Genomic DNA, 72,089 nt, shown 5'->3' on the forward strand with positions numbered 1-72,089 from the left:
GCAAAGTGATGTGGCACTTTTTTGAATATTGCCCAATGATGTGTAAGGGTGGGAAAACAGCCTATATTAAGCCCAATAGGCTTTTATTCAGCAGAATCCATTTAAATTCAATCAAATGAAGGTATGGCTGGTGGTGCTGGTGAAGGTAAGTGCTTTTGGGTGCAGTGTTGGGGCATTCTGGAGTCCAGGATCATGGATGGGCTCCTCATGAGAAACCATGATGATAGGCTGCTGCAGGGTGGTTTTTAGGGCTCAGATTGTAAGGTGGAGGCCTGGGACTGGTTGGCCAGAGAACTCACCAGGTGTTACTGGTATCCTCTGTACAGGTGAGCAGTGTCATCACCACCATGATGTCCTGAAAAGGTGAAAGAGGGGAACCTTGGACACCTGGGTCCAAGAAGTGAGGGCTGGGAATGCCCCATGAGTAGATAAGTATGTGTTTTGCTCTCAACTAAATGAAAGCTGTATGCCTGCAAAACTGATATGCATAATGGTCTGCTTTTCTCCCTACAGCTGCAGCTGAGAGGGCTCACAATGTCAAGTTGCATGCAGGGTACTTGGCCAGGTTGCACCGTGAGTGTGGTGAATATCAATGTATTATGCTAACTGTAGTGAAATAAGCAAGAAAGAGTAAAGCATTTACTGCAATAAAGTATATACTGTAAAGTCTGCAGTGCAATAAATGTGGAATTAGAGCTGTAGTGTAATAAATAAATGATGCTAACTGGAGTGCAATAAAACATGAAACAATACCAATAACTGCAATAAAGTATATACACTAAAGTCTATAGTGTAATACGTGAGGAATTAGAGCTGTAGTGCAATAAATGTATAATACTAACTGTAGTTCAATAAAAACATGAAACAATAACAATAACACCAAGGAGAGTGGTGTACATTAGGATTGTCTTGTTGTAACTATTGCAGTACAGCTGTATGCATTGAGGCTGTAAGTTAATGTGCTGCAGTCAAGTATAACATTGTAATAGCTATAGAATGTAAATTTGATGGCTGAAAAATGTATTGGTTAACTCATATAGTACTGTTAAAGGCTGTCTGTAGGGCAATATCGGTCACATAATGCTCTTTCATCCACAGACATCAGGTAATAAAGGTATATCGGTGAGGTAGCACACTCCATGAGCTGTTAGTGATTGTTGACTTCGCAGATATTTCAAACCACTAACAGTAAAGTGTGTACACCAGCATTGCTGATACTGAAATCTAGTTTACCTACTATCTGCATTGTGCTTGTATTTCATGCATGTGCTTTCTACTGTCACTGCAGTCTAGTATAACACTGTACTAGTAATACCAGGACATAGTTTGGTTCCAGGTAAGCTGTAGGCAAATATCAGTCAGTCAGTAATCAGCAGTGACTCAGTAGGTTAGTTTATTAAATGGTCTGTATGTAGCGCATTTTGACATACACAGTCCAGGGTTCGAATCCAGTGGTATGTAGCAGTAAATATTACAGTAGCAGTCATTTAATGCTCACAATTTTTCTCTCCACAGGAACTACAGGTAAATGGATGAGGTAGCCCATATTATAAGGAAATAATTGTGTGTTTAGATATCACAGACTGTTAAAATTGTTAGTAAGAATGTGTTCATCAGCAATGTTCAGTCAGAAATAAAATGTGTAATCTCGGTATGGCTGTATAACTGGAATGTCTGTTAAAAGTTGCTGCAGTCAATTAAAACATTCTAAACATTCTATGCAGATGTCCCCTACAGGCAGTGTTATTAGGTTCTATTCCCATGGCTGCCAACCAAGTGTCACGATTTCACATTCTGTAATCAATATTGCATAATCTATCTGTCACAGGATTACCATGGAAATGATTACCTGGATTGCAAAGTATCACCAATTCAGCCCAGTGAACACATTGGTAGTTATATAGGTCCACCTGATGTGCAAGTGTTCTGTGGAGGTGTGTATCCGCAGTTGTTATTACTTGGCCCATAGTGTCCCATGCATATAGCTTGAGAGGTATGCACATGCTACATCAGCTATAGTAGACTTGTAGTCACTGCAAACATAAAGAAAATACAGACTTGTAGAGTAGACAATAGTACTATTGTCAGGAAAATAACCTGCATTGTCACTAATGAACTGTTTCTCTTTCTCTCTCTCTCTCCCCACCCCTCATCTTCATTTATTTATTATTGTTATTCGTTGGTTGTGGTTTACTATTAACATATGTTGTTACATTAACTGTATTTTGGGACATGTTTTATTATTATGTATTATAATGACTGCATATTAACATATCTTGTTAAATTTCATATTTTGTTGGCCTTATGCTGTAACTGTTATTGGGATGCTGTTAACATACTTACTGTTTTGTTATTTATTGCTGTCTTTCCCATAATATGCATTGATATATAATTGGACGATTTCCAATGTTATCCCATGCTGTTATTACTAACAATGATTTGTTCACAACTAACCTATACTTATTGCTATACCTCCATTACCACAACATGTCAAGATAGGCTGGTTCTGGCTCATCTGCCTACCTTGCCTGAACTGGCCATGGCACCAGGTCTTGGCATGTCTGGGACCCAGACTGGTGGTGCTGACTTCACTTCCCCTGCACCACCCTTGGTGTCTAGTGAGACCACTTCAGGGGAAAGGGCCTGACCTCTCACTGGGAGCAGTGGCAGAAGGGGCCATTGTCACCCAGGCTCAACTGTCGGTCATGGTGTGCAGGATTGTTCATTGCAGCTATGAATGCCACCTGTGCCAGACTGAGAACACACTGGCCAACCTGGTGGGACAGTCTCACCCTGGCACCCAGCCTCCAGCATAGCCACCCTTGTGGCAATGAAGGAGCAGTGCCGACAGTCCCATGGATGGGGACATGAGTCATGCTGTTTCCATCTGGAGGCACATACAACTTGGATTCCACAACACTCTCCCGGTCCAAGGTGTTCACCCCCGTCATGTGTCACACACTGCCACTGTCTGCTGTCTTGTCTGTTTGTAAATGCATCCTCTCCTATCCAACTTACCTCCCCACATGTAGCTATGTCCCTTCCCCAACATTCCACACTCACCCTAATAAAAAAAATGGGCACCTGTCCCAAAAAAAAATATATATATATATATATATATATATATATATATATATATATATATATATATATCGCCCCATACATAGCTCTCCATTTCACACATGTGTGCACTGGACACAAGTAATTTGGTCCAATTGGCTTGACAACACAGTTATGTTTTCCTCACCCCTCTCTCTCTCTCTGGGGTTTGAGAGTCCAAATTCATCTACAAGTTCTGTCAAAGTGCACAGCTGTTGTACAACAAATGGATAGCTATGGTTCTTTCCTACACCCTTCCTGCACATCCCTACCAGCCTTTCACTATGTTTGTCACCCTGCTTGCCCCCATTTCACAACTTTCCTATCACCCCTTTTTTTTTTCATTATATATCTTTTAGTGCAGATTCTGGTGGAGCAGTTCGGAATGGTGCAACGCCCCATGTTGCTTTGCTTAGCTCAGCTGAAATAGTGCTTTAATGATTAAATGTGTTCATAACATTGCCAGAAACATGTAAGAAATAAAATCCTCTGTCATGTGGCACACCTCATCACTAAGGGCTTTTCATCCAGAAAAAAGGAGGTCAATGTCCTACTGTACTTATCCTTCATTAGACCCATTATAGAATACAATGCCCCGTTTGGTATGTACCTCTCAAGACATCAGCAACAGCTGGAAAGGCCACAGAAATACCTCACTAAAAGAATCACAGGCCTATAGCAGATGCCCTATGCTGACCGTCTAAAGAAACTCCACCTATACTCTGTCGCATATTGTCTACTCAGTGGCGATCTCTGCTTAACATACAAGACCATGTCAAACCCAGAGCTGTTGGACATGCTACACTTAAAGAAATCTCGATCCCTCAGAGACACATGCTCCAGGGATCTAAACCTTGTAATCACAATGAATAAAATATGCTGGAGGGCTAGGTTCCTGACTCAGAGACTCCCCAGACTCTGGAATAGACTGCCCATACAAGTCAAGCAAAGCACCTCTTTAGCCCTCTTCAAAAGGAACCTTGATGATTGGATGGGAGATAGGAAATTCACCCTGGGGATCACGTCAGTTGCCCTGCTAGACAAGGGTCCAGGGAAGTAGATACTGTGGGAAGAAGTAGCCAGGGAATTGTTATGGCTAGGCTTGTATAGGCCCTAGGGCCGATAGCCTAGTACCAACCTATGAACATATGTTTTAAACCCAAGCCAGTCACACCTACAACACACTGCATTAACCCACAATGCCATACAGATATTAATTAAAACAGGTGTTTTTTTTGTAAACATAGACATTGACACTTACAGTCACTAGGCATGTCTCAGCAGAGCTGTGCTCCTTGCTGCACCATGTAAACTGGAATAAAAACTAATGGGAAAAATGTGAGTGTACCTTGGACTCTGTTGCAATAATACACTACTAGACAGCCAAAGACATAATAATGATGTAAGTGAGGCCTGTGATAGCAGATAGATGTGCCCTTTTATCAGCAACAAGTAGAAACACAACTGCTAAGGCATCAATGGCAAAGTACATGTTCAACTGGGACCCTGGTGCAAAAATACAGCCCTAGAAAGCCATGCACATACTGATGGATGCAAACAATGTGTGTCACAGCCTATATGTCTGCACATATATCTTAAAAATGCACCTGTTGTAGCAGTGACTCAGTAGCTCTGTCTGTTAAATGCCTTGCAGGTAGCACATTTAGTTGCACACAGTCCTGGATTCACATCCGGCCTTGTATTGCAGTTCAATTACATTATTGTGAAGACAGCAATTAATGACTGAGTCATACAAACTTTATCCACACAGGTTACTGCTAATTAATGAACTGTTACCCAGTTTTGTTAGTCAAAGGCCTGCAGGTAGGGACACACTGCACATATCCGTATAGACAAACTACATGTTGCTTACTACTCTGTTACTGGCACTGTTGCATAACAGATGCTCCTTAATCACATGCCTCAGTTGGACTATAAAGGGTACCCTTACACTGGCTCTGCCATAACAACAGGGCTTAGACAGCTGCCACAGTTACACATACAACTTGTTGTCCTCCAAAGTCTTCACATTCCCTCCTCTATGTTCTAGGCTGCAGTGTACACAGCTGTATGCAAAGGCAGCTGCTACAGACCTACCATACCTCCCATCCCCTAGAACAAGGAATCCGGACACAGCCATACTTAATGGGTGAGACAAAGGCCCAGAGATAGGGACATGTTATAGAGTTTGCTCCTACAAATATAGTAAGTTGATAGAATAACAGCTATTGCATTAGCATGCATATTCTGATGGGTATGAAGTCTGATGCTCAAATGTGTGTCCTTCATTACTGACCTCAACCCACAATGCTTGACAGTGAACTGCTAGATGACCACAATGTCATGGGACACTGACCACACATATGAGGTGAAACTGCGGACATATTGCCTAAATCTCTATAGTTGACAGTTATGGTACCTGCCCTTTGTGATGTTGTAGTCTATACACCTCAGTAATGTCCATCTTAACAACTAAGAAAGGGGCCCTGGTCTACATGAAGGCCTTAAATATTGCACTGTGTTGGCATGTCATTGGCCATTGGTAGTGCAATTCACCTGTTCTGTCTGTAATTAGCATATCAGAGCCATAGATTGGTGCAGAGACAATTATCTGCTAATGAGCAGTACCTTAAAAAGGCAAACAGCTGGTTATGGGGAACAACTTTGTATGAGACTTAACTCACACACAGAGCGTTTTTTCAAAAGATTACCAGAAGCAAAGTTCAACAAAGGTGTACTGCACTCCACCAGGTATGTAATTGATTTCTCCATATAACAAGATGCAGAAGGGAGAAAGGAGGTATCGGGAAAAGGGATTACAGCAGTAAGCCTGTCTTAGGTCTATGGTGATGACATGTCGTTGATACTCTGCTGTACTACACCTACAGGCATTCCTCTCAACTGTCCCTGATTTTCACTCACACCTTAGTTCTGTCCCTCTTATTCCTTCTTACAACAGTTGGCTGTTGTAGGAAAGCTAGTAAATTACACATAATACAGTGACAATAAGTAAGGGTGTACACTGCTGTAACTTCAAATGATGTACTGTAATTCACCTCCTCTCATTCTGGTAATGTCTCACATAAATAGTTCTAACATTTTAAAAGTATCCCAGAATGTCCCTGATGATATACTCCCTGTTTGGTGGAGAGCTATGCCTAACATACCTGTCAACCTCTTACAACAAGAAATCTGGACAAAGTCATAATTAATGGAGGGACAAAGGCCCAAAATTAGGGACACTTGTTAAATATTGCTTGTAGAAAGTAAGAAAGTGAATAGAATAACAGATATTACAGTAGCATAACTTTGTTCTGAAGAGTATGACATCTGAAACTCAGATGTCTCTCTTTATTTTCTGACATCAGCCATAAATGATTGGCCAACCATTTTTCAGAAATCCACAGTCTTGTGTGAAAATGACCCAAACTATGAGGCAAACATCTTAATATTCTGTAAACATGTGTATAGTTGAGAGGTATGATGCCTACAGGGAACAAATACCACAGCAGGTTTGCATGGCTTTCTGTCATTGTGGCACAGTGGTGTTGCTGGACTGTCCCCATACAGTCATTGTAATGGCACACTGCTATTTGTCTTCCAGTGGCCACATAACATATTCGTGGGAGGTTGCCCACAGGGGACACCATAGTAGACTGCAGTGCTAGATGTAGGAACATACAGGAGAATCTGTCAAGATACAGGGACATACCCCCATATTGCTACTATCTTGGTGAGATCCACACATGTAGTGTGCTGCCAGACTGTGGGGTATGATATGTGAGGGAACAGTCAGTAGTGCAAGCCATTATGGGCATGCTGAATCTGTAGACAGTGGATGTCCACGTATCTGGTCCTCTAATGTGTTCCCCTTTTGTTGTCTTTCAGGAACTATGTATCACAGATGACATGCCCCCTTCTCAGATGTGGAAAATGATGTAATAGTGAATGCACTATGGCAGCATCATCAGATTTTGTTGTCCAGGAGGAGGCATAATCATGTGCAACAGGCAGCACTGTGGGCAGATCTTGTGCGGGATGTCAGTTTTATTAGCCAGCAGGACAGGACCTATGAACAGGTCTGACACCAAGTCATAGATATGATGAAGGGCAGTTGATATTGCCAGGGATTGTGCTGTCACCACTGGAGGGCCTGCAGTGGAACAACCACTCTCCGACACAGATGAATTCCTGGTGAACCTAGGAAGACATGACAGACAGCTCCAAGGCATGCATTACACCATATATTGTGGAGGTGAGTGCCAAAGTGTCCACAGCAAAGGACCATCCAAGTAAGCTTACTGTGTTCACCAGTTTAATATTGTGCCAGCCATTTGTGGCAGGCTGTACATACCTGTACATTGGTGTCATTCATGTTTATCTGCATTACCGGGGGGATTCAAGTTTAAGCTCAGTTGTGCACACATACTCTAAATCTCAGCAATACACCCAGTAACAGTGGCTACTGCACAAGTGGATATATGCACATATTACCTTGTAGTGCTGCAATATTTGATAGTGCTGACAATACCTCTCATTCACCCTTTCATAGCACTGTCAGGTGTTGCCCAAGCCCATAATCCTCTACCTGGTAAGTACAATACTGATCTTTTACGGATGATATATACCCTATGAATGTTATGGGCTGCCACATTGACCTATGTACAAATGTTGTGTTTAACCATAGTAGAATATTTATATGCACTATTCTAGTACAGTTAACTACAGTTCATAGACTGGGTAATCACAGGTGTGTATCTGAATGAACAATAACATATTTGCACTTATAGTTATGAGTGACTACACAGCCTGGTATACATGATGAAATTAATCCAAGATGCCTGTTCAAACACAAAAAGTAGATGTTACATACCTGAGGCAGTGACACTAGTACTGGCATATCATTTTCAAGATAGGTGCACTGGGCCTTATGTGTAGTTCTATCATGTATAGTGTCCTATTATATACCTTACAGGTATATTGTACTGGCAACTTTAACTGGATGTAGCTGAAGTGCATGTTATAAAGGCTTTGACTTGTATATGTATGTTGTTGTGAGGTTGTCTGTTGTGCATGGGAGCAGAGATAAGAAGATGTGAGACTGATAATGCAGTTGTAGATCCACAACTGTATGGTTCTTTGTGGATTAAAATACATAATAGTGCAGGTAGTAATGTACTGCATTTGTCTTGGCTTTCACAGGTGACTGGGGGTGTTGGAGTCTGTCCCCCTCACAACCTGATGTCAGGGTCTCGTAGGACTCTGATGATGATGGTGGCCATAGTGAAGCACAGGTGGGGTAGTCAGGGGCTGAATCTGTACCATAGGTTGACATCCCTCTTCTGCCTCCATTGTCTCCACACACAGTCAGTATGCCCACACATACCCAGTCCCCAGAAGACACAGATATTGGACAGACAGAGGGTAGAGACATTGAACAGAGAAGTCTGGCCACTATGCCTCCAGTGAGTGTAGACACTGGCCAAAGCCAGAGAGCTAGCAAGGTCCCACACAGTCAGATTGATAGGGGTGATTGTAGGAGGCTGCTGTCTCTCCACCACCTGTTGCTGGTTTCACATCTCAAGTCACTTGACATATGTTTTTGGCTGTCATGAAGGCACAGGCATGTTCTGAACAGAAAACCAGATGTATGCTCAGGGTTATGAATGCAGTACAATCTGACATCTGTGACTGCCTCCACTACAATGGGGACACCCTGGATCGGTTCACTGATGCAGTGGACAGACGTAGGGCTGAGACAGTGTCTGTCTTGCACAGCATACTGTCTGTGCTGGAACGTCTGGTCGGATTGTGTGTCAGACCCATGGACATAGGTCAACAACACCAATTGCTGAGAGTCCACATGACTGTGCACAGTCATGCTTCCATAGTGGCAGTACCTCCAGCACTAGAGATGGAAGTGTGCAGTCCACACCATGATGTGGCAGGCCATAGACACTTGGTCCTTGGTGATTCCATGGGGGACACAGCCCCAGCAGACAGCAGTCATTCTCAGGTACTAGCACCACATCTGACCTTGGGCATGGTGGTGCCAGCGCTACTCCTGGCAGAGCCAATTCTCGTGTTCATGGCTGGAGAGATTAAACTGTCCACTGTACCATGTATGGTCCACAGCTGTCCAACATACACTCATGTAGGGCTAGCACTGGGCTTGTCTATATACATGCACACACTCAAACACCACTGTCACATGCAGTTCACCTACAGACACACATGGCATTTCTCCAGAGCCTAGCTAACCCACACCCCTTCCTGTCTCACACACATGCTGTCAACAGTTTGGCACAGCCTAGGTCTCCAGCACCCCACACCACGCCTTGTGCATGTGATGATACCTGTGCCACATCCCTATCATCCTTGCCATCAATGCAGGGAAATGAAGCTATGTGTCTGATGCACAGGGTGACTATACTACTTGGCATGTACTTTTGTAATGCAGTATTGTTTCATGATGAGACTTGTTGTGGTCCACAACAGATACTGTATGCTGGCATATGTCATGACTACACACCAAAATTTGTGTACCTTATGTTGTATGATGTAATACTGGTGGTATTGTTACAGACTGACGTGTGTCTCACAGACCTGTGTATGTTTCTATTCTAGGAGTCTGAAGGAAAAAACTATAGACACATGATGTCAATACAGTGGCACAGGATGGCATGACAGTACAAGAAAAATATGATGTCAGTAAGGCATGGCAGTATACATACATGGCTCCCTAGGTGCATATGTGTATAACAGTCTAACAGTGACAAAGGGGGCAGTCACATAATCATGCATTCATAGTTTGTGATAAAGTCTTCCACCCTTGATATGTGTCACCTGGGTTTTCTGCACCTACATATCTACAAGGTGTGGTGATGGAGTTGACACATCTACAAATATCCTGTGTCCAGTTCAGACAGGTGGTGGACATCAGTTATGATTGTTGTGTCCTACATCCCATTGTGTAACCTGCACATGATGTGTGTGACAGCAGATGTGAGATTTACATGCATGGGGGGGCCTGTGTCATGCAAGCTGTACTGTTTGTGTCACATAGCAGTCTCCCCAGTATGTACTATGTCTACCACATTGATGCTGAAGGTGTGTAGCACATGTGGGGCATGTTTCACTCCTGTCATGGCAATGTGGGGAGTACACAGTGGGATATGACACCTTCCTGTATAGGGACATACACATCCCCATTATAGCAGTTAGTGGACACACTACATTTGTATGGATATGACACAGACACCATAGGATGTTGCCTGCACTGTGTATTGCTGTACCATGGCACCTGTGCAGCTGCTACAGTTGTACATTATCCCTGTGTGATAACATGGCAAGGGTGCCATTGCATATAATGATGGAATGCTAGCTGCCACATTTAGTATAGCAGTGACAGTCTGGCATTTACATCCATGCAGAACCTGTCAGTATTGGTGGCACAACAGTGAATGCACCCCTACATCCCCATAAAAAGTGCACATCAAAGGTTACAACACTGTGTGTCCATACCTTCATGTATCCTGGCTCCAGTGTGTGCAGACACTACATTATTGTGCTGTTTTGGATTATTTCCCACTGGCTAGTAATGTGCAGTGGTTGGCATGTCGTCTGTGTCAGTGGTGCAGACAACACCTGACTGTGGTCTAGACCATCCTGGATAACTGTTGGGTCTGTATGGGTGTCAGTGACGGCTAGTAATATGCAACCACCTGCTAATGTACCAGTCAGAGGTCACTGACTGTGACTGCAGAGAGGGAATACTTAGAAGGGCATGGCATTAATGTCAGATGGCAAACCCCATTGGTGAGTGGTGTCAGTGCAGCATAAGTCTCCTGATGGTATGTTGCCAGGGTGTGACTCTCAGACACTTGCGTATACACCAGCTGACATACCAGTCTGTACATGGCATACACAGTTGGCAGCATGCCCTGCTGCCCTAATGTTCTCATAAACCTTGTCATAGTAGTCAGCAGGGAAATGGGTGGCTGTACATCAGGGCATACAACACTCTGACTGAGCCAAGCTGTCTCTCTATACTGCCCATTCTGGCAATGTGTACAAAGCACCCACTAAGGCATCCATGACACTGTCAATGTAGGGGTCACTATGTGGCCCATTGATGGTAGACATATGCAATATAGGAACATCTGACTCCAATAGCTGTTCTGTAAGCAGCAGTGCTCAACAGGGCACAGTCCCAGGTCCTCTACTGCTTGGACTGCATGTCACCACAGTACACATGGGTAGTGAATAACTATGGCTAACAATGTTGGCTGCTGTCTGCTACATGTGAGCACTTGCAAAATCACTGTGTTATGTCAGTGTCTTGCATGACGGTATTACAAATACATGCCTGGTGACATAGTAATGGCCATAAACCCCAATCGGTTATATATGTACTATCCTTTCCATCAGGAAGACCTATGTCCCTGGTCAGTAGCACAGCAGACCCTACATGTGACGTACATATGTAGGGATGACATATAGCCACACAGACCTGGCCACACAGGTGTACAACTCATGTGCCACATATCAACATGTCTGTACAGTGGTGTGGCAAGAATCATATGGCATAGCTGTTGCTACAGTCACCGGTAGGTGACATGCCCATACCCTTCATATACTCTTTCCTCAGCATGCCACTATCTGACTACAATGGTCATGTGTTGGCGTAACTTTCCAAACTGTAGTAGCACTTGCAGACAACAGTATGGCCCCTCACAGGGTCACATCACATCTTCAGTATGTGCTCATTGCTGTTCATCTGCAATGCATATCAGTGCTGCCTGTGCCATTGAGAGTAATCATAGTTTATCTGTGCCATGCATACAGGACAATGTGAGACCCTGCTTGATTGCATGTGTTGACTATCTCTCAGAAGCATATAGATGGATTAGTCTGTCTAATGACATTAACCCACTATGTGACCTTTGTAGTACATGCTTGTCAGAGACATTTGTGTAGCAGAAGTAATGCACCCTTAACATAGACCCTCTCTGCTGGTATGGTACAGAGACACCACAGTGCAACATGCTATCTCTATGATTGGCTGGGCAAATATCATCTCAACACTTGGTGTGTGTCTGCATCTCTCATGGACTTGGGCAATATGTGCTTTTCCTGTGAAAGGGGGTAGTGATTCCTCCAATCGTGATGGGTGTATGTCCATCATGCTACTGACATGTATATCTCCTATTTCTCTGTGACATGATGTACAATGCTGTCACAGCCTGACACACATACATGGCCAGATTCTGGCTAGCAGTACTTCAACTCACTGCATACATGACACTCCACAGCACACACATAATGCATGTTGGCTGAAAGTGCAGTGGAGCACTACAGAGGACAATACCAGATGCACACACCATGCCTCATGTCTGCTAGTACTATCCGTGTAGGACACATAATGCTTGTTGATATCAGCAGGCCATGTTGTGGTCAGTCATTTGAAAGGCCACATCACCTGCAATAAGTAAAATAATGCAAAATCCAGCACTTCCCTGACATTGTCTGTGGCACTCCCCAGGTGTCTGCTGTAGTTAATATGGACTGGAGTACATAACATAACAACACACACAGGGTGACAGTCTGTATACCTCTCACTGTACATGTTTTTGCATAATGTCCAGCATTTCACCCCATATGTCTGGCCTGTTCCTCATACATTTGTGGTGTTCAGGTAAAATGTTGTATAATGCAGTCACTGAATAGTACTAATTACAGACAAACATTTGAGTGTCACACTTTGTATCCTTCAGGTATTCTGTACTGATGCAACCCTCTTTTATACTAGCCACCTTCTAGGTTAATCAGAGCATCTGTAATGTCTCTCTCTAGTTTTGGCCCTTTGTCCCCTCATTCTTTCTGGCTTTGTCCAGCTTTCTTGCACTAACAGATTTAGGGGTATGAGAGTCTGTGGGAACACCACCATATGACTACCTCACATGCAAATCATGTGGATAGTGCCAGATTCAAACCACCAACAACATTACCCATACTAATGTCTCTAGCCTACTGAGTCACACAGGCTGCCAGTCATGAATATCATTCATCACACAATCAACAACATACATACGTACATTGTTATCCCTGCATTACGTAAGACATACAATGTGTGCTTGGGTTCTATCTCACAGCCCTGATATTGGCTGGTCTGCTGATATATCATTGCTGACTTACTATTACAGCAGACATATGGGAACAGTGATGTGTTGCGCCTGGGGATGACCAACCCATGATCTGCTGGCATAGACAGTTGTGCTAATGCCCTGTGATCCCACTGTGTGCCATCTCCCTTGAATAATGTAGTGGAGTTTCCAGCCATGTCGCCTAATGAATATTATGGAGCACATACTATTGGACTGGGTACCTGTTGTCCCATGTGACTGTTAAATCTATCCAAGTAGCCCAGTAGCCAACTATATTCCCTTGCATACATGCAGCAGGTTCATACATATGCTACCATATTCTAGAACTCCTTAGAAGTGGTGTCTAGGTGAGTGACGTACCTTGCGAATACACCAGTTTACAGACCTGTAGTTAAGACTTAACTCTGTCTGATGCATGCAGTACACAGCCAATGCAAGGTTAGGGACAGGTTGTGTGGGCTGGCTGCCATAATTTTTTGTATACCTATGTGAGTCGGAGTAAGGTGTCAGTCCCTAGGCCCCTAGGTTGTCAGACCATGTGCTATGTGCTGTCACTTGGCCAAGGCCAGAGCATACTGGGCATGCCTATGTCTGCCTACAGGCACATCCTCGGGGGCTTCCCTCTCCGAGTTCTCCTGTGGGTGCAGCTGTGAGGACCTAGGAATTGGTGGGGTCTGGGTATTCCATCCCTTAGCTGATCCTGCTGCAGCTGTTTCTGCAGGATCATATTGGGTAGCATGGCACATATTGTGAACATCTGTGCACATGTGGCTGGAGAGTACTGCAGGGCTCCACCAGATATATCAAGGCACCAGAACTATGACTTCAGCAGCCCAAACACATGCTCTATGATATTCCTATTTTGTGCATGTGCCTCATTGTGGCATTCTTCCAGGGGTGTGTGTGCCTTTCTGATGGGTGTCATCATCCATGGTTCCAGTGCATAGCCAGCATCCCCTAGTAAGGGCCTTGTGGGATGCCCCCCCTAACAAACATCTGGTACAGCTATGATGAGTGCCAGACATGGGAGTCGTGATAACTGCCAGGGCTGCCAGCACACACATTCATGATACTGCCCTAAGCATTGCACATGACCTGGCAGTTGATGAAATGATACCCCTTGTGGTTGACATAGATTCTACCCTCCTCACTGGGTGGTGTCTTGATGTGTACATGAGTGAAGTCTATGGCACCAGTACCTCAGGGTAGTGTGCTACACAGTAGAAGTGTTGCATACTGATGGCCCTCACCTCAGGGGTGAGGGGGAAAAGAAATGTGCTCACTAGCATGTGGTTGCATGGCATACAGGAACTGGTGGAGTACCCTGGATGTTGATGCCTGTGAGACCCCCATCATGTCCCCAGTTGGTCTTTGGAAAGTACCTGTAGCTAGTATCTTAAGAGCTACACAAACATTTGTTTCCACTGGGCTGGGATCCCCCATATTTGTTCTGAGTCTGAGTTGAGGACGGCAGAGCTCAGTGAGTTCTTGTAGTATGTCCCTATCCACCCTGTAGCACTCTACAATCTCCATCTCATGTATCTCCTGGAAGGTTACCCTGGGCCTGAACACTCTTCTTCTTGTCAGTCTAGGCCTATTGTCAGCAGCAGCAATGACCTCAGCACCTAGCACATACAGATGTAGCAGAGCTGCAGCAGACCCTAGCATTCCTTCAGTTAAAAATCCCAAGTCAGTCCTCCACTGCTGCAGACTGTGGTGGTGAAATCAGATTAGAGGGTGTATGCAGCCTTTATAGTGTCCTGCTATAGGTGCAGCCTGTGTGATTGGCACCTAGGATTCATTCCACCTGCCAAATTCATCATTAAGGACTGTGTTAATGGCTCTAGTTTAAGGGAAACAGGGGTAATCCGTAATTAATATATCACTGGGTTTCTCAACCAAGTTTTTTTTTCACAGCCTTCCTCCCTCAGCACAGCAGCATGCTGCGCAAACATGCGGAAACACGTGGCCCAAAGGTAAACAAAGCTTAGCAGATGTGGACACACACCCTTGCCGAGCACAGCACCATGCCACACAAATAGGTGCCATTGAGCTCCAATGCGCTTACAAGTCCTCAGACACACCTCCCCTTGTTTTCAGCTATCTCTTCTGTGGATACAAACGTGGTTCTGTACCTACACACAAGGGATGTACGGACACAGATACCCATATGTGCTATTCAATTACCCCACCTCATTTGCATAGGGGTCCTTGCACACAACCTGGAAACTACATGATTACAGGCCCTACCTCATTAGCAACAGCAACATTCTGCAATTGTGGATACTTCATGCAGGGTCCTATAATACATTTCTGTCACATACAATTAAATTTGGTATTTACACTATTTTTTTTTTATTTTTTTTATAACTGCATGTTTGCACATTGTGGGGCACTGTGCAAACATACCCACATCTGTAAAAAAAAAATAAAATTATTTTAACATATTTCCATAACGTTTATGGACACACAGTGAATAGTATTGCCCATATATGTGTCTGCTATGCTATTTCTGTCTATCTAACTACACATTTACATCCCTTGTTGCCTGTTTAAAATCCTGTACACGGAATTTTTCCATGTACACTACGGACACTGACACGAGGTCTGCAGGGCTGCCTATCTGCTTGCTGTATCACTCATCCTCCCGTATTTGCATGAAAATCCCCTGTTTATGGGGTAATTTGCATGCCACAGATATTTCCGTGTTGGCGCATGCATGTGGGCTGCCCATCTCTGTTTACTGGATCACAAACCTACTTACTTTTGTGGAAGCAGCGTTCCATGATGCCTACACAGAAAAAAAGTCTATGTAGGCTTTAGGAAATTCCCCCTATAGTTTTTGCAGAGGGGAATGCCCTCTCAGTACCCTATGACATGGAGGTAGTCCCCCTCATCCTTGAATTTTTTATAGATACTAACTACAAAGTCACATAGATGAATAGAAAAGAAAAAAAATCTGAAGAAAATAAAAACACGTTCTCTCATTTCTGTTTCTCCTATACAACAAACAAGGATGAAAACCAAGACCCTGCAGAAAACAATCTTTCTTTGTTAATATTTCATTACTACACAATGGATATTGCAACAAATAGTAGGTTTCCCGTGAACCTATTAACATTAACATTAAAGCAATTGGTTCAGCATAATTTCTATTTGTAACAATACTAATAATGAAAGAAAAGCATGAGAAACTTGCTTAGATAGAAATGTATATTTTGATGTCAAGGAATGGCAACTAGGCTTACCCACATTGCTTATTTCCCAAACTATACACCTTACGTAGTAAACAGTTCGTTCGCTACTTTTTCTCCTTCGTCTAATTTAGGCATCTGTCTATCAAATTGGCTGTTCTTTTATAGTATTATGTAGTAACCATGCACCCTTTTCACTTAAGGTTAGCACAGGTCAGAGGGATTTTCCTTCATTCACTATTAAGATTTGAAAAATAAAAATCTGCCTTACGTTGCTCATGTGCTGCTCAGTCCCTAAATGATGCATCATCATTCTTGAATAGGAAGTATGCAACATTGCTGGGCTGAATGATTTCCATTGAGTGTTATAGTTTGCACTGCTGTTGTTCTGATATGAAGGTTATCCTTGTTTCACACTTATGCAGGTGAATAGGTACCTTCACTTTGTATTGAGTTAATTTTTATGCTGCTTATTAGATGTTCTTTATATACTTTATTTCTTTACATAATGTATATTAGCTGCTGTATTAGTCATATGCTGTGCGCTGTGTAATCTTACAGGTAGATCTGCAGTCACTTACTGTAGCCAACACAATGAACTCTGTTTCACTCTTTCATATTCTGCTTTACATTTCTCTTTCTCTCTCTCTCTGCTCCTCTCATTCTAAGTCAGGGGTCTGCAACCTTCACTATCATAAGAGACATTTTGGCCCCTCTCCCACCAAATAAAATTCATCAGGAGCCACAAAACCTATTTGACCCCTAAAATGAAGACAGCGTATAAAGTTTTATATATAGTTATTATACTAAATATAAAAAAAATAAGTTTATAAGAGCAATATTTAAAATACATCCCTATTTTTGTTTCTTTGTTGGGATTGCTTGATCACTTTGTTTGTGTGCATCATATCTCATGACCTATTACAACAAGAAATCTGGACTAAGCCATAAATAATGGGGCACAAAGGCCCAAAATAGGGACACTTTAAATATTGCTCTTACAAATTAGAAAGTTGGTAGAGTAACAGATTTTGCATTAGCATGAATTTTCTGAAGGGTACGAAGTCTGAAACTCAAATGTCTGTATTTATTCTGACTTCAGCCCAAAATGATTTGCCAGAAAACCACAATTTTATGAGAAACAGACCAAAAATATGAGGCAAAAGTCAGGGCATTCCTAGAAAATCTGCACAGTTGAGAGTAACTGTTTGTGTGTGTGTGTCTAGAAAATGCATGTTAACAGAAATCATGTTATTCTAGCAAGTTTCTAAGTTTATAAGAGCAATATTTAAAGTCTGCACCTATTTTTGTTCCTTTGTTCCCCTTAATTTGTTGCTCTGTCTACATTTCTTGTGGTAAGACTGAGAAGTATGGAAACCTTTCAGGAGATGCTGCTACTGCTGTCAGTGTGTGTGGAATGCATGGCAACAGAAACTGAGTTACTCTAGCAAGTTTCTAAGTTTATAAGAGTAATATTTAAAGTTCATTACTTGATCACTCTGTGTGTGTGTGTGTGTGTGTGTGTGTGTGTGTGTGTGTGTGTGTGTGTGTGTGTGTGTGTGTGTGTGTGAGTGTGTGTGTGTGTGTGTGTGTGCGTGTGTGTGTGTGTGTGTGTGTGTGTGTGTGTGTGTGTGTGTGTGTGTGTGTGTGTGTGTATGTATGTGTGTGCGTGTTGTGCGGCAGAGTGTCCATTATTTTTCAAAGATACAGGGAGCCACTGCGATGGGTGGAAGGGCCACATGCGGCTCCAGAGCCGCAGGTTTCAGACCCATGTTCTAAGTAGACAGTAATGCTACCTCACTCCATTAATTTATTTATTGTTTTTGTTTTTGACTTATTTGTTAACCAGAAAGGTCCAAGTTGTATCCATCTTCAAAGAAAGCACAGGAAGAAAAGCTGCACCACTATAGCACAGTCATTAGAACATCAAGTGTTATTGTCAGAAAAGTTATTGTGTGTAACACTGAGGAGACAAAGGAATAATATACCACAAAGTTGTAGCACTTACAATTAGCAGATATAGTAATGTAACATCAAATGAGATAAGCAATGTTAAAATAAAAACACTTTAGAATACAATATTTTAAGGTGACTTCAAGACTAGAGGAATAAAAGGTTTACACATACAAACATACAAACCTTAGGCTGAGAAATTCATATTTTTCAATCAAGTATGTGATGATTCTAGATGAAATTTAAATATCAGAAAAAAGAAAAAAAAATAGAACATATGCCAGGAAAAACAGAACAATAAAAAGATAAAGCAAGAAAGTTAAAACAGTCTAAGATGAGATAAAAAGTAGGTGTAAATTCTGGACGTATCAGAAGCACAGTATAGAAGATAGGTATAAAAGAATGGAAAACAAAGGAGGGTGAAGGAGAAGGAGAGCAGTAGTGGAAAGTTATAGAAAGCGAACATCAAAGTGACACCTTAGTGAAGGTAGGTAATGAGAGGATGAGTGATTGGTAAGTGAATACAGATGATATGAATTATAACAAACCAAGACACAAAAGAGCTGTCCAGATAAGTCAGAATGTGAATAATAAATTATAATATTATGAAGGTGGACAAGATGATGGAAGAGCAGATAGTATTTCATGAGAGAAGGGGAAGTAAAGTAGCCAGGAACTGTGGGAAGAGGTAAAGCAAGGTGACAAGAATAATCAACTTGAGATCAAATCTGCTTATGTAATCAGTTGCATTTCCATGCAGTAAAAAAGAAATAATTTGCCTGGATTTTAAATGCAGTAAAGTAAATCTGTTCCGAAGAGTTTAGGGGAACATGTTTCAGTTTATCTAGCTTAGTGTAGTAAGAAATTGACTTACCATAATGATTACGGTGTATTGTTAAAACATTTATAAACTTGCACCAGAGCAATGTATGCAGACCTTACTGTACAGGTGGGTGCGAACCATAACGTGTTGGGAGAAAGAAAATGGCAGTGGAAAATATTCAGGAATTTGCATGTAAATGTAAGATGCTCTAAAGAAATGCAAGTCTGTAATGTCATTCAACCAAAACAGGACAGAGAGTGGCAGCAATTGGACTGATGAGATGACTATGAGGTTTTTTTAACAAATGTATGTCTATATATGTATCTCAAACTGCTGAAAGCTCGAAATTCATAAGCTCAAGCCCAGAATCTCGAGTTTTCAGCAACTCGAAATTCTAAAGCGTACCAAAAAGACATTCCAAAAATGTTTTTACAATGTGCCCCCCCACACCCCCTACTAAAATATACCAACTTCGAGATTGGGGATGAGGAAAATTTCACATTCTGCACTGTATGCAGAAGCACACAATGGGAGAATTTCCATTCCTCCACTATAGTGCGGTCACAGAGCTGATATATTTAAGCAGGGAGAATACAGAGGGACTCGGCCCCCTGCATATATGTAAGTAAACTTTTTTTTTTTTTTTGCTTCTCTTCCCTTCACAGTTTTGAGTTACTGAAAACTCGAGATTCTGGGCTCGAACTTCTGAATTTCGAGCTTTCAGTAACTCGATCTTGTGAAAGGGAACCATATATATATATATATATATATATATATATATATATATATATATATATATATACGGGTCTACTTCATAACATTGAAATTTCATAACCTTGAATTTCATAACATTGAGACCATAACCTCGAAAATTAAAAACAGTGAAAACCCAAAACACTGAAAACCCAGAACATTGAAAGTGTGCTTCATAACATTGAAAACTACATTGCACAAGTAAATAAGATCCTCTCTACCTACAACAACACCTAACTAACAAGCACACTATCTACTACGTTTCTGCAAGGGGGCAAGCCCCCCTGCACCCCCCACAACTCCCATAAATTAAATATACCAACTCCAAGATCGCACTACAGTGCAAAAAAGTTAATTTCCTAAAGTCAGTGCACGGTGATTGTGATACAGTGAGGTTAGGAAATGAACTTTTTTCCACTGTAGTGCAATCTTGGAGTTGGTATATGTAATTTATGTTGGATGGGGGTTGCATGGGGGCTTGCCCACCTGCAGAAATGTAGTAGAAAGCGTGTTTGTTAGTTAGGTATTGTTTTAGGTGGAAATAATTTTATTTACATATGCTTTGTAGTTTTCAATGTTATGAAGCACACTTTCAATGTTCTGAGTTTTCAATGTTTTGGGTTTTCAGTGTTTTGGGATTTAGACATTTTGGTCTCAATGTTATGAAATTCAATGTTATGAAATTTCAATGTTAGGAATTAGACCCATATATACACATACATACATATGCATATACATATATATATATATATATATATATATATATATATATATATATATATATATATATATATATATAGATATATATTTCTACATGCTTATGTCATATTATTGAGTTTCGGAAACTTGAAAGTCATATGGTCAAGACCACATGTTTGAGTTTCCAAAAATTCAAATGTAAAATATACACATATATGTATGTATATATATATATATATATATATATATATATATATATATATATATATATATATATATATATATATATATATATCTATGTATATACACACATATATATATATATATATATATATATATATATATATATATATATATATATATGTGTGTGTGTGTGTGTGTGTGTGTGTGTGGTTTACTATCAAAATGACAAACAGAGATGCTCCCCAGATGGAAAAGTTGAAAATGGATTTTCGATTTCCCTTCTTGTCAAACATCTCCATCTTTGAAAGTTCATATCGGCGAATGTACAGTACATTAGCTGATATGAACTCTATGTACTGTAGAGAGATCACAGTACAGTGCAGGTTGGAAAATGTACCCCTTTCCTCACTGTAGTGCGATCTTAGAGTTGGAATATATAATTAGCAGGGGGTGTGGAGTGTGCAGTCCCCCACTGGATAGGTGCAGGGGGGCTTGCCTCCTGTAAAAATGTGATGTGAGTTGTAGGAGTGTAATTTACCTGCGCTCCTGTATGGACATCACATGATCTGTTTGACTATAATGTTGAATCTGCCAAATTCATTCAGCAGATTCAGCATTGTAATCTGTACTATGTTTTTAGTTTCAGTATTTTTTGTCAGTGTTCTGAATGGGATTTATTTTGTCCCATGACATTTTATAGTAAACCCTTTTTTCCACTTTGCACATGGGGCAGGGTGTCACTTCAACAGTGACAATCATTTTAAGTCAAGGGTTACACCACTGAGTGGTTAGCCCTACCATGGTAGTTCTCCAGTACCACTTACTCGTACCTACAGCCAATTTAAAATGTCCAATCCACCTACTGCATATTTTTGGAATGTTGGAGGAAACCAGAGCACCCAGAGGAAACCCATACAACCGCTGGAGAGGCCATGCGCAATCTGGACAGAAGGCACCCCAGCCAAGAATCAAACTGGAGAACTTCTTGCTGTGAGGTGACAACATTAACTGCTGCACCACTGTGGCCACCTAACATACGTATATATGTGTTTACCTCGACCCAACAAAATTACATTTTACCGAAACGTAATTTGCTGAGCTCTATTTCGTGAAAGAAGTGTATTTTTGCCAAAAAGCACTTCTGCGAAAAGGCAACTAAGCAAACAGCAATGGGGGCTGTTGCTTAGATAGCGGTACAGCAGGGATAAGGGAATATTCCCTTTTCCCCACTGTAGTGCAATCTCGGAGTGAGAATATAAATGGAGTGGGGTTGTGGGGGGTGCAGGGGGGCTTGTCCCCTGCATATATATGGTTAGTGCTGTGGTTTTTTATTTTGTTTTTTTTTTTTTTCAGTTAAGTTGTTTTTCGCGAAAGTACATTTCGGTAAAAGTGCACTTTCGCAAAAAACAGCTCACGTTATATACATATATATATGTGTGTGTGTGTGTGTGTGTGTGTGTGTGTGTGTGTGTGTGTGTGTGTGCGTTTCCCTTGCATATATCCCATGGGCCTGTATTACAGGAGGTTTAAAAGTCTAACTTGGCTAGGTTTTTCTCGTAGTTGTGTTTTATATATATATATATATATATATATATATATATATATATATATATATATGGGTCTACTTCTAAAGACCGAACCAACGATTCCCCGACACAGAAATCACCGACGCCAGAAAACCAACAACACACAAACCCGACAACGCGAAACACCGAACACCATAACACCGACACACTACACGTAAACAACACAGTACACTACAACACATATCCACTAGCCCTAACCCAAACCCTAACCCTAAGGTCCGACACTACCGCACACTCTCCCTACCTGCACCCTAACCCTAACTCACTTACACCCCAACCCCAAGCTCACACTACCGCACACTCTCCCTACCTGCACCCTAACCCTAACTGGCTTACACACGGGCAACCCCAACCTCGGACACTACCGCACACTGGCCCTACCTGCACCCGAACCCTAACTCACTTACACCCCAACCCCAAGTCTGACACTACCGCACACTCACCTATCACACACCCTAACCCTACATCCCTGAGTATTGCACACTTACCTGTCCGCCCTACTCCTAAATCCTCACTATCGATACTTACCAGGTCGCGCTTACACATTCCCCTTGTCGGTCTTCCGTCTGTCGGGATTCGAGCGTGTCGGTCAACTGCGTTGTCGGTCGTTTCGTGTCGGTGATTTCACTGTCGGCGAATCGGCGTTTCGGTCATTAGAAGTAGACCCATATATATATATATATATATATATATATATATATATATCTATAGATAGTTCCTCTTTATAATCTTGAAATACTAAAATCTCGAATTTCAGTATCTCAAAACCATAAAAGCGAATCCACAAAACACCAACAGCCCAAAACCACGAAATATAAAATCCTGAACACACAGCATACATCACACCACACAAACACCACAATACCTAGAGTACAATACAAAAAAAACACAAAAACATTACACCACACATCCACAAACCTACACTACAAATAAGCGGGGGGGCTGCATCTCCCACACCCCCATACTTATATATACTAACGCCGAGAGATTGTACATATAGAAAAAGAAAGTAAACTCACACCCAGACATTCTACAGTCCCTGGCACACACACACACACACACACACACACACACACACACACACACACACACACACACACATACACATCACACATACAAACACCAGCACATCCAGCACTTACACACTCATACTTTCACCTGCCTACCCTAACCTACACGTACAACTTACAAACACATTCACACTCACTTAAACTCCCACCCAAAACCCTTACAAAACTCTTACTTATCTTAAATTACACCTAAATTCACACACAACACCAGACACCATCCACACAAAACACTGCAATTAATGTAACATATAACCATATGCACTTTCGCTATTTTAAAAATTTGCCTTTATGGTCTCGAGATACTGAAATTCGAGAATATGTGTATATATATATATATATATATATATATATATATATATATATATATATATATTTTTTTCTATGTGTGTGTGTGTGTGTGTGTGTGTGTGTGTGTGTATGTATATGTATGTATGTATATGGGTCTACTTTAGATGAACAAAATTCCACTTACCCGAAACCTGATTCACTGAGACGAGAAGACTACTAACACCACAACATCGATGTCCTGGAACACCGACTATTCACTCCAGGTACATAACTGCTTCGCCATCCAAAATGAACAAGTAAACGGAAGAAAAACAAACACATCCATGTGGGGGGCTTCACCCCGCATGTCCCCTCCAATTAAATATACAAACTTGGAGATTGCACTAATGTGTGGGGTAATGGGCAAAATTCAACAGGATGGCCATGCATCCACTTACCTGGAGTGGAATAGTCGGTGTTCAGGGATGTTGGTGTTGTGGTGCTGTCAGTCTTCTCATCTCAGTGATCTGGGTTTCAGGTAAGTGGCATTTTGATCATCTAAAGTAAACCCATGTATATATATGGGTTTATGTCATATTACTGAGTTTTGGAAACTTGAAATTCATATGGTTAAGACCATATGCTTAGTTTTCTAAAAACTCAAATGTAAACAAAAAAGTCAAATTTTTGATGGGGAAAGCCCCCCACTGCACCTTTCATATCCGCTACAAACAAACCAACTCGAAGATTACACTACAGTATGGAAAGGGTAAATTCCGCATTTAAAGCATTTCATTGTAGATCACAGTACAGTAGGGATTGAGGAATTTACCCTTTTCCCCATGTAGTGCAATCTTGTAGATGGTATATATAATTTGCAGGGGTTGTGGTGTGTGGGGGGCCATGCCTCCTTGCGCAAATGTAAACTTTTTTTAATATTCAAGTTTTAGATTTTGCATCTGTCCATAGCCTTGTGTTGGTGTAGTTCTTCTTAATTAATAACATTAAATTACTATAAAATGGTTTTCTAATAACTTTAACTTTTATCATGTTCATAATGACAGAATAGAAATAGATTAATTTTTGTTTTTAGAATTTACAAAAGTGTTACATCCCTGACATTTGACCTGGTCAAAAAATAAGCTTAAGAACTGAATTGGGATGAAAAATTTGTGTACCTTCAAAATAATCTATATTTTATGAAAGCCAATATACAAAGATAAGACTATATATTTAAGTTTAACATTTTCATTAAAAAAATGCCAGCAAATTCTAAATCATAAATGATTATTGCTGTGGAAAACATGAAGATGTAATGAGTATTTTTTAGCACTGCAAGAATTAAAAATTGTTGAGCAGATCCAGATACTTTATTAAACAAATACATAGTCTCTAAAATCCTGATTAACAAAGGATGTTGAGTATATAGGACAAATCATTTAAAGTTAATTATGACAAAACTATGAGCATTTCTCAAAAAATAAGTGACAAAAGTACTATTTTTAGATAATAAAAAAGTTACAAATTAAGAACAAATGAAAATGTAAAGAACAACAAAGCTGCAGATCTGGATAATTTTCTTTCAGAAATATACAAAGGGGGTGATTTAATAAAGTCTACATGGACTCTTCCACGTAGGCATCATGGCACACTGTTTACATGAAAGTTAGAAGGTCTGCAATCCAGTAAAAAGAGCTGACCCGCTCACACGAGCGAGCCAACACAGAAGTATCTGTGGAATGCAAATCACCTCATAAGCAGGTGAATTGTATGGAAATGAGGGAGGTACAGTGATTCTGCAAGCAGATAGGCAGTCCTGCATGCCCTGCATTGATGTCCATAGTGTACATGGAAAAATTCCATGTACAGAATGTAAAACAGACAACAGGGGCTGGCAAAGTGCAGTTAGATGGGCAGAAATAGCATAGCAGACACAGATATGTGCAAAATTATCCAGTGTGTTTCCAAAACCATATGGAAAATAATTTAAAATATTTTTTTTAATAATTTCTGGGTATGTTTGCATGGCACTCCACAGTGCACAAAAATGTTGTTATGAAAAAAAAAATAAAAGTGTAAAAACTAAATATATTAGTATGGGAGAGTAATGTATTATATGACCCTGTGTGGAGTATCTACAATGGTGTAATGTTGCTGTTGTAATGAGGCAGGGCCTGGAACCATGTAGTTTCCAGGTTTTGTGCACATATCTCTGGAAAATCAGCTGGGGTTACTGAATAGCACAAATGGGTATCTGTGTTCGCAGATGCCATCTGTGTATGCACAGAACCATGTTGATGTCCAGAGAAGAGAAAGCTGACATCAAAGGTGGGTGTGTCTGAGAACTTGTAAGCTTATTGGAGCTTAGCAGCACCTGTTTGCATGGCGCACCACTGAGCTGAGCAAGAGGGTGTGTACAGTTTCTGCTGAACTTTGTTTACCTTTAGGGTGCATGTTTCATTGTGTTTGCATTTGTTTGCGTGGTGCGCTGCCACACCAAGTGTGACCTTTCATGGGGGTGTATACAGTGTCTGCTGAGAATTGTTTACCTTCACAATGTGTGTTTGCGCAGTTCTTGACAGTGATGAGAGAGGAAGGCTGCAAAAAATTTTGTCTGAGAAAGCCAATGATATATTAATTACTGATGACCCCTATTTTACTTAGACTGGGGCCATTAACAGACTTTAATGATGTACTTGGTAGGTGGAATGCATCATAGGTAGCCAATGACACAGGCTGCATCTATAGTAGACCACTATAAAGGTTTAATACACCCTACAATTTGATTTCACCCCCATATTCTACACCAGTGGAGTATAGACTCAAGATTTTTAACTGAAGGAATGCTAGGGGTTGCTGCAGCTCTGCTACATCTGTATGTGCTAGATGCTCAGGTCAAGTGCTGCAGTTGCTGCTGATGTTGCTGACAATAGGCCAAGACTGAGAAGGAGAAGAGTGTTCAGGCATAGGGTAACCTTTCATGAGCTATATGAGATGGATATTGTAGAGCGCTGGCAGGTGGACAGTGACATACAACAAGAACTGAGCTCTGCTGCCCTCAACTCAGACCCAGAGCCAACAGTGGGGAACCCATCCCAGTGGAAACAAAGGTATGTGTAGCTTTTAGGATACTAGTTACAAGTACTTTCCAAAGGCCGACTGGGGACATGATGGGGGTCCTGCAGACATCTGCATTCAGGGTACTCCACCACTTTCTGGCTGCAATGCTAACACATGCCAGTGAGCACATTTATATTCCCCTCACCCCTGAGGTGAGGGCCAGCAGTATGCAACACTTCTACCATGTAGCACACCACCCTGAGGTACTGGGTGCCACAGATTGCACTCATGTACACAACAAGATACCACCTGGTGAAGAGGGTAGAATCTAAATCAACCACAAGGGGTATCACTCCATCAACTGCCAAGTCATGTACAATTCCCAGGGCATTATCATGAATATGTGTGCTGTCAGCCCTGGCAGTTATCACGATTGCCATATCTGGCATGCATCACAACTGCACCAGATGTTTTTTAGGGGGGACATCCCACATGGCATTTACTGGGGGATCCTGGCTACACACTGGAACCGTGGATGATGACACCTATCAGAAATGCACACCCACCCACCAAAAAATGCCATAATGAGGAACACACGCAACTAGGAACATCATAGAGCATGTGTATGGGCTGCTGAAGTTATGGTTGCAGTACCTCGATATATCTGGTGGAGCCCTGTAATACTCTCCAGCAGCATATGCACAAATGTTCACAGTATGTGCCATGCCACACATTATGATCCTGCGGAAACAGCTGTAGCAGGATCAGCAAATGGAAGGGATACACAGCCCCCCTTCAGTGCCTAGGTCCCCACAGCCATACCCCCATGGTTGACTTGCAGGAGGCCCCCCCCAAGGATGTCCCTATAGGCAGACGTAGGCATGCTTATAGGGACATCCTCAGGGAGGTCCCTGTAGGCAGACGTAGGCATGGCCAGTGTGCCCTAGCCTTGGCCAAGAGACAACCCATAGCACAAGCAATAATAACCTAGGGCCCTAGGGACTGACACCTTACTCCGACTCGCATACATATAGTAAAAATGATGCCAGCTATCCCACACAACTTGTAACTAACCATGTATTGGCTGTGTATTGTGTGCATCAGAGTCAGCCCCAAACTACAGATCTGTCAACAGCTGCATTCACAAGGTAAGTGTCTTACCTATACACCACTTGTAAGGGGTACTAGAACATGGTAGCGTATGTATGGACCTGCCGCATGTATGCAAGGGAATATAGTGGGCTAATGGGCTACTTGGAGAGATCTAACAGCCACTTGGGACAACAGGTACTCTGTCAAGTAGTATGTGTTCCATAATATTCAGTAGGCCACATGGCTAGAAAATCCAATACATTAGTCAAAGGAGATGTCAAACACTACAGTCACATGACAGTTGCACAACTGTCTATGCCAGCAGAGCATGGGCTGGTCATCCCCTACCCTCAACACATCAGTGTTCCCATACAACTGCTGTAACAGTAAGTCTGCAATGATATATCAGCAATCCAGCCAATTTCAGGGCTGTGACATACAACCTAGCCACACGTTCTATGTCTCAAGTAACACAGGGGTAACAATGTATGTTTGTATGCTGTTGATTGTGTGATGAATGACACCTCTCTGTCTAGTGGCTGATTTGGCTCACTGGGCTAAAGATTTTAACATGGGTGATGGTGTTGATGGTTTGAATCTAGCAGCATCCACATCTTTTGCATATGAGATACTTGTATGGTGGTATTCTCACAGACTGTCATACTCCTCAATATGTTACTGCAAGAAAGCTGGACAAAGTCAGAGACAATGGGGGGACAATGGATCAAAACTACAGACAGACATTACACATGCTCTGATTAATCTAGAAGGTGACTAGTATAACAGCAGGTTGCAATAGAACAGATTAGCTGCAGGATGTAAAGGAAATCACTTAAATGTGTCACTACTTATTACAATTTAGTGACTGCATTATGCAATATTTTAATGGAACACCATAAATGTATGAGGAACAGACCAGACATATGGGGTGAAATGCTGGGCATTCTGCAAAAACATGTACAGTGACAGGTATGCAAACTGCACCTGTGTGCAGTGTTACATTATGTACCCCAGTCACATATTATGTACAGCACACAACCATGGAAAATTTCAGTGAAATGCTGTACTGCAGAAACAGGTACAGCAGCCAATGTCTGCAGCACACAAAATCCTGGACTGGAGTACAAGTATGTCTAGCCTGGAGCCAGCGTGTATGCACTGACAGTCCCACTGGGCATGCTCCTACACTTAGCTAACTTGAGCACAAGCCTGTTACTTCTTCATCACAAAGACCTGCTATGTGGAAATACGTCTCTACATACAGACAGCTATGTACACATATCTGTCTGTTCCTATCCCCCTATCCCCTTCTCACATATTACTGTATCTATCAGTATGAACCCCAAATACATATGATACTGACACACACACACACACACACACACACACACACACACACACACACACACACACACGAACACACACACACACACACACACACACACACACACACACACACACATATATATATATATATATATTTATATATATATATATAGCTATATAAATTACATATATCTACATAACACATATACATAACGTACACACACACAGCAACATTTAAAGAGACATCCCTGGGTATACAAATTTTATATATACATTCATACACACACACACACACACACATATATATATAGATATATATATATATATATATATATATATATATATATATATATATATATATATATATATATACATGTGTGTGTGTGTGTGTATGTGTGTGTGTGTGTGTGTGTGTGTGTGTGTGTGTGTGTGTGTGGGAATGTAAGAATGTCCCCACATTCCCTCAGAATACTGAGGTTATCTGCATTCACACATCACAACAGTTGTTCAAAGGAGCCAAACCAAGACCACAACAGGACAAATCCCACTCACCCACAGACCCCTGTGCCTGCAGAATGTCATAATGTAGACAGACACAGCTAAGCAGGTGGTGTAATGTACAATGGTGTCAATACATACCTTGGACAGGCCATATTTTCCCTGGTCACATGTTTGGCTATCTAACTGCAACCAGCCACATATGGCCATACTGGTAACTATACACACATAGCAGGTATATTAACTGGTATCTCACTCCTAGGACAAGAGATACAATAACAGCACCAATCAATATCACTCTGCAGACCATACATGCTGTCTAACAAAAGGCTACTTTATGTACTCTACAAGTACTCTGCCTGCAAGTACATATACAACAGATATCACCTGTGGCATGTGTGATACGTACTGTGAACTATAGTGTGTAATAGTGGATAGGTAGGAGTTCTAATTTCACATCAGCCAACTGTGTGTGTTTGTTTATAAATATATCCCTTTGCAGCACTACTCCCTTTGCAGCATTATGGACAGGTCCATATGGGCTAGCTCCATGCAATGGTTATGCGATTTATGGCCCTGTGACTAGCTGTTGGCCGTAAATTGCCCTCATCAACATAAACATAACTCCTATCTGCCACCTTCTAGATTTGTACGTTCAGAAAACCCAGGTGACAAGTATTGAGGATAGCTGACCTTGTCACAAAATACAAATGCATGATTATGCTGACTGTCCCTTGATACACTGTTCCACACATATGCACCCAGGGAGCCATGCACATATACTGCAGTACCATGCTGATGTCATATTTCTGCTGCCCTGCCATGTCATCCTGTGTCGCTGTATTACTGCCACGTGCCCACAGTTTATCCCCTCAGACTCCTGGAACAGAAACATACACAGGTCATGACACACCTGTCATTCTGTAGCACTATCGCCAGTCCAACATCATGCAACAAAGATACACAAAGTTTGATGTGTAGTCATAACACATGCCAACATACAGTACCTGTTGAGTCCCACAAGTGCCATGGCAAAACAATACTGCACTACAAAAGTACATGCCAAGTAATATAGTCACCCTGTGCATCAGACACATATTTGCATTTCCTTGCATTGATGGCATGGATGCAGGGATGTGGCACAGTTATCATCACATGCACAGGGTATGGTGTGGGTGTGCCAGAGGCCAAGGCTGTGTCAAACAGTTTACAGCATGTGTGTGAGTCAGGAAGGGGTGCGGGTTAGATGTGTCATGGAGAGGTGCCATGTGTGTCTGTTGGTGACCTGCATGTGACAGTTGTGTTTGTGTGTTTACAGTCAAGCCCAGTGATAGCTCTACACATGTGTATGTTGGACAGCTATGGATGGTACATAGTAGAGTGAACAGTTCACTGTCTCTGGCCATGAACACGGGAACTGGTTCTCCCAGGAGTATCACAGGCACCACCATGCCTAAGGTCAGATGAGGTGCTAGTATCTGACACTGACTGCTGTCTGCTGGGGCCATGTCCTCCACGGGACCACCCAGGACCACATGCTCATAGCCTGCCACGTCATGATGTGGACAGTACACTTCCCTCTGTAGTGCTGGACGTACTGCCACTACGGGAGTGTGACTGTACATGGTCATGTGGACTCTCAGCAGATGGTTTTGCTGATGTGCGTCTATATGTCCAAAGCCCAACTCCAACCAGATGCTTCAGCACAGACAATGTATGGTCCAAGACAGACACTATCTCAGCCCACTGTCTGTCCACTACATCATTGAACTGATCAAGGGTGTCCCCATTGCGGTGGAGGCAGTCATGGATGTCGGACTGTGCTGCATCCATAATCCTAATCATCCATCTGGTGTTGTGTTCAGAACATACCTGTACCTCCATGATGGCTTGAAACATCCATTGTGACCATGATGTAACACCTGCAACAGGTAGTGGATGGACAGCAGTTCTTCTATAAGCACCCCTGTAAATTTGCGTGTGTGGGACCTCACCAGCTGTCTGGCTATGGCCAGTGTCTACACTCACTGATGCCATAGTTGCCACACTATCCTGTTCAATGTCACCACCCTCTGACTGTCCAATATCTGTGGCATCTGTGGACTGGGTATTTGTGGGCATACTGACTGTGTCTGGTGACAATGAGTGCAGAAGAGGAATGTCAACCTCTGGGACAGATTCAGCCCCAAACAACACCATTTGTACCTCACTATGGCAACCATCATCCTCAAAGTCCGATGACACACTGACATCAGGTTGTGAGGGGACAGACTCCAATGCCCACATTCATCTGTAAGAAGCAAGACACAAGCAGTACATTACAACTTGCACTATTATGTATGGTAATCCACACAGACTCAAACAGATGAGGATCCACAATTGCATTACCAGTCCCACATCCTCTCATCTCTGCTCAAATGTACAACAGACAAACTCACAACAACATACACAAACAAGTCAAGCCCTTTACAATATGCACTTCAGCTACAGTCACTTAAGGTTGCCAGTGCAATACACCTGGAAAGTATGCAATATGACAGTATATGTGATAGAACTACACATAAAGCCCAGTACACCTAACTTGAGAATGATATGCCATGAGTAGTATCACTGCCTCAGGTATGTACCATCTCCTTGCTGTGTTTGAACAGACATCTGGGAGTAATTGCCTCATGTATACTAGGCTGCATAGTCAATCATAACTGCAAATGTGCTAATGTTTGTTCAATTACACACTTGTGATTACCCAATCAATGCACTGTAGTTAACTGTTCCAGAATGGAACCTACAAATATTCTACTCTGGCTAAGCACAACAGTTGTACATAGGGCGATATGGAAACCCTTAACTTTCATAGGGTATATATGATCCATAAACCAACAGTATCACACTTACCAGGTACAGGACCATGGACTTGGGCCACACCTGCTGGACCTATGAAAAGGTGAGGGAGAGGTATTGTCAGCACCACTATATGTTGCATCACTACAAGGTAATATGTGCATATATCCACATGTACAGTAGCTACTGTGATAATTGCTGACATTCTGAGCATGTGTGCACAACTGAGCATAAACCCCAACCCCCCCATGCAGATAGACTTGACACCCATGTACTGGTATGTACAGTCTGCCACAATGACTGATACAGTAATACACTGGTGAACACAATAAGCTTATCTGGAACTCTTCTTCTGCAGGAACTGTGGCACCCACCTCCACAATTTAATGCATGATGGATGCCTGGGAGCTGTCGGGTGTTCCTAGGTTCACCAGGAATTCCTCTGTGGCCAAGAGTGATTGTACCATTACAGGCCCTCCAGTTGCAGTGGCACGATCCCTGTCAATAGCAGCTGCCCTTTGTCATGCAGCATTCACCATGTCTTTGGCGGACTTGCTCATAGGTTCTGACCTGTTGGCAAATCTGACTGACATCCCACACAAGGTCTGGCCACAATGCTGCCCACTGTTCCCGACTGTGTTTACCCCTGTACAGCAAATGATGGTGCTTTCTCAGTCCATACAGTATTATGTCATTCTCTGCAGTTGAGAAGGGGGCATGCCATCTGTGGTAATGTTTGTTCAATTACACACTTGTGATTACCCAATCAATGCACTGTAGTTAACTGTTCCAGAATGGAACCTACAAATATTCTACTCTGGCTGAAAGACAACAAGAGGGAAACACATTACAAGACCAGATACATGCACGTCACTATGTACTGATCCAGCATGCCCATATTGGCCTGCACTATCCACTGCTCACTTACACATAATACCCCACATTCTGACAATGCATTACATGTATGGATGCTACCAAGATAGTAACAATACTGGGGTATGTCCCTGTGTGCCGTGACAGATTATGGTGTATGCTCCTACACCCATCACTGCAGTCTACTGTGGTGTGTCCCCTATGGGCAAACTTTCATTAATATATCATACAGCCACTGGCAGACAAATAGCAGTGTACTATTACAATGGCTATATGGAGACAGTCCAGCAACACTAATGTAACACAATGACAGAAAAAAATGCAATCTTGCTGTAGTATATGTTTCCTGTAGCCATCATACCTCTCAACTCTACAGATGCTTGCAGAATGTCAAGATGTTTGCCTCATATTTTGGTAATTTTCACACAAATTTGCAGATTTCTGACAAATGATTGGCCAATAATTGTTGGGTGATGTCAGAAAAATAAAGATAGACATCTGAGTTTCACACATCATACCCTTCAAAATACAGTTATGCTACAGTAATATCTCTGATTCTATTTACGTTCATACTTTGGGCAAGTAATATTTTAAACACTCTCACTGAGTTTGAGCCTTTGTCCCTCCATTAATTATGGCTATGCCCTGATTTCTTGCTGTAGGAGGTTGACAGGTATGCTAGTCATAGCTCTCAACCAAACAGGGACAAATGTCAACAGAAACACGGACTTAGCCAGTGTACATCAGGGACATTCAGGGACACTTTTAAAATGTTAGAACTATTTATGTGAAATACTGACAGAATGAGAAGAGGTGAATTACAGTAAATCATTTGATGTTACAGGAGTGTACACCCTTACTTATTGTTACTATGTATTACATGTAATCCACTAGCTTTCTTACAACAGATGACCATTGTAGGAGGGATTGACAGGGACAAAGCTAAGATGTGATTGAAATCAGGGAAGGCTGAGAGGCATGTCTGTGGGTGTAGGACAGCAGAGTATCAATGACATGTCATTACCATACATCTAAGACAGGCTTACTGCTGTAATCCCAATTCCCCATACTTCCATCCTCCCATCTGCATCCTGTTATATGGAGAAATGTATTACATACCTGGTGGAGTGTAGTACTCCTTTGTTGAATCTTTTGGAAATATGCTCTCTGTGTAAGTTAAATCTCATATAGACCTGTTCCCCATAATCTGCTGCTTGCCTTTGTAAGGTGTTGCTCGTTAGGAGGGAAGTGCCTCTACATCAATCTGTGGCTCTGAATAGCTAATTACAGCCAAAACAGCTGAATTGCACTATCATTAGCCTATGACATGCCACCACATTGCAATATATAAGGCCTTCATATAGACCTTGGCCCCTTTCTTAGTTTCTGAGATTGACATTACTGAGGTGTGGGGATTACAGCATCATAGAGGATAGGTACAAAAACTGTCTTTCATAAAGATTTATGAAGTGTTTTCAGTTTCACCTCATATGTGTGTTCAGTATCCCATGACATTGTGGTCATCTGGCAGTTCACTGGCAAACATTTTGGGTTGATGTCAGTAAATAAAGAGACACATTTGAGTGTCACAATTCATACCAGTCAGAATATGCATGTTAATCCAATCAACTTACTACCTTTGTAGGAGCAAGCTGTTGAACATGTGCCTATCTCTGGGCATTTGCCCCCATTAAGTATGGCTGTATCTGAATCCCTTGTTCTAGGGGATTGGAAGGTATGGTAGGTCTGAAGCAGCTACCTTTACATACAGTTGTGTATGCTACAGACTGCAGTTGCTGCTGCATACTAGAACACAAAGGGGGAAATGTGAAAACTTTGGAGGACAGCAAGCTGTACATGTAACTGTGGCAGCTGTGGCACCCCTGTCATTATGGCAGAGCCCATGTAAGGGTACCTTTTACAGTCCAATTGAGGCATGCGATTAAGGTACTCTATTATGCAACAGTGCCGATAGAGTAGTAGGCGAACTATAGTTAGGCTTTATGGATATGTGAAGTGCATCACTACCTGCAGGCCTTTTACATGCAAAACTGGGCAGCAGTTAATAAATTTGCAGTAACCTGTGCAGATTAGGATTGCATGATTTAGTCATTATTTGCTGTCTTCACAATAATGTAATTAAAGGGCAACACAACACCGGATTTGAATCCAGGACTGTGTGTGGCAAAGTGTACTGTATACAAGGCATTTAATAGACTGAGCTACAGAGTCAGTGCTGCAGCAGGTGTATTTGCAAGATATATGTGTAGACATACAGGCTGTGACACATTGTCTGCATCCAGCAGTATGTTCATGGCTTTCAGTGATTGTATTTCTACACCAGGGTCCCAGTTGAACATGTGTACTTTACCACTGATGCCTTAGCAGGTGTGTTTAAACATGTTGCTGATAAAAGGGCACATTTACCTGCTGCCACAGGCCTCACTTATTTCGATTATTATTTCTTCGGCTGTCTATTGATGTATTACTGCCCCAGAGTCAAAGGTATACTCCCATTTTTCCCATTAGGTTTAATTCCAGTTTGTGTGTTGAGGTGCAGTCCGCAGCTCTGCTAAGACATGCCTAATAACTCTAAGTGACAAACACTATGTTTTGATGAAAACACCTGTTTTAATTAAGATCTGAGTGGTGTGGTGGGTTAATGCAGTGTGCTGTAGGTGTGATGGGCTCAGGTTCAAAACATGGCAGACGTATTTATTTTGTACATGTGTCTGTCAGTGTAATAAGCACACTCAGTCATTAAAGCTCTATTTAGCTGAGCTAAGCAGATTTGTGTGATGTGGCATGCAATGCAAATCTGGCCTACAAAAATATAAAGAAAAGAAAAAGGAGGTGATAAAGTGGTGAAGTGGGGCAAGCAGGTGGAAAAACATAGTGAAAGGCAGGTAGGGATGTACAGGAAGGGTGTGGGAAAGAACCATAGCTATCCATACCTTGTACAGCAACAGCTGTGCATTTTGACAGATTTTGTAAAGGACTTTCAAACCCCAGAGAGAGGGGTGAGGACAACATAACTGTGTTGTCAAGCCAATTAGACCAAATTAGTGGTGTCCAGTGGACATGTGCAAAATGGAGAGCTATGTTTGGGGCGATATTTTTTTGGGACAGGTGCACATTTTTTTAAAGGTGAGAGTGGAATGTAGGTGAAGGGACAGAGATACATGTGGGAAGTTAAGTTGGGTAGGACAGGAAGTGTTTACAGACAGACAAGACAGCAAATAGGGGTGGTGTGTGACACATGAGGGGGGTAAACACCTTGGATGAGGAGGGTGTTGCGGAATCAAAGTCACACATGCCTCCAGATGGCAGCAGCATGACTCACATCCCCACCCATGGGAATGTTGGCACTGCTCCTTCACTGCCACAAGGGTGACTGTGCTGGAGGCTGGGTGTCAGGGTGAGCCTTCCCCACCAGGTCTGCAGCATGCTCTCAACCTCTCAACCTGATGCAGGCAAAGTTCATAGATCTGGTGAACAATCCTGCACACCATGACTGGCAGTTGATCCTGGGTGACTGCAACCCCTCTAGCTCCACTCCAAGGGGGAGTCTGGGCCCATCCCCAGAGGTGGTTCCAGCAGCTGCTGAAGGTGGTGCAGGGGCAGTGGAAGGGGCATCACTAGCCTGAGTCCCAGATGTGCTAGGATCCAGTGCCATGGCGAGTTGAGGCAAGGTAGGCAGATCACCCAGAGATGGCCTACCCTGATGTGCTGTGGTAATGGAGATATAGCAATAAGTATAGGTTAGTTATTAACAAAAGATTTTAGTAATAACAGCATGGTCGGCCAGTAGAAATAACCCGATTACATATCAATGCATATTATGTGAAACACACCAGTAAATAACAAAACAGTCAGTATAACAGTATGTCAGTAACAATTACAGCATAAGGCCAACAAAATAGGTAATTTAACAAGATATGTTAATATACAACCATTTTAATACATAACAATAATAAAGCTCATGTCCCAAAAAACAGTTAATGTAACAACATACATTAATACTAAACCTTAACCAATGAATAACAATAAATAAATGAAGATAAGGGGTAGGGAGAGAGAGAAAAGCAGTCCATTAGTAACATTGCGGCTTATTTCCTTGACAACAGTACTACTATTTTATGAGTCTGTATTTTCTTTATGTGTACAGTGACTACAAGTCTCCTATAGCTGATGTAGCATTTACACACCTCTCAAGCTATTTGCATGGGACACTATGGGTGGACATATATAACTGCTAAGGTGTTCTGTGGGCTGATAGGGTGATACCTTGCAATTTAGGTACTCAATTCCATGGTAATCCTGTAACAGGTGGATTATGTACTATTAATTACATAATGTGAAATTGTGACACTTGAGAGACATGTATGTGTACAGTACAGACACTAAACAGTAGTCATGCCTTGGCTGGCAGGCATGGGAATAGAACCCAATAGCAGTGAGTGACTGCAGTGGGCATCTGCATGGAATGTATTAATTGACTGCAGCAACTTGTGACAAACACTCCAGGCATACAGCCATACCAGGATTACACATTTTATTTCTGACTGCACAATGCTGATTTTTCACATTCTTGCTAATGATTTTAACAGTCTGTAACATCTAAACACACAATTATCTACTCATAATATGGTCTACCTTATGCATTTACCTGTAGTTCCTGTGGAGAGAGAATTTGTATTACATGACTGCTACTGTAATTCAAACCCTGGTCTTTGTGTGGCAAAATGTACTATATACAAAGCATTTAACAAACTGAGCTATGGAGTCACTGCTTATTACTGACTGACTAATATTTGCCTAGAACTTACCTGGAACCAAAATATGATCTGGTATTACTACTACAGTGTTATACTAGACTGCAGTGACAGTAGAATATTCATGCATGAAATACAAGTGTAACACAGATAGTTGGTACACTATATATCAGTATAAACAATACTGGTTTACACAATATTTTGTTAGTTGGTTGAAATATCTATGAAGTCAACAAACAATATCAGCTTGTGGATTGGGCTGCCTCACCGTTATACCTGTATTACCTGATGTCTGTGGATGACAGAGAATTATGTGAAAAATATTGGCCTAGAAACAGCTATGAACAGCACTATATGAGTAAAAGAATACAACTAGCAGCCATTAGATTTGCATTATACAGCTATTACGGCATTATACTTGACTGCAAACCCTTACCTTACAGCCTGAATATGTGCAGATCTGCTGCAATAGTTACAAGACAATCCTGATGTACACCATTTTCCTCGGTGTTATTAGTATTATTTCATGTTTTTTTACACAACAGATGGCATTATTCATTTCATTCAATACAACTCTAATTCCACATGTATTGCACTACAGACTTTATTGCATATACTTTAATGCAGTTACTGGTATTGTTTCATGTTTTTATTGCACTACAGTTGGCATTATTCATTTCTTGCAATACAGCTCTACTTAAACATTTATTGTACTACAGACTTTATTGCATATACTTTAATGCATTTACTGGTATTGTTTCATGTTTTTATTGCACTACAGTTGGCATTATTCAATTCTTGCAATACAGCTCTAATTCCACATTTATTGCACTACAGATTTTATTGTGTGCACTTTAATGCAGTTAATGCTTTACCCTTTTTGCTTATTTCACTACAGTGAGTATAATACATCCGTACTCAACACACTCATGGAGCAACCTGGCCAGGTGCCTGGCGTGCGACTCAACATTGCGAGCCCTCTCAACTACAGCTGTAGGGAGAGAAGCACACCATTATGCATACCAGTTTTGCATACATTCAGATTGCATATTGTTAAAGCAGAGGTAAAATTACTTACATACTTGCGGGGCATTCACTGCCTGAGCTTCTTGGACCCAGGTGTCCAAGAGTCCCCTCTTTCATCATTTCATGTCATCATGATGGTGATGACACTGCTCACCTGTGGGGAGGATGCCAGTAACACTGGTGAGATCTCTGGCTAGCTGGTTCCAGGCCTACTCCACCTTACACTCCAAGACATGGAAACCAACCTGCAGCAGCATGTCATCATGGTTTTTAACTAGGAGTCCAACCATGACTGTGAACTCCAGAATGCCCAAATGCTGTGCCTGAAAGCATGCACCTTCACCAACACAGCCATAGTAACCATCAGAGGAAGAACTGCAGTGGATTTTGCTCTATTCCTGCCTGTTGGGCTTAATATAAGCTGTTTTGCCACACTTACACATCATTGGGAAGCATTCAAAAAAGTGGTGCATCACTTACCACCATGCAAACCAGCTGAGCTGAGCTGAGAAGCATATAAACATTGGTAGCTGTTACCATGTTTATGCGGTGCTTGGCAGAGCTTAGCAGAGCACAGCGGGCCATATTTTAATTAAGTATGCAGAATTTATATATCAAAATGGAATACTTATTTTTCATTCCATTTATTCAAACCCTGGACCTATTGCACATGAAGCCATCACTCTACACATTTAGCTACATGAATATTAAGAAATATGATATACCTTCACATATACCACTGAGCAACCTTTAAGCAGTGCTGAGCTTAGTGCCACACTGCACAAACACATTTAGATACACATAAACATGACATTTAAATAAATAATTAATCACATCCGGTTTCTATTTTTAGGTGACTGGCAGGTGGCTGCTGTCATACCTGTAGGCACCATTTAGCATTGCAGTGCTCCAGGCAGCACAAACATGCTTTAAAAAAATAAAAATAAAATAAAAAAAAAAACACTAGGACAGTGCAGGGAGTCTCTTACTCCTCTGTGGACATGGTTATTACTACACCACTCCCAACACTGATTCAGTAACTGTATTCCTTGGCAACACACTATCATTAATATGCATGGAGCTCTGCCGAGCGGGATCCATGTAGAAGGGCACAGTAACATTCTGTGTAGGCTCTAGATGGTGCCTACATGGATTTCATTAAATCTTGGGGAAAGTTATTTCCACATAAGCTTCTTAGCCCTCCATTTAATATAATCATAGTAAATCAGACTTCTCATCCATTATGGAAACACTCTGTTAAGATGCACATTTTAAAACAAAAAGGTCATTGTAAGGTTTTAAAGGTTATTTTGCTTATAATGATTATAGGCCCATACCGTTATTAAACATGGAATATAGTGTGTTTCCATAGTAATTGCCCACATTAAAAACCTAATTCCATCTTTACTATATAAAGACCAGATGAGATAAAAATCAAAAAGACAAGTACAAGATAATATAATGAAAAGGTAAACCATTGTAGATCATGCAGTGTTTCTGGGAAAATAATCAGTATTGACAATGAAAATTTATCTGATTCCCTAGACTGCCTTTTATTTAATGTTTTAGTAAATCTACATTCCAAGTCATTTAACTATGTTATAAAATGCTTGTATCTTATCTCTAAAATATAAATATTAAAAACTGGAGAGGAAAACAAGATTGATAATTATTCTCATTATTTTCAGACCAACAGTAGAGCTTCTAGCAAATCACATTAGACCAAATCAAAATGGAATACTTATTTTTCATTCCATTTATTCAAACCCTGGACCTATTGCACATGAAGCCATCACTCTACACATTTAGCTACATGAATATTAAGAAATATGGTATACCTTCACATATACCACTGAGCAACCTTTAAGCAGTGCTGAGCTTAGTGCCACACTGCACAAACACATTTAGATACACATAAACATGACATTTAAATAAATAATTAATCACATCCGGTTTCTATTTTTAGGTGACTGGCAGGTGGCTGCTGTCATGCCTGTAGGCACCATTTAGCATTGCAGTGCTCCAGGCAGCACAAACATGCTTTAAAAAAATAAAAATAAAATAAAAAAAAAAAACACTAGGACAGTGCAGGGAGTCTCTTACTCCTCTGTGGACATGGTTATTACTACACCACTCCCTACACTGATTCAGTAACTGTATTCCTTGGCAACACACTATCATTAATATGCATGGAGCTCTGCCGAGCGGGATCCATGTGGAAGGGCACAGTAACATTCTGTGTAGGCTCTAGATGGTGCCTACATGGATGTCATTAAATCTTGGGGAAAGTTATTTCCACATAAGCTTCTTAGCCCTCCATTTAATATAATCATAGTAAATCAGACTTCTCATCCATTATGGAAACACTCTGTTAAGATGCACATTTTAAAACAAAAAGGTCATTGTAAGCTTTTAAAGGTTATTTTGCTTATAATGATTATAGGCCCATACCGTTATTAAACATGGAATATAGTGTGTTTCCATAGTAATTGCCCACAGTAAAAACCTTATTCCATCTTTACTATATAAAGACCAGATGAGATAAAAATCAAAAAGACAAGTACAAGATAATATAATGAAAAGGTAAACCATTGTAGATCATGCAGTGTTTCTGGGAAAATAATCAGTATTGACAATGAACATTTATCTGATTCCCTAGACTGCCTTTTATTTAATGTTTTAGTAAATCTACATTCCAAGTCATTTAACTATGTTATAAAATGCTTGTATCTTATCTCTAAAATATAAATATTAAAAACTGGAGAGGAAAACAAGATTGATAATTATTCTCATTATTTTCAGACCAACAGTAGAGCTTCTAGCAAATCACATTAGACCAAATCAGACAAAATCGTTGGGTTAAAACTTTTCAATCTAATAACTTAAATTTAAGCTTCTTGTCATTTGATGATGATTTACTTATTGTTATATTGGATAATAATTACTACTGTTACTATCTTTACAATTCTCTAACAAAATGTGTTGATTTTTCCAACTTAGTTAATGCATTTATTTATTTTGCATTCGTTTTTTTTGGGGGGGATAGTCAAACTGGATAACAATTTAACCAATTTTCACTGGATGGCCCTGTGAGAAAAGTTCCAATACAAAAATATTGTAATCATTAAAATATACAGGTGATAAAAGCAATATTAGAAAATACTAAAAAATTGCAAAATATAAATTATAAGACTTAAACAGTGCAAGCAAGTTTGTACAATAATACCCTGTGAAAGGTATGTGCATCACAGATAATATTTAAGATCTAGTAAAAATAAAAAATATATATAGCATATAGAATTGCAACTCATTCAGACCAAGTTCTTGTACAAGTTCTACTTTTAAAAAAGGTAACAGGTGGGTTGAGTACAGCAGAGAGGAAGATGAGATTAATAGGTCTACAGATGAGGAGGTGAAGAGGAAAGAATGATATTTTTGTTGAGCAGAGAAATATGTGGAGAATGGAGAGCAAGTGAAGTTGTGTAGGAAGAAAAGTTTAGGGGATAATTTTAGTGAGAATCAGCAGTACTGAAGAGATGAGTAAGAGGGAATTGAAGATTTGGACATTATTGTGGGTGTCAGCCTAGGGATGATAAGCAAGCATAGATGCATGTGTCTTTGTGATGCATCTTGAGATGTATTTTAAACTAACACAGGTTTTCAATCTGTCTAATAGTTGGTGCAGTGAGCTCCATTGTTCTGATACTTCTTTGGAGTATATGGAGGTTCCAATGGTATTGTGAGATCTGAAAATATATACATAGTATTTAGGTTCATAACTTCATAGGAGATTAATAGGCTAATGTCTCAAGAGCCCTTACAGGCCTAGCTAGTTTTACATAGATTTTACCCAATTTTTCTATCCTTAGGGGAAAGAAAAGGGTCAGCAAGTGGGGTTTTGATAATTTTTACAGACTGACTCTGTCCATAAGGGACATGGACACCACCCCAGGAGTGAATTTGTGATTTTCCATCCATTGGTTCAGATTTTGTTTAAAGACGAGCATGCAATGGCTCTGTTGTATGTGAATATAAAGCCTGTTCCAGAGGAGGGTCAATCTCTTAGGCACATATTTGTCTCTGTTCTATCTGTGCCAAAGATCAGGTTTGTATCTTTGGAGTAGGTAATCTTCATGCAGTCAGTTTTGCATCAGAGACTGCCATGTATTTCAGGCATAAATCACCCCTCAGTAATCAGTAGGAAACTGAATACAATGATAAAATCAGTCTGCATATGACATGTTGTTAATACCCTGCATTTTTTGGGTTAGAAACCTCTGAGGATGCTCCAACTGTTGCAAGTGCCTGGTGAGTTACATGCTAAAGCGCGCATTGTACATTGGTTATTGGTCTGATGAGGATTGAGTACAGTGGCACTATGATATCTTTCGACCTAGATGCCATGCCCTTACTTACAAGTTGAGCCACATAAAAGGATTTTCTCACTGCCATGGACAAATGACGGACAAAGTTTAGATTACCATCTATCTGAGTACCCAGATTTCTCACTACAGGGTTCAGTCCTAGATGGTACTATCAATGTTGTAAATTGCAGGGGTTTTTGATTTTGCAATGGATATTATTATGCATTCCTTAGCATTTAGTTTGAGGCATTGTCTCTGACACCAATCATTAGTATTAATTAGTCATTTCTGTAGGATATCAGTATCACTTGGGGAGTCAATGACTGCCTTCAACTTACTGTCATCAAAAAATTTGGTCACCCAAAGGCTCTCTACATTTGACTTGACATCTGAAAAGTATATCACAAACAGGAGGGGGCCGAGCACTGATCCCTGTGGTACTCCATTTGTGACTGGTCTCATGATGGATGTGAATTTCCCAATCTAATGGCATATGTCCTATCTGTGAGCCATTTCAGTATCCATCTGGTTACATAGAGGTTTATGCCAAATTTTATGAGTTTATCTGCAATACCCAAGTGTGGTATTGTGTAAAATACTGTGGCCAGGTCAAGGTAGGCATTATGCCCTGTCTTACCATATTTATCAATATAAAATACCCTTCTTACCACTGTGGAGACATGGTGATCAATGTTAAGGTTGCTGTCGACCTGTGTGCCCAGATCTCTCACCACTGACTGTGTGCTTAGGATATTGCTATTGATATGGTAGTTGCAGGAACATCATCCTTGCTGAAGGGGATGATAATGCATTTTTTTGCATTAAGTTTAGGACCATGGCTTTGGCACCAGTCATTATTCTGTGCAAGACCTTCTTAAAGGATGTTGACATCGCTAGGGGTTTCAATGATCACATGCAGTTTGCAGTCATCAGCAAACTTTGACAGTCACAGTCTTTTAGTTTTAGCTTCTACTTTGGAGAAGTGAATTCCAAATAGTAGGTGTCGCAGAACTTATCCCTGTGGAACACCACTGGTTATGGGTCTGCTGGAGGAGGTGGAGTCCACTATTTTTAACATATGAGTTCTATCAGTGAACCAGTTTGCAACCTAAATTACACTATATGGGTTGATACCTAGCTGGGTGAGTTTATCAATGACCCTGCATGGGGGAATGTGTCAAAGGCCTTTGCTATGTCTAGGTAAGCCATATACACAGATTTGCCCTTATCTAGAGCTTTGGTGACTGTCTCAAAGAAGTCCACCAAGTTTAACAGGCATGATCTCCTCCTGACAAAGCCAAACTGGGCAGGATCAAGTGTTTGGGGATTTCCTATATCTTTGATAATAAAGTCCGTGATGATTTGTTTCATGGCCTTGCAGATAAGGCTGGTCAGGCTAATGGGTCTATAGTTCCTGGGGTCTGTGAATGCACCCCCTTTGTGCAAAGGGGTGACAGTAGCTGTTTTCCATTCCACTGGGACGAAGCCAGTGCTTAGGTTGTGATTGAAAAGTGTGCCCGATGGTGATATTAATTCCTGTTTTAACCCATATAGAACATAGCTCGGGATGTTGCCTACTCCCATAGTGGCAATATTTTTTTGGCTTGGAGACGATGTTTAAAACCTGCTCCTCCGAGATACTAGGTGGGGTCAGACATTAGGGATACTTTATGATATATGTGGCAGGGAAAGGGGAGTGAAGTTTTCACTGAACCTGTCAGCCAGCAGGTTTGCTATAACAACAGGAATTGTATATGTAGTACCATTAATTATGAGTACAGTGCAAATCTGGGCCTTACCTTTGAGGTTATGGATGTTACTAAAGAACATTGTGTGGTTATCTTTAGTTAGGGAAGCATGTTTGGATTCATAGTTAGCTTTTGCAGATTTCACTAGGAGTCTTATTTGCCTGTTTAAGTTGAGGAGGGAGTGTTTCCAGTTTTGAGACCATTCCTTCCTACTCTTAGACAGCCATTTCTTTCTACAATTGTATAGCCTGACCCTGCATGGTTGTGGCTGTGTGTGTTTCCTAGATAATGGAGTGGTAGTTAAAATCACCCATGAGTAGTGTTTTGGGCTGAATGGTAAGTGATTCTAGTAACTTTAGGTATGCAGAGTGGTTTGCATGGTGCATGGTTGAGGTTCTTTTAGCTAGTGAAGATATGGTAGGGGATTTTGCCTATGGTCAGTTGGATATGGATTAGCTCAAACAAGTCATCCTGTTTAACCAATCTTGTGCGGTGATTGTTTTTTATGTAAATGGAAACACCTCCTTTCATTTTTTTCCTTCAGGGAGTTGTCTGGATGTGTGATAGACTTTGTAGCCTTGCACTGCCAGGGTGCTTTCTGCAGCCTTTAACCAACATCTGTTCAACTGCACATATGACATAGGATCATAGGAGGTTACTAGGCTAACATCGCCAGGGCCATTACAAGCCTAGCCAAGTTCAACCCATGTTTCCAAGGGTGTCTGGTTCAAGCAGACACAAAAATCAACACCTACCGCTCCTGTCCAAGCAGGATAAAAGTGGAATCCCTTGGGTGAATTACTGGTTACCCATCCAGTCATTCAAATTACTCTTAAATAGAGCCAAAGAGGGGCTTTGTTTAACACGAATAGAAAGCTTGTTCCAAAGGTGAGGCAACCTCTTTGAGACAAATCTATCTCGCCAGCAAGTTTAAGGTTAAGGTCCTTTGAGCAAGTGACCCATGTGCCATTTGACTTGCAAATGTGCAACTTTTCTATTAAAGATGGGTCAGAGATTGCTCTATATGCAATGCACAGGTCACCTCTGAGCAGTCTGTATGACTCAGAGTAAAGTGAAAATGATTTCATATGTCCACATAAGACAGATCTTGAAGACCCTGAATTTTCTTTGTAAGGAACCTTTGTGGTCTCTCCAATTGCTGCTGGTGTTTGAAAAAGGAAAATGTCAAAGGGAGCATTGCACTCTATTACAGGGAAGAGTACAGGGTGTTATAACTTCTATTTTTTCTGGAGGCAAAGCCCTTACTTATGAGATGAGCAATATAGAATGCCCTTCTTACCACTGTGGAGACATGACGATCGATGTTAAGGTTGCTGTCGACCTGTGTGCCCAGATCTCTCACCACTGACTGTGTGCTTAGGGGGATCTATATTAGAACATCAAAGTTTTAGGTCTTTGAATGTTCTAATATCGACAACTAATTAGTTAAAGCTGAAAATAACGAAGTTTTAGATAACCAAATTCTTTCCTATGGAAAGAATTTGGTTGTCCTTTCCTGTCGCTTCGCTATTTTCAGCTCTGCAGTGGAAAATTACGGTCAGGTTCAGGTAAGTGTGCGATTGTGTGGACATGAGGGTTAGGGTGAGATAGGTGAGTTAGGGTTAGGGCGCGGGTCAGGTAAGTGTGGGAATGTTTGGACGTGAGGGTTAGGGTGGAATAGGTGAGTTAGGGTTAGGGTGCAGGTGAGGTGTGTGTGCGATAGTGACCGACTTTAGGGTTAGGATTTGGGTTAAGGTAAGTGGGAAGATAGTGGTGTTTGTACAGTTTAGTGTAGATTTAGATGTAAGATTTTAGGTGTATGTGTGTGGATTGCTGTTTGTTTGGTGTGTTTGTGCTGTGTGTATGTGTTTTGGAACAGCAAATTTTTTCTCTAGGGAAAAATTCGATGTTCTAAATTTTCAGTCTTATTGGTTTTCAGTTACTAGGTGTTGATATTAGAGCAATCGAAGACCTGAAACTTTGATGTTCTAATATAGACCCTGCTTAGTGTATTGCTATTGATGTGGTAGTTGCAGGAACATCATCTTTGCTGAAGGGGATGATAATGCATTTTTTTAGATTAAGTTTTAGACCATGACTTTGGCTCCAGTCATTAGTCTGTACAAGACCTTCTTAAAGGATGTTGACATTGCTAGGGGTTACAGTGATCACACCAAGTTTGCATTCATCAGCAAACTTTGTCAGTCACAGTCGTTTAGTTTTAGCTTCTACTTTGGAGAAATGGATTGCAAACAGTAGGGGTCCTTGAACTTATCCCTGTGGAACATCACTGGTTATGGGTCTGCTGGAGGAGGTGGAGTCCACTATTTTTACCATATGAGTTCTATCAGTGAACCAGTTTGCAACCTCCCTGACAATATATGGATTGATACCTAGCTTGACGAGTTTATCAATGGCCCCTGAGTGGGGGATTGTATCAAAGACCTTGGCTATGTCTAGGTAAGCCATATGCATAGATTTGCCCTTGTCTAGAGCTTTGGTGACTGTCTCAAAGAAGTCCACCAAGTTTAACAGACATGATCTCCTCCTGACAAAGCCAAACTGGGCAGGGTCAAGTGTTTGGGAATTTCCTACCTCTTTGCTAATAAAGTCCATGATGATTTGTTCCATGGCCTCGCATATAAGGCTGGTCAGGCTAATGTGTCTATAGTTCCTGGGGTCTGTGGATGCACCCCCTTTGTGCAAAGGGATGACAGTAGCTGTTTTCCATTCCAGTGGTACGAAGCCAGCAGTTAGGTTGTGATTGAAAAGTGTGACCGATGGTGATGCTAATTCCTGTTTTAACCCATATAGAACACAGCCCGGGATGTTGCCTGGTCCCATAGTGGCTATATTTTTGGGCTTAGAGACGATGTTTAAAACCTGCTCCTCCTACATACCAGGTGGGGGTCAGGTGCTAGGGATACTTTGTGATATATGTGGCAGGGACAGGGGAGTGAAGTTTTCACTGAACCTGTCAGCCAGCAGGTTTGCTTGAACAACAGGAATTGTATATGTAGTACCACTAATTACGAGTTCAATGCAAATCTGGGCCTTACCTTTGAGGTTATGGATGTAACTAAAGAACATCTTGTGGTTATCTTTAGTTAGGGAAGCATGTTTGGATTCATAGTTAGCTTTGGAGGATTTCACTAGGAGTCTTATTTGCCTGATTAAGTTGAGGAGGGAGTGTTTCCAATTTTGAGACCATTCCTTCCTACTTTTAGACAGCCATTTCTTTCCCCAGTTGTATAGCTTATTAATGGGAGTTGTCCACCAGGCAGATTTATTTTTCCTTGAAGATCTTGCTTTGGTTCTATCAGGTACAGCAGAGCCAATACAATTGTACACGTGTTCATATAAAGCATTGGTGTATGACTCAGCACAGGTTTCTGTTCCATTAGTGGTGGGAGGGGCTGTGAAGCTATTTATGCTGTCATGGAAGAGGTTGTAATTGGCCTTGGAGAAGTTTTTTAGTGTAGTTGTTGCTATGGGGGGGGTCTTGTGTTATAGTTACTTCTAGCGAGACTGATTTGTGGTGAGATCTCACGAGGGATGACCACACAATGTGGGTGTTGCAGCGGTCCCCCATGTTGGTGAATACCAGATCCATGATGTTCGAGCCACTTGTGGGTGTGTCAACCAGCTGGTCCAGGGCATTGGAGTTAACAAAGTCCAGGAACCTTTGTTCAAGTGAATTAGAACATGTATAATTTTCCCAGTCAATGGATGGGTAATTAAAGTCACCCAAAACCAGGGTGTTTCTTTGTGTCTTGATTGGCTCAAGTAGATCCAAGTAGGCTGAGTGGATCTCATGAATCATGGAGGGGGTCCTATAGCTGACAATGACCTGAACAGGGGTCTTAACTATAGTCAATTGCACCTGAGGTAATTCAAGGGGATTGTGCTGTTTAACCAATCTGCAGCTGTATTTATCTTTAATGAATATTGGTACACCATCTCCTTTAGTTTTCATGCCTTCAATGTGTGGTCTGAACATGTGGAAGGAAATGCAACCTGTTATAGCTGGGGTGTTCTCCATAGCCTTAAACCAGGTCTCAGTGACTGCGCAAATGTCATTATCTTCCACATTCAGGACTGCTTCCAGTGAGTGTAGTTTCTGGTTTAGACTCCTAGTGTTTAGCAGCATAACCTTGAGCTTGTTTTAGAGGGTATTTTTATGTTGGGAATTTTATTCTTGTGACATTTCCTAAAAAAGGTACGATGGGGTGGCAAGAGCCTTAGTCAGTAACTGAAATACCAGGGGTGACAGATGATGACCATCTCTGGCAAAGCATTGAGGTCTGTTGGCCATGTCATCCTGGCTGACAGATACTTGATCCCCTTTGAATGACACCGGAAACTAAGCCAATTGTCAAAGTCAATCATTTTTTTGTTTGTATTGAGGTATCATCCTAGTTAAAGGTAAATATTGCTTAAGGCTAGGGACATACCTGCCTTAGACACATAATCAGAGAGCTCAGTCATGTCACTCTTCATATAGTCCAGTGAGGTACTTTTCAAGTTGTTCACACTAACATGGACTATGATGGAATCATAACAGTGCCTGTTGTTTAGAGACTTAAGCGGGCGTGTGATATGGTGGATCCTGGCACCTGACAGCAGCTGGCAGTGACTTTTTTCTTATCCAACCTGGTGAGAGGGACATCTGTATGTCTCACAATTGAGTCACCTATGACTATGATGTTTGTTTTTGTGTTATGCCTTAGTGCCTTGACTGGTGACACTGGTGTGTGATATTTTATGGGCACTGTGTTTTGCAGCGAATGTATTATGTGAATCATGTTTTTGTTTGTGTTTGGGAGGTCTCTTATGTTTAGGTGAGCTTCTGGTAAGGACCTCTGCATATGTAAGTTCATGTGTTGTTGATCTGGTATGTGCAGGACGTGAGGTATGCATGCTGACAACCTTCTTAGTATCAGATGAACTGACTGGTGAGTGCAAGAACCTGGATTATATCTTCTTGATATAGATGCATCTCTCACATAATGGATTTGTGTGGACTAGAAGAATTGGGTTGTCAGTTTATGTAAGGCAATTGCTACATTGCTTCAGGATGTCCATGTAAACCAGGATGGCTGGAGAAACTTTGGGAAATTGTCCATCCATAATGCTAGTTAAGTTGATGTGGTCAGAAAACAGGGAGAGGACAGAAAGGACCATTTAAACTAGAAGACAGGAGAAGTGGACAAAAAATATGAATGGCTAGTGGGTAGGATCTGTGTTGGTACCCCAGGAGCTTCGCTGAATGTATCACCTGTCAGTGAGGGACAATCACAAAAACTCACCGATGGAGCACCATCAGAGTACTAAGAGAAAATTTGCAGTCAGAAGTGTTTGTGTCTATAAAGAATCAAAAATGAAGGTAATGGTAAATTACTCACATGTAAAACTTGTGACGTTTTAGAAGATTAATTCACACCTGCACAATCCTAACAATACTAGTAGTAATTGTGGAAACAATCAGTTGTAGCAGCAACCCACATTTTGTGCATGATAGGAAGTGAGACTATTAATACATCCCATGTACTTATGCAGTGCAATATAGAAGGACATGCCATATACACAGAACTGTCAATTTGAACAGCATATTAACAGAAGACTATGCTGCAATGCATAGTTACAGATGTACAACTGTAGCAGATGAGAGATGCATGTAGTCACAAAATGACGGACATGGCCTTGTGACATATATTAACGTGCAGATTCCTGTAGGTGAAAGTCATGCAGGGTCACATCTTTGACCTCTAGGTTGTGTTTATGCAAACATCCGTATATGCCTATGGATACAATCTACATATGTGTGATAGGAAGAACACACATGGATATCTAACCTATAGAAGATCTAGGCTAAGAGCAGTATTGTGCAATGACATATGGTTTACCTGAACTGGTTTACCTGTAATTTCAATGTGACTGGAGTGTAAAGCACTTTTAGCACTGTAATCATCATTTTATATGTGATTCTTCCTGCAGCTGTCACACAATACACATTTAAATATAGTCTGTCAAAATTCAGCTCTAAATGCAGTATAACATCATGTTGTAAATCACATTTTGCCCTGAAGTGACTCTTATTGAATATGTTTGTAGTGCCTGTGTGACAGTACATAACCGTATCTCACAAACAGGTATAACATTAACATAAATTAATAAGAGCATTGTTGAAACTTTACATGTTAAATAACAGCAGCTGAATACTGACCTGTAACAATGTTGGCATCCTCCATGCATTGTTCACTATCTGCATTTCACATTCTTTGGCAGATGCTGCTAGAGGCAAATTCTAAGAAGTTTATGACAAATAACAGCAAATGACATTAATGTTTACAACATTGTTTACTTAATATGCTCTGATCTAAACTGTGTGCATATAATTCAACCATATACTGGGCAGTCTCACATAGAAGTACATCAGTGATTGCATAAACATAATTTACCCACCAAAAAAAAAAAAAAAAATGCACCACCAGGGTTTCCAGACTCCACACAGTTTTATTTAACTCAAATTGTTAAGCGCTTTCATCAATCCAAGTTGACTACATCAGAACAATTACTACAAAGAGAAAAAAAAATTTAAATAGGTTAAAATCAACTACTATTGGCTGAAAATAAATCAATCAGTTTACACTATTAAAATTAAGTTGATAAGTCTAAAAAAATAAATTTTCATCACCATTATAAAATGCATGAGAAAAAAACAAATAATTTATGCACTATAAATAAATTACTTCAACAAATTGTTCCAAATGAAGTAACATGTTAATTTAAAGTGCTTATAACTTTATATTTTTCCTGCCTCTTCCTTCAATACTGGTATAATAGATATAAAATCATTTAAATCAGGGTGCAGGTTAGCAGCTAGCCTTAGTTGCAACATTAACACTTTTTTACATAAAATTTTCTTTCAATCCCCACCTCTCAGGTCTATTTGCACCGTGTCCAAAATAGCAAATTTAAAACCAGAAAAAGTCTCACATAACATGCTGTGTCTATACAAGGCATTTGTTTCTTTCTTGTTTTTTTATGTTGTATAAATGTTTATAAATCCTAGATTTGAGGGCTCTCTCCGTTTTACCAACATAAAATCCCAGGTAGGTGTTACATTTTGCAAGGTATACAATTCTGTTGGTAAAACGGTTTCCTTTTCTAAAAAACACTGTCGTTTCAGTTCTGTTAGATAAGGTAGCAAAAGGTATCTGCAGAATAAAACTACACTGGGGGCACCGCCCACATGGTTTGGTACCATCTTTATTGTTTTGATCTCCCACACCACCTTTGTTTTCTAGGATTAATTTCAAATTGGCACCCACCTTAGTAGAGAAAATAGGCTTCTCACCCACCACTTTAGATATCTCACTGTTATTTTTAAAAAATGCTCCAATTTTTATATAAAATATTTTTCACCCCACTATATAGGGGACTATATTGTACACCTGCATGGGCCTTTATGTTGGTAAAATGGAGAGAGCCCTCAAATCTAGAACTTATGAACATTGATATGACATAAAAAACAAGAAAGAAACAAAGGCCTTGTATAGGCACAGCATGTTATGTAAGAACTTTTCTGGTTTTAAATTTGCTATTTTGGACACAGTGAAAATAGACTTGAGAGGTGGGGATTGGAACAACATTTTATGTAAAAAAGAGTTAATGTGGCAATTAAGCCTAGCTGCTAACCTGCACCCTGGTTTAAATGATTTTATATCTATTATACTAATATTGAAGGAAAAGGCAGGAAAAATATAAAGTTATAAGCACTTTAAATTAACATTTTAGTTCATTTGGAACAATTTGATGAAATAATTTACTTATAGTGCATAAATTATTTGTATTTTCTCATGCATTTTATAATGGTGATGAAAGTTTATTTTTTTAGACTTGTCAACTTACATTTAATAGTGTAAACTGATTGGTTTATTTTAAGCCAATAGTAGTTGATTGTAACCTATTTAATTTCTTTTTTCTCTTTGTAGTAATTGTTCTAATGAAGTCAACTTGGATTGATGAAAGCACTTAACAATTTGTGTTAAATAAAACTCTGGAGTCCGGAAACCCTGGTGGTGCTTTTTTTGGTTTATTTGTTCTTCTTTTTGAACCATTGCAAAACTTTTTGGGTAACCCACCAAAAAACATAGCAAAGTATCTTAATACAGGTCATATCACACTTTGTGACCATTTTTCCCTATGAAACACATCAGAAAATGATGAATAAGCTATTCTAGCCTTTAACCTCTATATTATGAACAAAACAATTAAAGGTGTACACCACTGCATTCTAACATCTGCAATGCATGTCAAGTTACTTTTGCTCTGTGCGCTAACTGATAACACCACTTGAGAATTCATAATAAACTTGTCATACAGCCCACTCTGGAAGGGACAACATTGATGCAATGTATATGCCTTCCTTTTGAGGGAGTACAAAAGATGCCCATTCTCTCCAAATAGTAAGCATTTCAATTAAGATATATAATAATGAGAGTTCCTTTAGATGAAGCAAATCTTGTCTATAAGCATTCTCTCACATAGTAGTTATACCCTGCCAGACTCAAAACACCTGCCTGAGGTCATATCTCTTAGAGCTGTATGTCAACCACTTACAGTACAGAAATAATCATACCTGATGTGTCATGATGCACACACCTGAAGGAATTATATCAATAGTGTGTTAAAATAGTTATGCCTTCAATAAAATGTAGTCTGAGGCCTCATAAAACATTGGCCCTGTTAGTGTTGACATGACTGTTGAGTGTGCCATATTACCATTATTTGAGTAAGCAACTCCCGTCTCTCACTATTGTCTGATAGACATACCCTATCAGATTCAAACCCCTGCCTATCTAGCTGTAAAATCTAAAAGATCATGTATTACCTGCTTCTGCCACAGGAGACCTTAAGGTACAGTAAGGTACAGGTGCCAGAAATGACACGCTTTATGGTCTGGACTAAGCAATTTCTTGAATGGGTATATAAACCCTAAAATTTATTTTGAGGGATCAGAACAGATTAGTCTTGCTGCTGTTTATATAGCTGTGCATTAGACATATGACTGTCTGTTTTGGTAAACCACTCATATCCATCAATATTGTTTTACACATATACATTACTAGATTTGAACATCTGTCTAAGTGTAAATGTTATGAAAGTCAGCATTAACTGTATGTGCCACATGAGAAGACTTACTGCAAGTATCAGAGAAAACATATTTGAATTGTATGACTTCAACAATGTACTGAAATGCCATTGTTTGACCTAAAGGGATGGAAAGATTTTGGAGGACTCTTGGATAAGGCAGTGCTTCATGTCACCACACTCATACACACACATTACATTGACCTTGCTAGATTTGAACAGCTGACTAAGTCCACAATCTAGAAAACTGTGTATTGTTTGGATGTGCTACAGACAAAGTCATACTGCAAGTTTGAGACAGAGCATATTTGACAGTACAATATCATAATTATGTTGCAAGGCATATGTGTGGCTTAAAAGTGAATGAAGTAGTGTGAGGCCTCTCCCTGTGACAAAGTTTTTCCTGAATGGAGAAGTACACACCACATGTGCTGGCTAATCTACTTATTCCTGTCACTTTATTTACTTGTTTATTTATTTATATTATTATTTTTATACATTTGTTTATTGGAAAAGTCTGACTGGGAAAATATCCCATTTTCAGTGGAGAGAAAATCTCCACATTGACATATGCTACAGTTAAATAACGTTATTACAAAGCCCAATGCAGTATAGTGACATAAAAACTAAGTAAACATTTAACCTCAGTACATACATTCTAAACCTATACATACATAGTGCAAATATTTGGAGAGCTGTAACAAGCTGAAAAAGAACATTGTGAATAGATAAAGTATTCACAAGTTATACTTCATATAGATGACATTAAACACACTTTTGTACACTCTTTGGAACAGAGTTAACTAGATAATGTAGCCTAGGCAAAAATATTTGATCTTTAATAGTAACACACACTCGCACTACTGAATGATTGACAGATTGAAACACCTGCTTACTTAAGTACACAAGCTAGAGAGCATTTAATCAATCTACAGTGCCACAGGAGAAATCTTATAACATGTAGAAGACAGAACACATTTGATCAGAAGGCCTTATCAATGTTTATCAAGGCAGATGTCTGGACTAAAAGGGACTTGAAACTGATTGGAGAGCCCTCTCCTTGTATAAATGGCCATATCAGAATTGTGGGTGACATGGTTCCTACCTACCTCTAGAGTCACACACTAATACAAGTTAGTCATTACTGGATTTGAACACCTTCCTATCTAATTACAGTCGATACAGTACATTGTTTCAACCAACTGCACCATAGCAGAAGTCGTAATACAAGTGTGAGATAGAGCACATTTGAATGTATGGCCTCATCAGTGTTTAGCAAATCAGATATCTGCCCTAAAAGGGAATGAAATTGCTGGAGAAGGCCTCTTTTTCTTTAAATGTTTCACCTGAGTGAAAATGTACACACCAGATATGTTGGTGAAGCCAATCCTACTTAGTACTAATGTCACACACACACATATACTAGTCAGTCGCTGCCTGATTCTAACATCTACCTATTTAAGTACACAAGCACCTGCACATTGTATCAACTGTCAATAGAAGTCGGACTATAAGTGTGAGATAGAGCACATTTGAATGGATTCCCTCATCAGTGTGTAGCAGAGAAGATGTTTGCCCTGAAAGGGAATGAAATTGATGAGGGAGCCATCTTCCAGTGTAAATGTTTCTCCTGAGTGGAGCAGTATACATCAGGTATGTGGGTGAAGCCCATCTTATCTACCACTACAGGCTGTAGTCTCACACACACACACACACACACACACACACACACACACACACACACACACACACACACACACACACACACACACACACACACACACACACATGCCTACTCATAATAGTCAGTCGCTGCAAGATTCAGACACCTATGTAAGTACACAAGCTATAGTACATTGTACAAACTGCCAGCACCACAGGAGATGTTGTCTTACTACAAGTGTTGGACAGCACAAACATGTGGTGCACATCATAGGTCTTTATGCAAAAGAATTTGTCTTAACAGGCAGACAATATAGCAATGTGTCGATTATGATTCATTGCATGCTGCAAAGATAACTCAGATATCACTTCATTCATGAACATTGTGGTGCTGTTGAATGATATCTAGGCAGTGTCTAAATCATGTATATGATGAATAATAATCACTTTTCTCAAACAATGGAATATCACACAAGCATTCCTGACTGTCCAGCTCAATATGATTGTATGCAAATCTTTATTAGCTGGTGTGTCATTGCCACTATTTCATAATGTTTGTACAATATGCAATGTAAATACAAAGCATACATGTCAAAAATATGAAAATACAATACTTAATATCATTCATAAATTATGAATCCAAAGTTCCCACACTACTGTATATTATTTGCAAGTCTAAAGTGTTAAAGTACAAATATAATTCAGAGGATGTAGTGGTTAGGCAGTATAGCAGTGAACTCATCATATCTTGACTAAAAAGAAACATTAAAGCATACACCAGTAATACAAGCCACTGGCATTACTTTGTTTTTGTCAAAATCTCTTACTGAAGCACACAGCTAACAAGCTAATTTGCAGGAATGATGACAATGTATTAAGACATGCATAATTTTTTTTGTGTTTTTGAACTTAGAAAGGACATTTCTAGGAGTCCCCTGGTGACCCATGTCAAGCTTCATGCAAATATGGAATGCAGAAATGTAGGCAGTTCTAAGTGATTTCAGAACAGATGTGTGTCATATTAATGTTTTCTGTCTCATCATTTAAATGTGTCATCACAATTGTAAAGTATTATTAATGAGCATACATATGTCTTCATATTTGTCTATATATTTAAGGCATGTTGTACTGTTATTTATGCAACATTTTGTTTCTGTCACATGCCTGAGTACTAGTAAAGTCACTACATAATAGCATACACGCGCCAGACTTCATCTACTTCAGAAAATGCATACTATTGATATATTTACTATCCTAGCACCTTCTATGAGTAGAAGAGCAATGTTTTAACCTCTGTCTAGTAATTCACAATTTGTAGCCCCATTAATTCTTATTTTGACCAGATAACTTGCATTTATAGCTGGGTAGGTATGAGCAGGGTTGGGATAGTTGTAAAACACATAAAGGACCAAGCACAGTACTGTTGGTAGAATAACATATGTATCCATAATTTCACAAGACAACATTTTATGATAAATGAAAATGTTTAGAATTTAAGACTTGATGCTAGATTTGAAAACCTGCCAATCTACATCAGCTGTTTATAGACAAAGTCACTAGCTGATCACAAACAAAGCAAGGTAAATGTCAAGTTATAAAAGACACACATCAGAAAGATCAATGACAACAGTATGAATCAAAAGAGTACGTGTGCAACATACTTCATTAGAGTAATGACAATTGAAACATCTCATATAGTATATATTCAACCCTGTATCCTGTTCAATATATTAGAATAACTGTCTCCTCAGAGTGCTATCAGTGTTTCATAGTGCAGCATTAGTGAAAGGGGCAGAATACTAATGTGACCAAAGGCAAAATCTCATCAGTTTTTGCCAAAAGACATGAATTGTCATTTACCATCAGTTGCCACTGATGCTCGATGGAAGGCATCATGCAAATGCTAAGAACAAAGACTGATGTGACAGAAGGGGGGAGAGATACAGAGAGAGAGAGAGAGAGAGACAAAGAGGGGAGAGAGGGTGAGAAATAGAAAAAGAGTTTCTTTTTAGGGACATTTGCATCCATTTATGGGGTGTGCTAATCTTTTCTTTGTCATCATAATTATTCTGCCCTGCTGCATACAATAAAGGTTTTCAAAGAGGAAGCAAGCAGTTGCACAATGGTTGAACACTGATTAGGACATAGGCAGGATGCTGGTGGGTTAATAATACATAATACTTCCACACATAATATTAAAATGAAAAAAAAATGTTTAAGATACTTCTAGATCTGCATACTTGTCATTGTGCAAAAGCATTCTACAGACCTGAACATTACCTGAGCTCACCACACAGGAACTCATACTTCATATAGTAAAAATCACACATTTGAATGGACAGTGACAAAATTAAGTAATAAGACTGATGTGTTGTGGTTTTAAAATTGTTGCTGATTTTTAAAAAAAGCATTTATATTTATTCACATATACATTTTACCTTGTAAAACACTGGCTCTTTAAATTTCTTAAGTTATGTTAATTGGTTTTATAATTAATTATCTCATCTTAATTGATAATTTTATTTTAACTGAGGACTCATGGCGTTTCTTTGTCTGAAGAAGTTCATGTATTTTCTGAACGAAAGCGCTAACAATAAACTGGTTGGAATTCTACAGCTTGCAGTCTATTTTTGTCATTGTTATAGATATGAGGCTAGCAGTTTTGTAACTATTGCATATATATGTATTTCAAAGAAATGCACATTCCAAATTTTGCAATTTTATTGTAAATTACTGATTGCAGATTGACTACATTATGTAAAAAGACAAAATTTATGCTACTTACACTTGAAACAGCACACACCATTGATTTGCGCTTTGCCTAACAGAATGCTCAAAGGCTTTTCAAGCAGGTTTGCATGCTTCCCATATATTTAAAGTATGCCTAATTATTTGTATGTTGATATCCAAACTGATAATGTGAATTACATATCTGATGTATGATAATATTGCTAGCATTTGCACCTGAGCCATATTTACCCCATGCCTCTCTGAGGCATGTCACTCTCTTCTGATATACCTCCCCATTCCTTTCAAGCTCATCAAAAGTTGTAGGGAACAGATAACAGAACAAGAATTATTAATGGCAACCTTTATGTATTGGAAAACCATGGTATTGCATAAGTTAGCGATGGGCCACTGTACTTACATAACTTGATTACATGATGTGTTTTAAAATATTCCTCTGTTGACAAAGGAGGTTCTTGTTCCTTTTTGTGTCACTTAGGGGTGGCAATATTGTTCTCCAGTCTGTAGAAAGCCAGATGCATTGGTGATAGCCTTGGCTGAGTTTTTCCAAGCCTCAGCCTGTACTTAAACTTGGAATAGTCCAGCTGTGAAAATATACAGCTATAGTGCTTTACAAGGAGTCAAAAAAAAATCTTGTACTCCTCCTGATATGACCTTTGGGCTATAAATGGAGCACCACCTTAAACATCATCTGCCATGTCATTTCAAGGATATCAGAAAGATATGTCAGGTAATTGGTGCCTGGTTCAGATCTTGACTGTACCAGCCTGTGTGGAATGATGGCTAGCTTGACTACTGCATTTATATGATAGAAAGCACACAATTGGTCTGGAGTTGAATTTAGATATGATTTATTCAAAGTACGTTTCAGATGTGAAACATGGCAGTGAGACTTGGCCATGTGTGATGTTTAGTGTATTTATACATGTACCAAAGTGACTTCATCAAATGCTTTTTAATGATGAAATTTGAATTACATTTGATATGATATATTAGCACCTCTGACTATTCTCACTGGTATGGTGGATGGCAAGTATAAATAGACTCGTGAAAAATATGAATAACATTTTTAATTATGTTTGTGGCACTCAGTGTTGTCATTGGGTCCCTATCACATCATCAAACCCTCAATCTGTCAAACCTCTATTCATCTAACTTAAAAAATTGAGCATCATTTCAATGAACACTTACATCATTGAAAAGTTTTCTCAGGGAAGGGAGTTAGTTGCCCAATGTTACAAATTTGCCCTTTTTCCCAATGTAGTGCTAACTTGGAGTTGGTATATATAATTACAGGGGTGTCGGGGTGAAGCCTCTACCTTGGTGAGTTTAAAATTATGTAGCTTGTCTTATGATTGCTCTGGTGACCAAGTGTTTTTTCTCCCTAGGAAAACTTTTCAATGGTCTAAGTGTTCGCTGAAATTATGTTCGATTTTTTAAGTTTAATGAATAGGTGTTTGACAGATTGAGCATTCGATGACATGATATAGAACCATTATTATTAGATAAATGTATGTATATTAGGACATAATGCCTTAGTGGGACATAGGTTTTACAAACTGTGACTGATAGCACCTGGAACTCAAACCAGTGACAAAAAAAGGAATCCTAACTGCTGTATTCTGTATATGAACTGTGAATGTTACAGTTGAAATAACATTTTCAGAGTGCAAGTTGAGATGTAACAATTTGAACAGGACTGGACATAGACCTAATTCTGATAAGCCTTCATGTGACTATTAAATTATGTTAATAGACTTATATTTTGAGGCAATTATTTTTAATATAAAACAGTTTCCTTTTCAGTGATTTGAGTAATCTCAGTAGCACATATTGAGGACAGGACCATACATACTTTACATTACATACTAATCTACACACTTTATATCCTTACCATATAGATTTGGGGTAATGATCAATCTCATTTTACTGTTGCCATGTTCAGACCAGTGTTGAAATGTGTGTTTCTTACCTTTTGTCTAACCTCAAATGCTACTAAGAGTAATGAGTCAAACCATATCACAAGACATTTTGGTGACAGCACACATAAGCAATATTTACTACGATCTGTGTTATGCTTAACACACTTCACACAGAATACAGTTAGTGTATTTAGCATTCATTGCACAGATTTGTGTTGTGAAGTTCAGTTTACAACTTGCCAGTTGTAGTCCATGTTCATTTACCAATAAAACATCACTGACAATACTTTATTCTGAGCCCTACATTAAAACAATCTGTAATCTGGATTCAAACTCTGCTTTGCTTCTTCTTTTTGTCAGAATGTACTGCATCAATATACTGAGCAACAGAGAAAGTTACATAACAGGTGTAGTCTCAGTAATATCCTAAGTGCTGACTGAAGCACAAGGGCACCTGTTTCATTTCTGCTACTGTTGACTGAGTACTTGTGCATGCCACATAACATTTTTTAGTTTTTACCTTTAGAATTTAACTGTCCTTCACTGATAGTCACTGCCAAAATGGGCAATTCCAAGTGTCAAGCAAAGGATAAAGCCACAAAAATAAATAAATAAATAAACAAAAAAAAGGCAGCATGCTGATTTCATTCTATAAGTAAAATGTTGACAGTAAAGCTTACTAATTTCATTGACATGTCAAAATATCTAGATTTGAACACAACACTTATAGCATTACCCTGAAATATTTAAATATTTAACAGTGTTTGCCATATGATAACTTGAGTTTCTAATACACCTCATCATGCACTACCATAAGACTTATTGAGGAAAGCTCCTTACAAGAGTTTGCATGAGGTCATGTTGTATACAACATATGCAAGTAAAATGTACTCATGTGTTAATGAAATATGTTACTGTCATGAATAACAGTTCAGGCATATTACTACAAATGAGTTGATTAAGTATCCATATTTCCAAACTGATTATGTTTCTGATTTTACTTCTTCAGACTTTAGGAAACAGCATATTTGTAAAACAATGCACATCAAATGTGGTAATCCTATAATCAATACTAATGAGGCTGAGGTGGTACAGATCAAAGTTATCTTGCTTAACCTCTATTTACATACATCTGTTGTTACAATCAAAACATTGGAAATCAAAATTGTACTTCAGATTCAAGTAAAGAAACAAAATTAACTCTGTATAGTAAATTCAAAATATCCACACCATGCTTTTCTTGTGTTTTGTCTCAAAACATACTGCATTAACACATTGAGCTACAGAGAAAGTTACATAGCAAGTGTATTTTCTGTAGTCAGTTCTGTCTATACTGCTGACTAAGGTGCATCAGTGCTACTGATAACTAAGTATTTATGCATGTCAAATTACATTTTGAGTGTTTCACTTAGGAAGGTAGTTACTCACTGACACACAATGCCAAGTGTCGAGCAAAGGATGAAGCCAAAAAATCAATAAATAAAAAATAATAAAACTTGCATCAGTGTGATGATTTCTCAACTCTTTGGTCTTATAACATTTAAATGATGGCATTAATGATCCCTGCTTTCACTCAGACATCACCTGCTCTAGAACTTAGCCATGAAACCTTGAGACAGAGGAAAATAGAGGACATATACACAGCTTTGTAATTCTAAAATTTTACATTTAGAGAGTGCTATACCCATGTTCTCACACGTGTCATTTAACAGTAGAAGTATTGCTCAGTTGAGATATTTGCAGAAATTATGCTACTGAAGCATGTCACAATACAAATAAATGTATGCAAGATTGTGTTATTCCTTTTCTTTTCTGAACATTACTTGCTTTTGATGCGTTTGTTATATGATGATATTAAAATGTGCAATGATTTTGACTTTTTCTGTTTGTGTGTTTAAGTTGTATATACTTGATATGACTTACAGAAAGACACATTTAAAAAATTAATAAAGGTGCTATAAAGGTAATCTCTAAAGTCAATAAACATAAAAAATGCTTTAAGCTTAATATCTCTGACACATCCTCCGTTTGTGTACTTCCCATTAGCAGGAATATAAAGAAATTAATTAGATGTGCATTACTGCTAATGAGTCAAATTTTCAAACCATTAGCAAACCACAGTTCAGAATACTCACCCTTGAACTGGAAGGGTCCATGCACAGCATCATGCAGGTCCTCACACCATGTTTACCTACACAGCACCTTAACCAGCTTGAGTGATTTAGGAATGATAATGATCTGACACCTGATTTATATATTCACATGTTAAAAGAGGTTAGTCTGCATGATATAAGCACATCCTTGGGATTAGGAACTTCTTTTGTACTATATAAAACTGACTGGATTCTCCAAGTGATTCAAAACCAAAATACTGCAATTTGACTATTTAGACTTGCTGTATTTGCATTGTTTTAGACAACTGTCATGCAATATGTTATATGCTTTAAATGTAAAAGATAATTTCTGTCAAGGTTTGTTATATTTTTAAATGTAAGGCTTATAGTATGATTTTAGTATGTTTTTCCTAGCAAAATGAGTGATGTATGTACCTTGCACCATTGTGTTTATAATGAAGGTATAATACTTGCTACTGCAATGACCTTGTACTTCTATTTCATTTGTTTCTGGAAACATTTCTCAAAGAATGTTAGCACATTTCTAATTCAAGAGGCTTATGTAGGGTAAAGTGACATTTCAGAGATTGTTCAATGGTGATGGTGTTCTCCATTTCTGACATATTTTTATTACATTATGAGGTTGTGTTATTGCTATTGTAGTTATTGGAGAAGGGATGGGTTATCATATGAGATCTTGCTTTTTTATTACAGAAACAAGTGCAGTTTATACTTTTTAATGTTCTTTTGTAATGAAGGTTTAACAGTTGCTATTAGAATGAACATTGGCTAATATTACATAAAAAAGTGTTTTCTGGAAACATTTCCTAAGGATGCTCACAAGCACCTGACTTGACAAGCTTATTTTAGGTTAAAGTGTCATGTAATAAAGTGTTTAACTGCTAATGCTGTTCTATATCTCAGACATAAGCAACATTTTCACCTTATTAAGTTCTGTTATTAGCACTGGGGGGGGGGGGGTATGCGGGAATTTACAAGTATTGCTTAGATGTCCATACTCATATATCATAATTATTAACATTTTTAATGGTGATGCCTGCATAGTTATTTGTTTTGTGCTCAGCGTAGATAAGCTTGGAAGCACACAACCACTGTGAAAGTGTCCAATAACATTTTTAATTTTACTATAGTGATATGGCACCTAAACCAGCTGTGCCACATAAACACAAATGTTCAGATGCTGAGAATAAGGTAATAGGTCTGGTAATCCATGTTCATACCGTAAATATCTTAGTGAAAATGTTAGCTGACAGGCCCATCTATGATCATGTCTGGCATCAGGTGGTCAATGATGTGAATGCTATGAATGGCCATGGCCATAAATACAAGGCTATCAGACAAAGGGCCAGTGACATGATTAAGAATGCAATTTGTAGAGCCCCAGGACATTTGCATGGGGATAGAGAGGTATGTTCAGCATGAAGGATTTTGTTCCCACATCCCTTACTCAGAGTATGGACATAGGCAATATGCCTGCTTATTTTTGTTATTTTATTTTATTTTACATTTGTTAACCAGGAAAGTCCAACTGGACACATATCCATTTTCAGCGGAGGCCCGGGGAGTAAAGCTCCAATAGCATGTCATAAAGAAATTACACAAGAATATCATACAGAGATATAGGTTCCATAGAAACATAATTTATGTATAGAGTAACAATTCCTTTAGTAAAGTCAGCATACAGCATTCCAGTAGTATGGTTTATATAGAATATAAAATATAAACACAAGAAAAAAAAATATTTCTAAATTATGAGTACTCTCAATATTTTGTTACAGAAATAACCAGTGATTATTAAGCTTTACAGTGAAATGAATTAGGGGACCTTTAGTAGAATTCTTGAACATGGTATTGGTGCAAATAAACCTGGGGAGTAGCATGAACAAAGCCAATTGTTTGAGAAGTGGGTTCTCAGGAGTTTCTTAAATTGAATAGTGGATGTTATTTGGCTAGGTAGTGAGTTCCAGATTTTGGCAAAAGTGCTGGCAAAGAGAGATTTTCCAGCATCATTTTTGTGTCTGATAATGCTTATTAGGTTCTGAGAACTAGATTGTAAGGTTCTGGTAGGGATGTGGGGGTTAATTATATTTTAAAGTGCAGGGGGGTTTTCTGGAATGTAGAAGAGGTTAGGCGCTATTGTGAGTTGATTAAGCAGAGGTAGTTGAGGTAGCTTGAGCCAATTGAATTGGTTAAGGGCAAGACAGTGGTGGGATTTGTATGAGGTTTCAGTAGCGAACTTGGCTATTTTGTTATAACAAGGTTCCATTTTGTTCAGATCACTCTGGCTGAGATTAGTAAGGATGGGAGAGGCATAGAGAAGGATGGATAAGAGATGAGTTCTTGCAATAGTAGCTTTGGTTTGTTTAGTTATAAAGTGTTTGTTCCTATAGAGAAGTCCTATTTTATTATTAACTTTCTTAATGGTTTGTGCTATACGGATGTCAAATCTGAGGTCATTTTCTATTTCTACACCTAACAGTTTAGTATGTGCAGTTGGAGTGATTTGAATGTTATCTTTGGAGTGAATGGTGAAAGTGGTGCTGAGGAAGAGGAGCATGACCTGGGCCAAAAATAATTAATTTAAATTTTTTGGGGTTAAGAATAAGTTTGATGTTTGTGAATCATGTTTCAGCTAGAGTAAAAGTGTTTTGGGTGAGGATTTGCAGTTCCTTTAATGTAGAGGCGGCACTTATAAGGGTGGTGTCATCTGCATATTGTACTACTGATGCTGTGAGTGAGGAGGAATTGATTTGGTTGGTGAATAGTGAGAACAATAGTGGGCCAAGGATGGATCCTTGAGGGACACCTATGGATACTGGAAGCAGGGGGGACAGCTAGTCATGCCATAGGACTGCCTGCTGTTGACCAGATAAGTAGCTAGTAAACCATGATATAGTGGAGGGGCTGATGCTTAGGGTCAATAAAGTTTGAAGAAGAATGTTATAGTCTACCAGGTCAAAGGCTTTAGATGAGTCTAAGAAAATGGAAAATACAAATAGTCCCTTGTTTCTATTGTGGCTAACTATATCTGTAAATTATAGTAATGCTGTGGTGATTTACTGTTTCTTTTGAGTTCTGAATTACAGCTTCAATGTACATTGTTCAGTCTTAATAACCAGTTATTATATCTTAATATGTGTGTGGAATTTGAACATTCTTGCATTGTCTTTGCAGATTTTCTCTGGGGATTCCAGTTTCTTCCAGCTTCTGACAAACATGCATTTGAACGACTTTGCCAAATTGTTAATTTATATGGTCTTTTGCCCTAGGTTGTTACTGTAAATTATTGCCTAAATGATCAGTTCACTTACATAGTTAATAATCAAGTATATTTAATTAAAATGGGCAAAAATGTTTCTAATGTACAGGATAACAATAAGCAGGGCATCATGTTACTAATTAAATAGGTGGGAAGTGGAATAAAATGAAGTATGAAAACAGTACAAAGCAAAAAGAAATGCAAAATGAATCAGTTTACTCTATGTTTATAGAAGAGGAACAAACCAGGGTACCATTATAAAAATGTAAGATAAGTGTGGATGGGAAGGAGTGGTAAGCATAAACATGTTTAGGATGAAAGAAGAGAATGTTTTCAAAGACCTTAAGAAAATAAAGTTGCAGAAAACTTGTATGGAATCATCTTACTGAACTTAATAACATGACTTCATGAAATAGAGGTCTTGTTGGTCCAACTTGATTGGTCATATATGAGCAAACAGACAGATAGACAAATACACACACACACACACACACACACACACACACACACACACACACACACACACACACACACATACACGCACGCATAGATACACACACACACACACACACACACACACACACACACACACACACACACACACACACACACACACACACATGCACACTCGCACACACACATGACCTCTCATACACACTATGCATTCAGAAGCACACAAATGCACACACATATATATGGAAACAGACAGAAAGACAGATAGCCACAAACACACACACACACACACACACACACACACACACACACACACACACACACACACACACACACACACACTCACACACACACACACACACACACACATGCCCAACTGTTACAACCATTTTGTTAAAATCAAATCAGATGTCTCATTGTGATCAAATAAATGAAAAGAAAATCATATAATGCAAGGTGTTGCAACCCTCCATGCTACTTAACTGTCCTAGATTTTGCCACATCTTTCAGCTCTGTCCCTTATAGTATATTTGACTTGTTGATAAATTACTGAGGATTAAATAATTCAATAATGATAGACAGAGTTTCATAATTCTTACTGTTTACACAAAGAAGTTGGTACACACTTTCCCTATCATGATCTCTCTCTCTCTCTCTCTCACACACACACACTCTCTTTCTCTTGTACACAAAGCTACACAGGCATACACACACATGCACACACACATAAACACACACACACACACACACACACACACACACACACACACACACACACACACACACACACACACACACACACTACTCACATACTGGTGGGGATTTAATAAACTCTGTGTAGGAATAGTGGGAAGCTTACATGGAGTGTACAGTGGCCATGTCTGCGGCTCACCCTCCACAGTGGGTCTTGCATATTAATGAAGGCATGTTACTGAGGAAGAGCCCTGTAACACAGTTACTGAATCAGTGTAGGGTGTGTGTTACCATGTCCAGAGATGAGTAACACAACCCCTGCACTGTCATAATAAAAGTTAAATATTTTATTTTATTTTTGTGTTTGTTTGTGTGGTGAGACGTTTAGTTATGGACACGTGCCAGACATCTAAAAATAGAAACCAGATGCTTTTAATTTTAATGGAAAAGGTCACAGTTAAGCATAGCTGAGCAGGTTTGCATGGCGCTGTGCAGTGCTCAGCACTGCTTAAATGTAACTGAGAGCTATATAAAAATGTATAGCAGTAGTCATGATATCCATGGTAGCTAAATGGTTAGAGTCACAGCCTTGTATGCAGTAGGTGCATGGTGGGAATAGGCCATTCAGCTTTTACATGTGATAGCACATTGTTAGACCAATTAATTTTTTTAACCATGTATATATTGACATTTGCTAACTGGTTAGTCCAGCTGGTCAACAAGCCTATTTTCAGTGGAGGCCCAAGGAGAAAAGCTCCAGTTACTCACAAGTGTCCAATACGTTAAAGTCACACTCCAGGATAACATAATGTAAATACTTAAGGTTAGGAGATACAAAGTAAAATAGAGACACAGAATAATAGAATATTACTAATGAACAGTTAATCTCAATATATTTTATTATACTTTTAATAAAATCTGGTTTGCCCTTAGGTAAGCTCTGCTAATCACTGCAAAGCCAACCAAAGCAATACTTAAATAGGACCGTTTTAGAAGTATTTAGCAATGTGCAGCTCTGCTTAGCTGGTTTGAGCACTGCTAAGGAATGCCTGTTTAAGCAGTCCTCAGCTCAGCTAAGCTGGTTTCAGCACTGCTAAGCATTGTTAAGCATTGCAGTTTAAGCATGGCTCAGCTAAGTTTAGTGGGTTTGCGAAGTGCTAAGCTTCACTTAGCATTTTAAAAATTGGTCCAATGGCAGCAAAGGGTGGGAAAACAGACTTATTTAAGCTAAACAGGTGGGAATACAGCCAGCACCTGTTGTAGTTTAACTTGTGCAGGAACTATGGCAGGAGTTGGAGAGGGTGTGCACTTCCAGGTGCAGTGGTGGGGCATTTTGGAGTCCAGTGACATGGTTGGGCTCCTTATAAAAGACCCTGACATCCAACTGCTGCAGGGCCAGTACCAGGGTTTGGAATACAAATTGGCAGCCTGAGACTGGCTGTCACACAACCTCATCAGTGCAACTGGTATCCCCCGCACAGGTGAGCAGGTACATCACCACTATGATGACCTGGAGTGTAGGAAGGGAGGATTATTGGCCCAATGTATCCAAGATGCTTGGGATGATAATGCCACACAAGTTTGTAAGTATTGTAACTATTTTTTAACGAAATTTTACTATGAATATCTGATAGGTACGCATAATGGTGTGTTTCTATCCCCATAGCTGCAGAGGAGAGAGCTTGCAACCCAGGGGCCCATGCAGGGCACCTGGCCACATTGTGCCGTGAGTGTGGTGAGTACAGATGCATCTTGCAATCTGTAGTCATATAAATAAGAAAGAGTAAATTAGTAACTGCCAGTAGGTATATTCTGTATTGGGTATAATGCCAGGTACAGTTCATTACGGAAATACAGATGAAAGCATGAAACCTGATAATGTCAAGAAATAAAAGATGTCTTCAACTGCATTAATAATGTTACTGAAATAAAAGTTGCCATTGCATTAGTAATGTTAAGGTAAAAAAGATCAACTGCATTAATAAACGTTACTGAAATAAAAAGCTCAACTGCAGTCATATTGTAATGATATCAAATATATACTGCATTAATTGTGCAATTACAGCTGTCTTGCAACATCAATACAGATCTTCGTGGTATGATGTCACTAGTAATAAAGATGTTGACCTTCAATGTTTGTGTATTTGGGCTGTTGGTCATGAACTTGAGTATTATAACTGCTGTGAATGACAAATCAGAATAATACCACTAAGTGACTGAAGGTTAGCTGATAACGACTGTTTTGCTAAACTGCAGATGAGGAGCTATACAAAAATATATAATGCATTCTGATATTTGTCCTGCACTAAGATCTGAGCCTGTATACTAGTGTGTATCGCTGTATTGTTTTGTGTTAACCATTGCATTTCAGCTATATGCATCCCTGATCTTAGGTTATGCTGCTGTAATAGCCGTAGACTGCAAATATACCATCTGCAACTGTATATGGGTCAGGTAGCCAACCCAGCACTCCAGTATGGTCTGTACACTCCACACATATTTCCACCCACTAGGGGTTCATTGTCTACACCTGCATTCCATGTATTACTGCACAGTTCACCTACTATCTCTGTCATGCATGAATTCCATGCATGTATGTTCAAGTATCACTGCAGTCTTGTATAACACTCTACCTCTATTAGCAGGTCACAGTTTGTTACCAGGTGAGCTCTAGACACATATCAGTCAATCAACACACAGCAAATGGCTCAGTAGCTCAGTCTGATTAATGATATGTATGTTGTTCATTTTGTCACACACAGACCAGAGTTCAAATCCAGGGACAAGTACTACTATATATTTATAGAAACAGACAAGTACTACTGAATATTTATAGAAACAGTTATGCAATGTTAACAGATTTTCTCCACACAGGATTTACAGGTAAATAAATCTGTAGTAGTTGTGTGAGTGGTATAAGAATTTCTCTGTCCAGATGTATTAGTGTGTAAACAGCATTGCTCAGCAAGATGAGAAGACTACATTAAATAAACCATCATCAAGTACACCACTTTTCCTAGTTAATAAGAGAAATCAAATGGTTTATTGTTGTTATGGTTGTATGCCTGATGCATCTGTCTATCCCCGTGCCTGCCAAAGCTGGCAGGATAAGTGTAGACTCTCTGTACTGTGCACGATACATATCTCTCAAGTGTCATGCTGACATGGATAGTGATCACTGTTGTCAAAACCCTTGGACACAGATATAACATCCAGTCAAAGTATGTCAGTAGCACACTCACACAACAACAGTACACAGTACACTTTGGTAGTCATATATGTTCACCTGACATGTAATAGTCTCCTGTAGTTTTGTACCTGTAGGTGTTACAGCTTGGCCCATACTGTCCCATGCAGAGAGCTTGACAGGTATGTACATGCTACAGAGGCTATAGGGCACTTGTATACATAGAAAAGTAAGGGCAGACCTGTAGAGTATAGAACAGCACTGTTGCAAACAATATAGCCTATACTGTTGCTAATAGAATGTCTATCTCTCCCCCACCCCTTATCTGCATCATAAATTATTATTGTTATAATATGGGTATGGTTTCCTTTTCACATATGTTGTTCTCTAAATCTAATGTTGGGGCTTGTGTTTTATTATTGTTATATATTACAATGGTTGCATACTAACATACCTTGTTGAAATACCAATGCTGTTGGCCTTTTGCCGTAACTGTTACTGGCATGCTGTTACAATACTGACTGTTATTCCATTTATTCTTGTGTCCTGTATGCTATGCAATATTATTGTTCTGAGTTAATTGGAACCCCCTTGCATGCTGTTATAACTAACATTTAAATGTGCTGTACATGACTAACTTATACACTTTGTAAAAATCTCAGCACCATAGCATGAGTGGGTAGGCTGGTTCTTGCAGATCCACCTTCTCCACCTCAACTAGCCATGGCACCAGGTTCCAGCATGTCTGGGACCCAACCTGGAGCTGCGCCCTCCACTGGCCCTGCACTAACCATGGGTGGAACCACTTCATAGGACGGGGCCTGCTGCCCCACAGGAGCAGAGAGGGAGTGGTCACTCTGCAACAGCTTCCAGGCATGATGCTGAGGATTTTCCAGCCTGATTAGGATGATCAATTGCACCAGATTGAGAGTAGACTGGTGCATCTGGAGGGGCAGGCTGGCCCTGGAGCCCAGCCCCCAGCACAGCTACCTTCAGGGTCATGAAGGAGCAGTGGTGAGTGCCCATGGGTGAGGAGCTCAGTCCCACTGCTGACATCTGGGGGCACTTGGTTCTCCGAATCCACAACACCCTCCCCGGCCAAGGTGTTTAGCCCCCTTATGTGTCATACACTGCCCCTGTCTGCTGTCTTGTCTGTCTTGTTTGTTTGCAAATGCTACCTCTCCTACTCAACTTACCTCCCCATATGTACCTATATCCCTTCCACAACATTCCACTCTCTCTTTAAAAAGGGGCATCTGTCCCAAAAAAAAAATATCGCCCCATACATAGTTCTCCATTTTGTTGCCATGTACACTGCCCACAATTAATCATTACAGCAATTAATCAACACAGTTATGTCACCCACACCTTTCTCTCTCTGGGATGTGAGGCTCCAAATTCCAAATTCTCAATGACCTGCACAACTGTTTCTTTACAAGAAATGTAGAGCTATGGTCCTTTCTTTCACCTGTCCTGCA

Source organism: Protopterus annectens, chromosome 10.part0 (assembly GCF_019279795.1).
Source record: "Protopterus annectens isolate FY-2018-M chromosome 10.part0, PAN1.0, whole genome shotgun sequence".
NCBI lineage: Eukaryota > Metazoa > Chordata > Ceratodontiformes > Protopteridae > Protopterus > Protopterus annectens.